Genomic DNA, 72089 nt, shown 5'->3' with positions numbered 1-72089 from the left:
TTGCTCTGGTGAAAATTCCATGTGCATGCATTTTTAGATCTTTCTGCCACAAGAGAAAACTATGAGGGGTAATGATCCAGTGATGCTTTTTGTGAAGTTACTTCTGCCTGCCCAAGAGGTGAAGGCTTAAGTGATCTGCAATTTAAGTTTCAGAGTTCTTAGCAAGAAAAGGTGAAAACTTGTCAAGCTTACAAAACCAACAAATAGCTCAAGGACAGAGCTGGAAAGGATAATTTTGGCACATTCAATTACTGGAAAGCTTTCACAGGAGGAAAATTGTCTTTTGTGGCTGAACTGCCTTTGTACRTGGAGAATCAAGGTTAAGGCTGGAACAGACTCAAATTATCTCACCCAGGTTAATAGGTAGGAAATGCAAACTGGARTAAGTGAAGAAAAAGAAAATAAAACCAACATAGCTGAGATAGGAATCTGCAAAGCAAGGAGAAAACACCAAGTTGTATTCACAAGATGGGTGGCCAGGTAAGCAAAAGGCAGTGGAACAAYTTCACTGACAAGGCAATTGAGAGAGGCTGGGTTTGAGCTGATTGCTTGGACACTGCACATGAGCCCATGCAGGGAGATGCAGGAACCAAATCTTCTGGTGCAGGACAGAAATCAGGCAATGACAACATGGTGGGAAGCTCCTGGTGGGAGTACAGCACTGAGAGCAAGGCAGAACTCAGGACAGACTGGCAGGRAGGTGGGGGTGACAGAAAAGCTCTGCAAAATTCTGATGTGGGCATGTGTAGAGAAGGAAAAGCATGATACAATAAAATGAATCAAAGTCCATTGCTTTCTTGAAAAGCACCATAAATCTTCATTTTACTACAGCAGCAGCATTGATCCACTAATGACCTCCAGATAAAATGTGACTGTGGTTGTGGGACAGTGGAATGGTGTTAGACTGTCAACAGAACCTGTGGGAGACCCTTTTCTCCTGGAGACAGATCAGAGCACAATTATRTCAATAATAAAACTGGGGCTACAGGTGATGACAGAGCTCCCTTCTTCCTCATTCTGGACCACTGACAGACATTCTTAAGAACATATTCATTGAGCATTCAGGAGGCAGTGCTAATTCAAACACAGCGAAGATATTAGAGAAGAGGTGGCTGTAGAAAACAGTCCTGATCGAGCAGACCACAGAGCTTTCTGATTAAATTGAATGTAAAGATAAAAAAAAACTGTGCTTTTCTGGTTCTTGTGCTTGGCTTTTTTTTTTAATCTCAGAGGGATGAAGAAACTTTGAGAATTGGCTGCAAAGGATCTTGAAGTCAAAGATGTGTAACTGCATCTGCATTTATAAAAACCCATGAAGAACTCCAGACCCARCTGGTGACAATCCAGCCAGAAAGGGATATGAGGAATAGGCAAAGAGCCTACAAGAAATGGAAAAAAGGTGCTGACTAACAAGGAAAATTATATCTTATAGGTCAGAAAGTGTGAGGAGAAAGCGAGATCTGTCAAAAGTTGGGCTGTGTTACACCTTGCAAAGGAAATTAAAAACACGTTGTAAAATGTTCTTTAGTCATATAAACAAATAGAGAGCAAAAAACGGAATTTGAGGCTCTTATGCAGTAAAGATTGGGGCTTGGGGTAAAAGATAACCTAAGCATGGGCCAAAAATAAAATTAAAACTTTGCCTTGGTTTTTAGTCAGCAGTGACATGCCAAGATCGTGTGATTCAGGTGAATGAGAGAGCATCTGGAGCAGAAAAACATCTAAGGGTTTAATATTTTCAGACAAAGACAACAGTCCCATCTCTATCCAAAACCCTGAAAGAACCAACACAGGAACCTGCCAAAATTTGTAAATTGATACATTATCTCAGGAACAGATGTTGGGAGAAAAACAAGAGTATCTTCTGTATTTTAGAAAGCACGAAAATTTAGATATAGCTAAACACCARCTGCTAGTTTCATTTCAACAGTTGGCAGAGACAGACAAGGGTATGGTTTAGCACAGCTTAATCCAACTTGCTCTCTCTCTCTCTGATAAGCTTAATTGATTCTTAGTAGAGAAAATCCCCAATGTTTTTCTCATMTTAAGTAAAGTATTTAATACAACATCACCTTAGAAACAACTAAGTGAGGAACATATCAAAGGCAGGTGAAGAATTGGATAATATGGAAATAGGAGCTCAATAAACTATTGGAATAGAAGACAACTATTTAGGGTGGTACTAAAAAAAGATTTTGGAATCAATTATTTTGTTTTAATTAGTGAGCTCAACAAAAAACATGACAATGCTAATGACACTTGCTACTGACGATGACAGAAGAATCAAAATACAGCTCAAAAAACCCTGAAGGACTTTCAGGATTACAAGAATAAGTAAATTAYGGGCTTTTAAGGACAGAGACATGCACTAAAAATTTTTTGTGGTTTTGCTGTTAGCTTGGAATTAATCTGCTGGTGGGCAAAAATGCTCTCAGTTTACTTTGTACCCTCTTTTCCTAGAGAAAACCAAGGTAAAGAGGTACAAAATGGAGGTGCTGCCAGCCTTCCTTATCCCCACGCAACAGGGCCCACTGGGTGTTGGGAAGTCAGTTTGTGTTGCAGGAAAAACTGAGGTACATCACCCTCCTCTGCCATCAGCAAAGATTCTGGAACTACCAGATGAAAGGTCTGGACACTACTGCAAAACAAAAAAAATGGATTTCCAGGAGTAGGTTTATAGATGAGGATTAAACTTGCAGGATCCTACAGTGGAAAGCAATCATTTTGGACTGCCAGATTGCCCCAGCTAGACTGARACTGAGGCTGAGATGATGGAAAAACTTTTTGGCATATACCACAGAGACCTGGGAAAAAAGTCACCCTGGACCAAATTGTCCTGTCACAGTGAAAATCCCTCCCAAAGATTGCTTTGAGGAGAGTTTGGATTTCCATGGCAGTGATACGGCTGCTCTTGGAGCACCTGCCCTCGTGATTAGTGCTAAATTCTGCCTTGMGATCTCTCATCAGACCAACCAAGACCAACAGGGCCAATTAAATGCTGGAGGAAAAGATAAGGATCACTAATCAACTTGCAAATCGTCTAATCAAACCACGCTGTTCACATCCCACTGTTCCAGTGGATTTATAACTATAATTATCCTATTTTAATTTTTTCCCAATCAATTTTACATGAGTATTTATTTTCGTGCACTAAACATATTGTCCTCCATAGACGCAAGGAGTTTTTTATAGCCATGCTTCTTAAACAGCCACCTTGCCTGGTAATTCTTAACCTTGATGCATWTATAGACAGAGACAAGAAACATTTCTAGGGTATGGCTCTTTGCTAAACTGAAGCATTTTTTAGTGTGTCTATATATATATGTCTTGCTTATATATATATATTTACTTTTCATAAGGGATTTTGTGAAAAATCTGAATATTAGTAGATAATTTAGCTGCACTATAAAAGATGATCCTGATTAAAAGATATATTATAAAAGATTGCATTMATTTTCTTTTAATATCCAGATTAAAAGATATATTATAAAAGATWGCATTAATTTTTTTAGAATGGTTTGATTTTCAGAACAACTAAAATCCTTACATCTTCAGTGATTTAGTAAGACCCTGTGCAGGCCTTCCCTTTCCACATCAGCTAGACCTATTATRTTACATATTGCAAAAGCAGTGTTAATGAGGAGATCATTAGCATATACTTAGGTTACCTAATATTTTACATGTTAAAGGTTTTTAGAGGAGTTTTTGRAAGAGCTTTCTTTTCCATGTGGAACATCTCCAACAGCATTGCATCAGTTGATGTGAGGTCTCTCTTAAAACTCTAAAAAATCTCTTTTGACCTGATGAAAAAACTCAAAAATCCTTTCCTTTTCTCGTGCTCTCCAGGGCAGAGCCCCTTCATGTCTCAGATGATATTTCAGGTGGATCCTGAGAGGTGGGATAGGAAAAAATGAATCCCCTTGCTTGTCATTTCAACTCCCCAGCTGTGAAAGCATATTGGAAATGCAGCAAAAGTGAGGCAGATGTAGATTTGGGCATAAATGTCTGATAACTGGCTCGTCTAGCAGCGTGGTTTAATGACTTTTGATAGGATCTTGCAGAATACAGAAGCTGTTGAATCCYAGCATGAATTTTCTTAGGTAAGCAYTGAAATTCTTGGCAAGAAATTTAAAAGATTCACAGTCAAAAATGGGATGGAAGCCATTGAGTTTGTGAATTAACCTTGTAGGAAAATGTAGTCCTGTCCATTGTACTAAGGACAAAAATAGAATGGAAATGATTTCTATACTTACAACTTGTCCAAAATAATATGAATGACAGAACACTTATCAGGTTTGCCTTGTGAGTAAAGCCATGGAAAATTTTAGTTGTTCTAAGCATAAATCTTTAGAGCAAAGAAAGGCAACTATTTTCCACAGCAATAAATGATTCTTCACCTTTATGGTGCACTGTTCAACCTGCTCTGACAAATCCTCCCATGAAAACCCTTGTATTGACCTAACAGCTTCAACCCTCAGMTAAGGCTTTCTCCACTGCAATAAGAAGCAAAGCAGGGATCATCACAGCAAATATTTGACCCTCAGGAAATTACAGAGCTGTAATAAAAAGAAATKAAATCCCACCTTTTAAATTAAGAAGCTTTTGTGACCATTCATGTTTTCCACATCTGGTGATACTGTGTGCTGAGCCAAGAACATCTTTCCATCCCCAGTCTTAAAGCTGAAGAGGAAGCTGTAACATATCAGGCACAGCTCCATGTTGCTACTGGAATAAATGCTTCACCGAGCTGCCAAAAATAAAAATAAAACAAACCCCCACTCTAAAATGTATTTCTGTATTCCAAATGGTAGTGAGAGATGACAAATAGCTGGCAAAGGCAGCAATTCATTCGATCAATAGATAAACTATGCAAATTCCAGAAGAAGCCTGAAAAAGGAGCCTTATTTATTGAAAAATAAAGCACAGTCACTGAGGCAGCTCCTGCAGACAATCATACCTCATGTTTAAGGCAATTCTGCTCCTCCTGGGTTCAGGAAAAGTTGAATAGAAATAAAAAAATATGTGSAAGACATACAAAACAGCAGTCTCTGCAACCCAGATTTTAGGGTTGATTGGGGGTTAATCCATATCAGTGCTTATGGAACAGAGTTTTTTTGGGTGAGCTCATCTTTTGCAGCTTTACAAGCAGTAAATGTAAAAATACAAAATAAATGAGYAGCCCATAGCTCCCTATCTGACTCATGGCCAGCAGAGTTCCATGTCCCATGAGCTTTACCATGTCTGGGTTCAGCTGTCAGAGGAGGCTGAAGATACAGGGGAAATGGGATCAGGAAAAGCTCCCCCAGGAACCCTGGGAACCCCCAGGGCTCRCTGCCAGGGTGCTGGGCACACTTGTACTGGCAGCTCCAGGTGGATAATGGGATTATTAAATCTGGTCAAACAGTAACAGTCTGTGGACAGATTTAAAACAAATATTTGATTCTCTCTCTGAGCTCTAGCTCTGCTTAGAAAGGAGTCTTCCAAACCTACCTAGTTTGGCTAAGGGTTTTTTTTTTTTTGGTTTTTTTTGTTTTTTTTCCCTAAGAGAATGATCATGGTCCTTCCTTGATGTTTGCCTGAAGAAAACTTGGTGTGAATTGGAAACCATCAAAAATCCTAACACTTCCAAAGTCACAAAGCAAATCAATACAAAAAAAGAAGTGAAAATCTCAGACCAATAAAAACACTGGGAAACCAAATGTATTAAACCAGCATTGAAACAGCAGGTACACACCCACAGTATTTAAAACGTGTGACAAATTATCTACTGTTTGTCTCTGTAATCCAGATAAACCCAGATAAACCAATGATGTGTTTAATGGCACAGTGGCATGMAAGCAGTGTTAGAATTCAACTAAGAAAAAACTCAAAATGACAGTAGGGGATTACATTTTCATTGATACTTCATTCATAAATGGTTGGGATAGCCACCTGCACCCCAGTAGGCCCCTGACCTRTTTATATACCAGAAAGCTGAAACAAGTGAACCCTTAGAAACACTTTGAATCCTTAGAAACACTAACACMCTTAGAAATAATTTGAAACCTTTATTCCTACAGAAAGGAATGTTGTTAAGGACAAGTTACAAGATTTTCCAGAAAGGGGATGTAAAGCTGTGTACACACGTCAAGAGAATTTAAAAATATTTGGTCAAGTGCAAGTAACAAATTATCTAAAGACAATGAGATAAACAGAGTGTTTTGAAGACAGTGGCATTGCATCAGTTAGGAATTCAGCCCAATTTTATTATTTGGAAACAAGGCAAATAATTTATTATTGTAACCATTTGCTCAGGGGCTCAATGAATAAATATTTATGCAACTGTTTCTGCTATATGTGGTTTATCAGTAGAACATCACTGGGTATGAATGATGTAATTTAAAACCAATATATATTTAATGGTCTGTTCAAGGATAAATTAACCTGTATAATGCAATATATGTTATTAATGTGATCCCGTGATTTTTTCCTGGGAGGCATCCAGATACATCCATTTATTGGAAATGCAATAATTTGTTCATTTGGTGGTTTAACTGCCTCAGATTAAAAAGCAGAATTMTTATGAAAAAGCTTTGAAGAACATGTCAATACTTAGTGATCAATAAGGGGCACAATTTGAGGTTTAAAAACCATATGCCATAAGCATCTTTATTTGCATTGCTTGGCAGTAACACAGTGTCATTTTGTATTGAAGAATGTGCTGGGAGACCTCAACCTGCATCTCTCTTGCCAGGTGCAGCTTCCATCTCCAGAAGAGGTTCACTTTGTGAATAACTCCCATGTTATAGCCCCCACAGTATCCTGGGATTTCTCTGAGGAGGTGACTCTCTAGCAGAAAGAAGGACGTTGCATTTGCCATTCCCGTTGGCTGAGATGGTGGAAAGGATTTTGGCAAGACCTGGAAAGGAAATGGACCCTCTTTCAAGCAGTCTGGTTTGCCTGCCATCCTTACTACCTGAACCAACCAAAGGAAGCTGTGAAGGGAAGAACTGAAGCTCTCCTGATGCAAATTTTGACATCTTCTCCAAATGCTGCTTCTGCCCACCACCCAATATTCCCTGCTGAATGCTGGAATCTTACCTAAATGAGATGGCATGGTTTTCTACCTAATTCATTGTCTCACCATAACACAGAGGTGCTTGTCTGCAGGCTGGATCCACGTGAGATGATGCAGCTCCAACCAGCAGCAGATGTAGGAGCTGTTGCATGCACACAGCTCAGTCACTCTCATCAGTATTTCAGCAGGATGTGTTTCTCCACAGTGCTAAAATTCTGAAGTCAAAGGTTCCACCATTGCTGCTGGTCCTGGGGCTGCATTCCCAGCATGGAGAGAATGATTTATACTTCTTGTATTTCTTGTACGAGGGTAGGTGCCCACATACAGACACTTCCTCACTGCTCCTCATTCTCTGAATTAATTCTTTTTTATTTTTCCTATTTTTACAAGGCAAGTCCTCTGATACCTATTAAGCTTTTGCTTCCAGAGTGTCATCACCAGACCTCCCACAGCTGTTATTTATTAAGGACACAGAAAACTCTGGTTGTGTTTACAGCTCTGATGGCCACCAACCAGCCCTGCAGCTCCACTCCAGGGCTGGGCACAGCTGCACAACTGCAAAACAGGGCTACATTTGAAAGCTTGAAAACTCCTTTGCACTATTTGTATTTGTTTCACCATATTTATTGTTTCTAACTTGGCAACCAAGCATGTAAATGTGTAGAAGTATAAACTGTATTGGCAGGCAATCAGTGTTAAACAAGGCAACACAATGATACCAGCCTCRCTGCAATGCAGCAGCCAAACCAAAYTTCTGTCACAGCATAGGGAGCTATTCTAGCTGTTTCTTTCTTGAGAAATATTGAAAAGTGGTTTTAAAGTGTACAGTGTGTACMCCATACTGATGCTTTAAAAACTGTAAGATGAGAAGAAAAACTACCAGTGTAGGGGATGCGAAAGGAGAGCACGTTTTCTTTGGGACACGTTTGACAGCAGCCACTGCAGCAAGGGAAGCTGCAGCAGCAACCCCCATGTGCTGTAGCAAACCTCCTCAGAACCTTCCTCTCATCTAGACAGCGCTAAGGGTGCTTAGAAAAGAAAATGTGAACTGATAGGAAATTATTTTCCACCTTTTCAGACAAGGAACTGCCAACCCTAGTATTTTTTGAACGATCATGGGCTCCACAGTATCCACGTGAATGGATGCAATTGTGGAAATATGGGTATAGTGTTTCAGTGGCTTCTGTCACTTTAGGAGCAAGTCATGTTTGTTTATTACACTGCTCACTTCAGGCATGTCACCCAAGTAGGATCCAAATGGATAGAAATTAGGAGCCTGACTTTATTACAGATGTTCCTAATAAGCCRAAATTAGAGAACTGGAATGTTCCTGAGTATAGGTGCTGCTGGCAACACCAAGAGCCAACACTGCAGAAGCTCAAGTACAAGTGAATTTGGATAGACCTCTATCACAGAATAATAGAATGGATAATAGAATGGATAACAGAATGGATAATAGAATGGATAATAGAATGGATAACAGAATGGATAATAGAATGGATAATAGAATGGATAATAGAATGTCCTAAGTTGGAAGGGACCCCCAAGGGTCATTGAAGTTCAACTCCTAGTCCTGCAAAAGACAAATCAATGGGTCACACCAAATGCCCAAGAGCATTGCCCAAACACTTGTTGAGCTCTGCCAGGCTTGGTGTTGTGACCACTTCCTTGGGGACYCTGTTTCCCCAAGGATGTGGGGGTGCCCACCCACCCTCTGGATGAAGAACTTCTTCCTAATATCTAACCTAAGCTTCCCCTCACACAGCTTCATGCTGTCAATCATGTGAGATCCTAAATACACCTGRCACCTCAACACAGCTGGACAGATGATCTCCTGCCTCAGCAGCCTCCACGCCAGAGCATCACCAGGTCTTCTCCAGCACTGGGACACTGGTGGCTGTCACCATTGCTTCTCACCATTCTGCAATACCTGAAATTAGATAAGAGATAGGAATAAGAAGGAAACTTTGTAAAGGKTTGTCAGCTGTTCCTAAAGGGCCCTATAGTGAAAATCATCAGAGTTAAGATATTGCCTCCTTCAGGCACTTTACTTTGTGTATTAGGGGTTAAAAGGCTACTGATAAGACTGAYTAGGAGACAAAAGGAGTGAACACTCCTGAGGAGGGCAAGGAAGGTAAATGGAAAATAGGACCCAGTTTGTCATATACATTCCACAAACAACAGYTTCCTGCCTGATCACTGTTAACTGACCACAGTGACCACATCTCTAATGAACTTCATGCTCTCCTGATGATAAGCATGCCAGACAGAAAGAATGTGACATACCCTGCGGTTCAGTGACAATCAATTTGTGATTCAKAAATAGACAGTTTCAAAAAGAAGTAGCAAACATGAATTTTTCTACATTTTTTTGCTTTGGAAAAAGACTTAGAAACATGTTCTGTCTTTTCTGATTCCAGTGGAAATGCTCTTCATGATATGATTCTGAGCTAGGCCCAGAGAATGTTTAAGGTGTGTGTAAACCCATTCTCAAATCCTGCTTCTTAATAGAAGACATTCCCTAAATGTGATGTTTGAGTAGAGAGCTGTGACAATTGCAGCCACATTTTAAATATTGAGCCATATAAATAGTTAATTTTGCTTCTCCTCAGTCCCCTCACATATTACTTTGCCTTCCTTAACGATGAAGTCTTTGGAGCCACGAATGCATAGCAGCATTTGTGTGGAAAGCGCCTGGCAAGCCCAGGGAGAAGCAATGTTGTGGCTCGGCCAGCCCGGCACACCCCAGCAGCATCTCCCCAGACAGTGGAGAGTGCTCTGCAGCATGGTCAGCACCTGCATGGGACACCCTCAACACTGACATTAGGGGGTGCTGTAAACAACTGGATCATATTTTCCACCTTGGGTTTTTTTTTTCATAACTAGAATATGTATAAATTTTAGCTGTTCTTTCTTTTGGTGGTTATCCCCTATCCAAGGAGGATGATGAGTGCAGGTCTCTGATCTGTTTGCCAGGTTGGAAGCTCTCAGCTACACAGCAGAGAGCCCTTTTTCCCTCACAAGGACAATTCTGGGCTAGACTGTTTTGTTTCCTTGTGTGCTACAGAGCTACTCCACCATGTATGTTCTCCTGTGTGGGTGGAGATAATCTCTGTGCCTTTGCCAGCACATTCTTAACTCTTTTGAAGCTAAGGGTCACRTATAAGTACTTTCTGTCATTGTCAGCCCATGCTTCAAAGTTATTTCAGATTTGCTTTGTGAATGGATTATTTTAACATACTTTACTATACAATTTTGTTGAAAGGACCTTCCTGCAAGTTTAGAAATAACAAAGCAAACTAGTAAACCATATGTTGGTTTTTTTCTCATGGGTTTGAGAATGAATAAGGGTGGAAAGCAGGCAGATTTTCACTTCAGATATTATTTCTGCACCAATTTAATGYATTCACCTTGCATATGCAGGTCTTTTGTTTGCCAGGAAAAAGGTTTTACTGGGGTGCAGTAGAGAATAAAATAAAGGCAATTTCTTACTACCTTGGTAAAGTTTGAGYTGTCTCAAGAACTGTTACCCTGAAAATTCAAAGCTCATGTGCCAGACCCTAAGTATCAGGCAACTCGAATTTCTCTGGAGAAGATGATATGATCTTTGATCTTTCTCTTGATGTTTCCAAGACTTCTTGTCCTTGGGTGTAGATGGAGGACTGTGATAGTGCCACTCTGGGATGTAGTTGTTGATACAGAAGTTCTCATCCTACATCTGTGTCCCTTTTACATTCGATGCCCCTACACCAGCAGGCTCTGCACACCCATCCAACCCCAGGTGTGCTGCTCTGTTAGATCAGGGAGACCACAAACTTCAGAGAGGGGGGAAGAGAACACAGGCTCCCTTATTCCACCCTCCCAAGTCTGTGTTTGCACAGAAACACAAGAAGGAAGACAGATGAAGGCAACCCGAAACAGATGGGCTCTTCCTGCTGAGTTCCTGCACCTGGAAGGTTAAGCAAGCTATGGCTCAGTACGACTGACAGCAAGTGCAGCTTCCAGTATCCAGGCAGCAGCATCACACAGGATGAGCCATTGCCTAATTCTGCATGTTTTCACAGGAATGTGAAAAAGATTGAAATGTGTATGAGCTACRGTAAAACATTTTGACAACTTGACATGTTTACAATTTTTTGCCAAACAACTATTTCATTGTGGATTTAAAAAAAATATTTCACACAAAACCTTTTCTTACCTTTTTGCTCACCATTTCCATTGTCCAGTAGAAGAAAATTTATGAAAAGGGGAAACACACTTCCCTGTCACCATTCCCAAATTTATTTTTTCAAACCTTTATRTATCTACTCTGCCTTATCTTGCCTTTCCCCATTCTCCTTCCTCTCGAGACAGAARTGTTGATCAGATGGGGTTTCCCTTCCAGACTGAGCCTGGTAGGACTTCTCCCATTTCAGAGATCAGCTCTAGTCCCAGCTAAATGCTATGAGCTACAGGGAAAAAAACCCAACCAGCTAACAAATGTTGGCRAGACCACAAAATACAGATTGTGTCTGTAGGAGGAATATATTCTCATGCTGGGGAAATACTGAATTTTCACAACATTGAAGCAGATAATCTGGAGGAGGATGGAATTTTTCTCCCTCACACTCCCTTATACAAATAAACACCGCTGAGAAAACAAACTTGTTTAGGTGAGAGAGGGTTGAATTAAACAGCGGTATCCATTTGTGGTCACCTAAAGCTGCTTCTATGCAGATTGCTTATCTGTGTTTACTGCTCTAAATTGCCTAAATGGTGTGAGCAATTCTGGGGATGGGTGGATGTTGTTTATGCAGTTGTTTAGGTTTGTTTGCCCTCGTCTTATGGACAGGGATAGATGAAAATAAGATTCCTGGTCTGACTTTGAGATCTCCTTTTTCTTTCTGATGATGATGATTGTGAAGATACTTGGAGTACATTAGAATTTTAAAATCAGTAAATTATCCCTTCCCTATCTTTTGTATACTTTTGAATTAGCATGTACTACCTTATGTGCATAGCTAAAAAATAGAAATGGACTAAAGATGGTGAAGGCAACAATAATATGGGCATGTGGCCTTTTTATCACAAATTAAATTAATGTGAGAAAGAAAGCATCTATTTAGCTACCATTGCAAAAAAATCCCTGAGTAAAATCAAGTCCCAAATCCCTACTCCATGAGGCCACATGATTCCACACACTACCTTCAGACTGTGAGCAGACCACTAAGCAAAGGTGACTTTATTACACAGGAATGTGCTGGATTTTGCTCTGGGAGAGGGTGGGATTCCCAGAGCACTCTGTATGTTGGAGATTTGCATCCCACCTTCCTGTTCTCAAAATATCTTCTGAGTAGAGCTCATTTAAAGAGATGATCTAGGTAGGCAGCAGGGATAGGGAAAGAGAATTACTATTTTTTAAAGCTCTGTAGCCAAAGTAAAATGTTTTCTGTGTGCGAACTGAACCAAGAAGGGGAAGCTGTAAGGAAATTAATTACTTATAAGTTCTTCATCTGCCAGGAAAAGAAAAGCAGGTATGAATAAATAAATAAATAAATAAATAAATAAACAAACACATAACAAAAGTCATGGCAGGGAGCTAAATCCCTGATGCAATAGTAAGCTATCGCTCCAGAAAAACATGCTCCAGGACTGTTTGTTGATCTGACTAAGACAACTCGTGGTGTGCAGATCTACAGATCCATCTGCAAGTGGTGATAGAGATACTTCTGTTTCCCAAGGGTGAGCTAAGGCTAAATGCAATCTTCTGCGATAATTACTGCAACATTCATTCAYGCATCTAGCCCGGGTCAGTGTCCAAGAGAACATGATCAAAAATCCACTGAAATGGATGAGAAAATTTCCACTGTCTTTTAACAAGTCTTGGGTGGGGGCTTGAAGCTCATACTTTAATGAAGAGCCAAACAGCTTTATGATTAAAACAGAAAAAACAACCAGTTCAGAAACACAATCAGTACTTTTAATGGCATTAAAAGGCCACCAGATGGACAACTTTCAATCATAATTAAATTACTGTAMTCAAGTAGAAACTACACTGTTTAAAAACTATTAAGTTTTAAGATGAAACATAAAAAGTTGAAAATAGCATGACTCATCCCCAGCTTTCTTCTCACCCTCATTGCACAAAAGCTCTTAAAATTTGGCTTCAGCACTTTTCTCYTAATTATAATGCATGATGCCTTTGCCACTGTGAAATGCACCCTCTTAAGTYAAAAATTTGCTAGAACTGTACTGAYAAAACAGRGCTGAAGCACAATTTGCTGTACTCTWATAGGTCCTCACAGAGTCTCAGGTGCATCCTGACTTTCTGCACTTTTGATGTTCCCATCATATAATCAATAACTAAAGCAAAGATGCGTAKAAATAGGTTTAGATTAGAAATTAGGAAGAAATTATTTCCTGTGAGGGTGTTGAGACATTGGAACAGGTTGCCCAGAGAAGYTGTGGATGCTCCATCCCTCATGGACAAGCTGGGTGGGACACTGAGCAACCTGGTCTAGTGAAAGACGGCCCTGTYCATGGCAGGGGGTGTGGGAACTGGATGACCTTTAAGATCTCTTCCAACMCAAACMGTTCTGTGACTCTAYAATGATTTTATGATCCATCATTTCAGGAATAAATGTTTCCTCTGTGATCTTTCTGTGTATCTACAAAAATAAGTTATTTTAAGTATATTATGTAGTGGTGAGACAAAAAAAACCCATCACAGCTCTGTCCCTTTGTCTTTAAGGTCTATTTAGTAACACCACCATCACAAATACCCCAATGCTCAGGTGAGCTCAAAACAGCACTGAGCCTTGCTGAGGCATAGTATGTTCTTGGCCCATAGCCTTACAGGCTTAATCAAGTTTTGAATAGGGATGGTGACCTTTTCTTTCTTCAGAAAGAAAGGGACAGAAAAACACATGGTGAGAAATAGAGGGCAAAAGCCATTGGGGAAATAAGACTGTAAATCAAAGCAGAGATATGCCTTAATTTTACTATATTTTAATTTTTATTAATAGCACTCACGACTATGTTTTATAGCCTACCCTTTAAAAAATAGTTGATGCATTGCAGGGGGTCCTATAAATTTAATTGCCATTTTAAAAAATGTTGTAGTTAGAAAATTTATCCTTCTAAAYGCTGATCTTAAACTCCACCATCCTGCATATGTATTTACAATAAAAACTGTCATAAAAGCTATGTACTGTGGGTGGAGAATAGAAACTGAGAAACAATATTCCATTCTTTAAGTGTATATTAAATACTGTTCYTGGTTTAATTTTCTTCACAGAAAATTCACTTTTCAGGACCATSTCTAGGTTCGAACAGCATTTATCARACATCCTTTATAACCTTGAAAATGCATGTCAGTTTTGAAGAGTACAGCACCCTGGTTGGGGTGATCCTACTGGTTCTTCTGGATTCTCCTGAATGATGCTAGGTTTCTTTCCTGACAGAGACAACTTGAAAAGGRCAGACTTGAGACCAAAGCTTGGGAACATTCTGAAAATAGGGRATTGGATTCCACTAATTTCTGCTTCTTCTAGATTTGGCTGTACTTCACCTCTACTTATTATAATGTGGAATAATCTATCATGATTTTTTTTTGAACAAACATTCAAAACCTGCTCCCAGTGCTCTAGGYATCCATGGCCTCTTGGAACCATGATGCAAAAAAAGTATGACAGAAAAAGGTGCAGAGTTTTTTTGAGATTTCTATATTTTTGAAACCAGAAGCTGTTGACTCCTTGCCACAGCCTTGTGGTGTGTCTTTATGAATTTTCTCTGACTACCACACGTCATCTTACATGTGGTTACATTTAAATTACTGGGGAAAAAATTAATCCAGTCTGAAGCAACCATTAACGACACCCATAGACAACTCCTGTTTACCAAAACAACATTTGAACAAAGGGGAAAACTGAACTCTATTAYGCATAAAAGATATACTGTGTTTGTCTGTTAAGACTTGGTCTAAAAAGAATTACTTCTCAGGTTGCTTTCACATTCTACTTGTTTTGTACCATGCTTTGGGATATTAGTGACTGGCTAACACAGATTCTGAAAGTGGTATTTTTTCTGAAATTTAACTTTAATTTGAGCTCTGCTAGTGTGTAACTAATTTTAAAATCTTCTGGAACTTAACACTCACTCAGCAGAAGATAGGTAAAAGCACATGAGACTGCACTGGATTCAGTTGTACCTTGATTCAATAACCAGACCAGTTATCAGTGGATTGTCAACCATTTACCTCAGCACTGGTTCTCTAGCACCTGGAGCATGACTTGAGCATCACAGTCCTCTTTTTTCTTTTTTTCTTTTGTTTTGAGTTTCTTCACATATTTAAGGTCTACTACTTAGTGAGACTTTTAAAAATTTGTCCTGATATAAAATACATTTTTAAGATATCATCTAATGTGCTGAGGATAAAGTTGCTGCTGMATAAAGGTCTTGGAAAAGACGAAGAAGGTTTGAAAACAAGCAAATACCTTTTCCTTCGGCAAGATCATGTGCTGGTATCCWTATATTGGTACTGACAAGCATCTCAGAGTCCATCATGAGAAATGATGGGAGAGAAATGGTGAAACATTTCATAGTCCCTGCTGCAAACTCAGAGAYTGAGAAGTAAAGACTGCTTTTTATTTCTGTGAAGAAACAGTGTTTGGTCTCTCATAAGTAATCCCATTTTTGCTGTTTCTTTGGTTATAGAGTATTTGAGCTCTGTCAATCCTAATTCTCTATGTTAATAAATAACTGCGGAATAAGCCTGTGAAAGAAATCTACATATAATGATTCCAAAACTTATCAGCATTTTTTAGAACTTAATTAATTATATGGCAAAAAAATGCCTTGTGAGCAACACCTCTCACACACCAAGGCTGTGTAAGTCATAATGAATAYGTTACTTTGCTTCCCTGATTCTGCTGCTTTCTGCATTCTTCTGACAGTTTTACATTCCTTCTTGCCGCTGCCCACAAATGTATTTTTTAGTCAGCAGAGGAGCTGTGTGATGCACTGTGCACTGAATGTGCACAAGACATGTGCATGGTGAATGTTTCCCAGACTGACAATCCCTAGGAACGCACTGGATCTGAATTTCTAGMAGTGAGTAGCTGTTTCCAGCAGTATTATTTGGAGCCCCTTTGTGAATCCCAGCTCCACAAGGTGGCTCTCGATTCCTTTAAAAATACCACTGCATTTGTGCATTAAACTTATCCAGGAATGATCTTGAGAACAATCATCAGGGCTCTGTGGACACACAATGCTACAGTGGAACCCAAGAWCCCCTTTAATATGTGGCATATATTTCTTTTAGTAAAGCTGAAAACTAGASAAAATCTGACACTACTGAAAAATTACAATTTGAAGGAAGGTTTCAYATTAACTGCTCAATAAAATCTGAAAAACAAGAAAATAAAGGCATCATGCATGCCTTTGGGAAATGGGATATTCAAATGCTCACTGCCCGCTCTGTTCCTTTGTGGCTTCTCTCCCAGAAGCGTCCTTCCCCTAYCCCATACCTCTGTAGGATCAGGTTAACAAAATCACCAGGTACTGAGGGATGAAATCTCTGATTTTATGGACACCAGGATGGCAGTGTGGTGCTCCTCAGGAAAGAGATCTTGCCTTTGAAGGCCAGGACATATAATGAGGTRTTTGACTCCAATCAGGACTTCAGCAACCCCAGGCAGAACTCTCAAATCACTTTGTGGCTGGCCATGTGCTAGCATGACCTCCCAAAGAGTTTTACCTCCTAGAGCACCTCATCTGAATGTGAGGTCCTGCCCTGAAGTCTGTGTGTCCAAAGCCCCCTGACTGGGTGACCACAAAGGTGATTATCAGCTCTCTATGGCACCCAGAGCCACAGGTGAAACTGGGGCAGGACTGTGGCACCACAGTGTGACTGTGAGATGGGCTGGGCTGCAGCACATGTGCAAAGCAAAGGCTGATGGTTTGAACATCAAACTCAGTGTATAAGACTGGATCCGTCTGCCCTCCCTCCTGGATACAATATTGCTTCTTTTGGTAGCCAAAAATTCAAATTCCTGTTGCTTACATCCTAGGAAAATGTTAAGAAAACCTGAGTAAACTTTGGGAAAAAAGATTGTTTGCTTTCTGTTGATTTGTATGTTTGAGGTCATATTTTCAGGTTTTCCACAACAGGGATAGAAATTTATTTAACTAATAAAATTTGAGAGCTGAAGCTGCATAACAAACACTATCGCAARGTAATGCTGGGTGTGTCTGAGCTGTAACGTTAAATTCATTCTTCTTGTCGCTTCCTTCAAAGCTCTGCTGAGCTCAGCCCCTCCCTGGTTATCCTTCCCTGCCGAGCTTGCTGTAACCCCTACGCCTTGCTGCTGTTCCCACCTTTGTCCTTGCACAACTTGCTGCACCTTTGTCTCTGCTGCACCTCTGCTGGCCCAGCTTCTCCCCCTGACCCTTGCTTCAGTGTGGTCCCTAAAGATCACTTAGAGTGAAGCCACCTGCTTCTTGTTGCCCTATTTCTTTTTGTTTTCTGTCTGCCTTTAAACACGCATTCTTCCATGGTGAGATGGTGCAAASGTAAAATTTGGGCTGCTAAGAACTATGTGTGTTTTCCCTAAGCTTGAATCTGATAGGTCTGCCCTGTATTCCTGGGCATAATGYTCAGAGCAGCCGAGGTTGCTGTTCTGCTCTAGCTCTTTGTATTAGGTGTCTAACACGGRGTAAAGATGCTGGGGAGAGTCTCTGCTACAAAGTTTGTATCCTGGAGCCAGCACAATTTCATGAGCAGTAACCCAAAGGATAGGCCAAGGGACATGTCTTTCAGTCCAATATGTACTTTTTACATTTTCACATGCAGAAGGTCTGCAGACAAGAGCCAGAAATGTGATATCAGCAATGGAACTCAGTTCATTAAAAATTCAAATCAATGGAAACAACAGGACATATTATTTATCTAAGCCTTGAATCAATCTGACTACTATGTATAATGATCTTAATTAGAAAAGTGAGCCAAAGCAGGAAGACAGTCTGTCTCCTGGCTTTGAAATTATCATACCCCTATCAGTATGCTTGGGTAACTTGTAATTAGGGACAAAGGTTACACATAATTTTATATGCTGAAAAACCGGTTTTATGCATGTCATTTCAAAAAATATTTAAAAAATAGATATATGACTTGCAAACCCTATTATACTTCGATTTTTTTTCTAACAGATTAGTAGTCTGCATTAATTAGTTGACGGACTTCAGAAATACTGAGAGAAGCTTTGCATTTATAGAGCCTGGACACTAATAAGTAATTAGCAATATCAGCACCAGTTTTTGTACAAGTTCCTTTCCAAAGTTGGGTACCTTTTCACATCTGTTTCACCTGCATGGTAAATGCAGCTCAGAAAACCARTGTGTGCTGTCCAGCAGCAGAGAGAGCTTTCCTGCTCAAAAACTTTACTGGCATGTTGCACCATCATGGCCACAATTACAGCAATGCAGTTCCCTGTGCAGTCCCCCACATCTTTCTTCTTTTCTTGTTCATCTTCAACTACAGCTATTGAATATGAAGTGTTCAGGTTTTGACAAAATGGCAGCCTTGTGATTACACTTCCTTTAATATTTTACTGACCAGCGGTAATTAGAAAACAGAAGACCTAACTCCAAGGTCCTGTCTCATCAAAGCAGTCAGTTCCACACTTAATTTAAACAAATTCTTCAATTTAGTTAAATCCACTGGGCAGGCCCACTCCACACTCACAGCATTGAGTCACACATGAGATCTGCTCTCAGCAGAAGCAGTGCCTTATCTTCTACATTGGAACACACCTCTTCCTCTCTTACCACAGGTACAGATGTCCTGATTTTTTTTCAAGGTAGTATTTAATCTTGGAAATACATTAGAAAAAGATCAAACCCTCTCTGTCACACAAAATGGCCTTGCTTTCCCAGAAGAGTATTTCCACAAACAAAAAATATGGAAATTAAAATCACAAGTAGGATTTGTTTCATCAAAGTATTAGCTACATTTCTGTGAGGTTGACAATCACCTTTTTAACATGGCAGGAATTACATGCATAATTCTCTTTAATGGGTSTTACAAATGTTCAGCCCACACTGAAAAAAGATCACAGTTGGTATGAGTAATAACTTCTTTCTTGAACACAAACAGTTCCCCTCTAGCTCTATACATATCCTCCAACATCAATGTAACCACAGCTGTCAAGTCAGCCTCACCTTTTTCTATGTATATTTTAGCTTTAATTTTTTCCCATGCTTTCACATAGTGGACTTTTTTTTTTTTTTTTAAGGGCCTAAACCTGTTCTCCAATTTTGTGGGCAAATTCACTGCAATAACAGATCTTGGTGTTCAGACATCTTTAAACATTATTATTAGCGTGCAAGAAATTAGAGACCTACATCAAGATCTGGGGGTTTGGGTGTTGTTTTTTAATTGAAAGTGAATTTCAGATGGTAGTTTCTCTCATTCAAGAAACTCCAAACACTTTTACATAGTTAAATGAGTTCTTGTGGCCTCCTTCTGTACAGGCAGCAGCCCCTTCCCACAGCCTTGGCACAGCCTTGGTGGTCACCAAGGATGAGGGCACAGGAGCTCCGTGCACAGGATGGCGATGGGTGAGGCTCAGAGCCACACGTAGTCTTAGTCTTAAGCTGCACATGCAGTCATAGTTCTAAAATGTGTTGGGGGGGGTTAGGTTGGACATCAGGCAGAATTGATTCACAGAAAGGATGATTAGGCTTGGAACAGGCTGCCCAGGGAGGTGGCAGAGTCACCATCCCTAGAGATGTTTAAGGAAAGACTGGAYGYGGCACTGAGTGCCATGGTCTGGTTGACATGAGGGTGAACTCGATGATCTCAAGAGGTCTTTTCCAACCCAGCTGATTGTGTGATTCTGTGATGAAAGGCACCCTACAGTCCTTGGGACACCATACATCATCCCCTTTAAGCTGCCATGTCCCCTCCGTGGGTGAGGCACAGAAGTCACAGAATCATAGAATATTAGGGGGTTGGAAGGACCTTAAAGATCACCGAGTCTCAGTCCCCCTGCCATGGGCAGAGACATGTCCCAGCAGAGCAGGGCCCCATTCAGCCCTGGCCATGAACACTCCCAAAGCTGTGGGATGTACAACCTCCCTGAACAATCTGCTGCAGTGTCTCACCACCCTCACAGTAAAGAATTTCTTCCTTCTATSTAATGTCTAATACATGTACCCACGTGCCCTCAGTGAAGCGCCCAGTACCCCCTTGAGGCGCCCGCGTCCCCTCGGCCCCACACCGTGCCCCGGGTCCCCGGGGCGGCCCGGAACGCAATCGCCGGGGCCGCGGTTTCCCGGCGGGCCGCGGTGCCTGCCCGCGGTTGCCATGGTGCAGTSCCGGGCGCGGCCGCCATGGACGAGGAGGACACGGTGGGGCCGGGGGTGGTTGGCGGGGCCGGGGGAGCCGCCGGAGCGCGGGTGGCGCTTCCCGCCGGGCGGGCTGCGGCTGCGAGCGGCGGGGGGAGAGAGGGAGGTGCCGGCGGGCGCTGCCTGGCCCGGCCCTGTCCTGCCCTGTCCCCACCGGGGCCCGGAGGCGGCGGGCGAGGCCGTGCCGGCCCCTCGGCGTTGGCCGGTGCTCGGTCTCGGCCGGGGATGTGCCGCCGGCCGCCCCTCACCCGGGACCGGCGGAGCTGCCCGTCCCCRGCACGCACGTGGGCGTTTCTGGAAACCGCTTTGTTTTAATCTGTTGGTTTCCCTCTTTCCCCCTCCGGTTTCTCCGGGAAGTCTCCCTTTCTCCCGGCACCGGCTCGTGCGGGTTTTCTTCCACCCCTTGTGTTTCTCTGCAGTTWTAGAAATTTATTTTTCTTTTCGCCTCCCGCTCCGGTTTTGGTCTCATTTTTCATTTCTGTTGGGTGGCTTTTTTAAAGCCACGCCACGTGTGTGCGAGGCGTGGATCACCATTCCCCTTGTTCTGACGCTCACACACACGAGAGCTGGCGCTTGCCAGGTACAATTACGTGTTCAGAGTTACCTGTGGCTGATGGCAAATGCGATGATCACTTGTTACCAGCCAGAGCTAACACAAAGGGTGTAAATATTCTCCCCTATAAATAATCTCAGAAGCTTTGCAGTAGCCTASTAATATTGCCATTTGTTTTACCTGAACAATTGTGAAAGTCTGCTGTTTTTTCTTGCTTTCAGAGAGATTTTAATGAGCGCTGTGCCCAGTGTTCAGAAGTGAACTGGGGTCTCACTGATGGCGGCAGATTTTATTGTAGATCTTGCCACAACGTTACCGAGGTAAAAAGATGAGTTACTGCCCTGGAAAAGGTTTATTCTGTTTTGCTTCTTGACTTAATATTAGCAAAATGATAGATTTTTCTCCTTGGCATTGAGGGCAGTATTTTCATTCTTCCTTTTTCATGCTTTACTTGACACTGTTTAAAACTAATGTTCCTTGAAATCACAAAATWTAGAATGAGCCATCTTGGCTTGCTATGTTGCTGTAGCTACAGTGTCAGTGTGCTCTMTACGTACCTTAAAAGCATTGCCAGTGTATTGCTGTGTTTTGTGCAGTCCAAATGTAGGCAAACCCTKATGCATGTCACCTGTATGTCCATGGTAGTAATTACCTGTATCTGAAATTTCTGAATGAAAAGTTCAGAATGTCCCATCTCCCTTTAGTTTAGGAAATTTGAGTAAATTCCACCATTATGTTTTATGATGGGGCAACCTATGCAAGTTAAACTTGGCTCTTTTTCTTGCTAAGATATATTMCTGTTTTGCAGAGAACTAGAGAAGTTGTAAACACTGATTTTATTACTAATTCAAGAGTCCAAACAATCTCCAAAGGTTTAAGAAAGCAGGAAAACAATGGTATGTATGAGTCTCTATCTGTATTTTGCAAAATAGTGGCTGTTCAGCCCGTGTTCATCTAGGCCATTATGTCTTTGGTGGAGATCAAAAGTAGATAGGTAGGAAAGACTGTAGGAGTGGGAACAAAATGCACCTCCCTGATGCTGTCACAACCTTCAATAATCACCTTTGGTGACATTCTGAGCCACAGTGACCTCTCTGAGCCCAGTGGCAGGGTTTTTTTGATTTGATAAAGCTATGTGTTACTTTGATTGTGGAAGCAAACACTCACTGAAGCTACTGGTGGCATGCATTTAGATGTGGTGATCCTTTGTTCTTTCCATCTGATGGCWATCACAAAACCAGAGAAGTTGTTTGTCTTGGCAAGTGAGTTTGTGCCAGTGGTCCAGCTCTTAGTGTCAGTGTGGCTTGTGTTATGGGCACTTGGCCCTGCAACCTACACACAAACTCCATGGAAAAGGTTTYATGCAGTTCCAGTAGCTGAACCTGAAAAATACTGCATTTTTCATCCAGAATCATTTTTTTAGTTTTAGTTTAATTAATATTCAGAAGAAGATGTGATTGTGACATAAGAGGACTGTGCCATAAGGATGTCGTGGTAGAGCTCTTGCTAGAGCTGTGTGTGGTGGCTGGATACATCTCTTACTGTTGTGGCTACTTTCAGAAAGCAAAACTGCATTAAAATGCCAAATAAAGCAATGTGTACATTGTCTCTGATGTGCTCACCTACCTTTGTTCTGCTGCAGAGGCAGTGGATTGCTACATTCCTTTGAAAACAGCAATTGTGTGGAAGTGAAGGGAGGAGTGAAAAGGACCACTCCACTTATCCTGTATTGATTCTAAAGTCTGGGCCATGTTTTTATTTCATGCTTTTTGTTTCTCCTGTTGGRACAGTCATTAGCCAACCCCTAGGCTTCTTAAGAAAGAAATCCTTATCTTCACACAGTCCCTTCTGTAAGTGCAATYATGTTACAATTCCATGAATTTATGGGAGTAAGCTGCGTTTGTTAKTTTGCTGGTGAACAGCTGAGGACAGCATCATTAAAGCAGGGCAGAAGCTTTGGGCAGATAACTTCTAAGATGGTGAGATGCAAGGTATGTTTTGGAACAAAAATAGTGAAGAACAGGTGTGGAAGGAATAAAAAGAGAGTTGAGAAATGCAGAGAAATTTTCTAAAACCATAAGCCTGTAGAAAAGGCTAGTAGTAAATATAGACAGGTACAGCCTGAAGAAATAGTAAATAGATCGGAGCAGGCCCACTCCCTGAAAAATTCATGTTGTCCTAGGATTTCCTAGAAGCTTGGGATATTCTTTTATTGAAAATGTGTRTGATTGTGTGTGAGAGCATGGTGAAGCACACAGTGGTATTGGTTGTTTTTTGCGTGACTCACTACTATTATGTTCCAGTTTTCTGCGTCAAGGGTGGGAAAAAAGTGTTTGTRTTTCATTTTTAAAGGCAGGTTCTCTGTTATTTTTAAACTGGTAATTTAACAGTGGCTCCACTCAATTACAAATGCCACTCTAAACATCATAATGAATTACATTATTCTTGGGAAATGTGTGAAGTTCTTGTTCAGTRACTTTTCTTCTTGTTTAAGGCTGTGAATAAATGGAAGTTAATGGAGTATTCAGTGTAGCTGGTTTATGCACTAGGATCTGAAATTATTAAATAGGGATAGGGAGATAAGTGTGCATAAGGTTAAAAAAACCCAAAACAGTACAAACTAACACAACTCTTTTTTTTTCCCCCCTTAGATGGAGGYTGTGAGTGGTATATTTGTGAAGGCTTTCAGCTTGTACTCAAGAAACAAGCTGAAGCTTTAGAAGCATTAGGAGTATGTCCACAAATGAAGGTATGTAGATGTCAGTGTGAGTTATACACTCAGTGTGTGTGTGTGTGTTATAGAAGGTGATATTTTAAAAGATTTTAATTTTTAAAGTGAATCACACAACTCCTTGTTTAAAAACATTGAGCATATGAAATCAAAATTTGTTTCTCTGGTAATTTTGAAATGTATTTTATAAATCACAGTTAATAAAATYAGAGATGGAATATTATTCACATTCCTGAGTTAGAAATTACGCTCTGTTCTCTCAGTAATTAACAATCTTGTAAACGTTGTGCTAATTACCATCCATTTGTGTTTATCAGGATGAAATTCTGTGCAATTTTTGGAGATGTTACCTTCGGAAGAGCAAACAGGCATATTGCAAGAGACCARCTGGGGAAACTGTCAAAACATTGTCAGTAAGTGAAAGCTCAAATCCCATGAGATATTTGATATGTTTTTGAAGGCAACAACAGAAATCTTTGTTCAGGCTATGTATCTCACTGGTTATAATGTCGCTTCAATATAAAGGATGTATTCACATCAATAGGCTTGCACCTGTCCTTTTTATTGGGTTTTGGGTTTTTTTCTATTTCAAGAGATGAATGCTTCTGTGAGTATTTGAAACTGCTTATTTAAAAATATTGCTTTGTCTTGACATAGGTAATCAGTAAATAGAAAGCACAATATAATATGTGTCATCAGCTACCATCCTTTCCTGTCTGCTCTCTTCAAGTTACTCATTTGRTCAAGCTTTGATTCTGTGTATTGCCAGCTTCCTGGTCATTGCAGCAGATTAAAACATAGTCACTWGAAGTTTTTTAATCTTGAGAAATCCTTTAAAAATACGTGKTTTWTTTTTTTTTCATTTGCTGGTGAGTCATAATGCAAAAATCTGAGCAGTGTGGGTTTTAACTTTTACTGTTGAGTTTGCATCTGTCCTGCTTTATGTGGTTWGTTAAGATTGACACAGTAACTAAGAGTAGCTAATATAAATATTTAYTTACAAAACCCAGGTGTGTGAGAGCAGTACTGATGTGGACAGTGATCCAGAGAGACCCAGCCTTTTGCACTTGCTATCTCTCTCTGAAAGTGAGGGGGATCTGCAGACCGACTGCAGCTTTGCCTCGTCAATGAGCAAGGTCTCAGGTAGGAGCAGTGACCTGAACTATCTGAAAACCAGTTTTTCTGTAGCTTTTAAATATAAATAGATTGTAAGTGTATTTGTGTACAGTGAATTGGAGGAACTGGTTGGARGGTGAGAGGTTTTCTGTCTTGTTTGACACTGAACTACTTTATATTCCACCACAAATAGAAGACTTCCTCCCCCACACCCACCCAAGGAGACAAAAGTTGGACAGGACCTGGAAATACAATGGGAAATGAAGGAGGCAGTTTCTGTATAGAAGTTTGCTTCATGCCTCCTGTTTGAAGTGGGAAAAAAATGCTGTTACATCTGCAAAGCTAGATGTTCATAAACACAGCAGCTTTGAAGAATAAGCACTTATTTAACCAACAACGGTGCTGTCTGTCATGATTTTCATGTTAAAAAACATGAGTTTGTTGTTTTGGGGGGTGTATTTTATTTTCTATCCCATAGATACATTTAGCTTTTAGAAGTTTTTCTTTACATTATTTTGATTCTTGTTTATCTTTTGTCCTTGTGGTCTTTTTACTGCTTTCCTAATGACCCCTTCTATGAAAAATCGTATCTTACCATTCCATCAGTTTCTCTTTTGTGCTCACAATTGCAGCTGGAAAATATTTACAGAATGCTGAAGCTTTAAATTAAAATGTAGAAAAYTGGAGTGTTAGGTTCTGCTGGGTAAGTGTAATGCCAGACAATGTTGTAATGCAAGATACTGGAAATGCATTTCAAGGCACATTTGAAAACTTTTGTTTTAAACTTATGAGGGGTTTTCTTTCTTGCTTTATTTTCTGCTTGCTTTTTCCTTTATCTGTCTCAGATATTCTTCCTTCACTGTTATGTACTATCCTCCTTATGTCATGTTTCTGTTCTTCTGTGATATTACCTGTCTACYGTCAGAAGAATGCAATCTTCTTTTTTCAAGCTTTTCTCTTAATTTTGTAAAGTCCAGAAGTGGTAATAGAATGAGAAATTTGATCAGCAGCAGTTAGAAAAATAAATGCATGTTTAAAACTCCAGACAGAATTAGGGAGAGGGGGGAAAGGTGAAAAAATTATGCAAATTTTTGTGAATATTATGCTACAACCTTTCATCCTTATATATTAAAATGACAACATTTTCAGGTAAAGAGTCACTGTTTGATCGTGCATGTAGAATCTTGGGTGTTATACAAATATTATTTGAAAGGGAAAGAATTGAGTGAAGAATTTCTAGTGAAAATACTCCCTTGAATTTTCTTCCCCTTTTTGATGTCTAGAGGAACTCCTTTCGTCCTTGGTACTTGTGCCTTTCATAGTTCTGTTTCTTAGTTTTAGAACARCTAGGTAGTCCTCAGTAGGCCTTAATTTTTTCTCTTGGTTGGTTGTTTCAGAGAGTGAATTCAGCTTCCAGTAATCATCAATTTCACTAAAATCACTTGAAATTAGTTAAGAGTTCAGTGATAAAGTAAATTTCAGTGAAATCAAGCAAACATAGATATAGTTTTGTCTGTTGAAATTTAATGTTAGTCATAGTGTTTTCCAATCTATTGTAAACTCTTGTGAAGGATCACAAGCTTTTTCTGCTGTGTCATTTTTGTGAGCTGTTATCGCTGCAGACTAGAAACCTCAACACMCTTCTTTTCCTAAGAGGCTTGTCCAGACCGCAAGTTTTATTTTTGWTTTTTTTGTAGGGTTAGTAGCAAATTCCACTGAGTATAGCACTGAGATATTGCTAGAGAAGCCTTTAAAACTCTTAAATTATTAGCTGYGCGTAACTGTGTGTTGTCACGCCTTGCATAAGCTGGAAGAAATAAAAGGAAATTGTGTGCCATCATTAAGGCCACAAATATAATGAGGATTATTTTAAATTGAGTTGAATGTGAAATTAACAATAAAGCTTCAGTCACAAAGCTGCCTTTGAGCACAAGTATCCGTGTGAAAGGTGAGGCAGTTGACTCCGGGGATTAAAGTGATGCTCCTGCCTTTGTTCCCTGACGCACCTGTGCTTGATGGGATGCTCTGCTCTGCTCTGCTCTGCTCCAGGAGTTGGAGCCCGAGCCCGGCCCGTGCCGTGCCCGCAGCGCCGGCTCCGGGGCCGGTAGGTGGCATCGCAGACCGGCCCTGGAGCTCGCAGCGTGCCGCGTCCCCATCCTGCTGGCTCTGGCCGCTGGACCTGCCCTGCTGACCGCTGCCACCTCGCAGCTGTGCCTGTCGCCTGCCCGCGGAGCTGCCAAGCTCTCGGGAGTTCAGACTGTTTTCAGCCGGCTGTTTGCCCTGGCTCTGCAGCTCCCAGCTGGGGAGCTGTGGGTCCAGCTCTCACCGTTCCTGTCTGAACAGGTGAACAGTCTGTGGGCAAATGCAGTGAGAAAAATCTCTGCAGGGTCAATGCTGACTTTTTGTGCTGGTGTGCTTTAAATGCATTTTACTTTCTGACTGGATCATGATGTAGGGAAGGGAGGCTTACAGGCTGTTTCTTTTGTATTTTTGGTCTTCTTTCCCTGAACTCCCTGGTTTCACTGCTGGAGAGGTTCCAAACTCATAAATCACTCTATTAAATTAAATATTCTCTTTGCAGTTTCTCGTAGTTTTTAATGATTCATCTCAGTAAGGAAGTAGGGAGGTTTGGATGTTTATTTATGTGGGGTTTTTTTCCCACCTTCTTCACCATTTCTTACATTCTTGTTCTAAAATGTTATCTTTAGCGTTAAATTTATATACATTTTTTGAAGAATATCTGTGTTTCCATATTTAGAGATTATAGGACGGATGGATTTAGGGCAGACTTTTCACATCAGTAAAATTTCTGCAATATAAGTCACGTTTTTATTAAAGTTTTGCACGTTTTGAAGTTTAAAACTGCATTTTAATCCCCATCTCTGAGCGATTGATTTAAGTACATCAAATTTTCCCTTGTTTCTTCAGTTCCCTTTTCTCTCAAATGGAAAACAGTATTTCTCTCATAYTGTGGTAGATGAGTAAATTAGGGTTAAACTGTTTCACAGAAAAGTACACATCAAGCAAAAAACTCAGAGGTAGTTAAAATATTACTAGCTGCTGAACAAGTCTTCCTGTATGTTCTTCGTATGTTCCTTTGTCTTGTTTTTTGTACAGTATGGTTCATGTGTCTGTCACATCAATTGCTTTTTTTCTTTTCTGTTTTTAACATAAACCCWAGAAAGCACCTCTGTGTACTCTGGATCAGTAGATGGCAGCTCATATTTAATGAAGAACCAGAAGGAGAAACTGAGGATGACGATGCCAATGACCCTTTCATTTTGTTACATGGCATTACTTTGGTTGAGAGAACCAATTACATTGTCTGAGCTCTTAAGGTATGAATAGTCTTTAGTGAAGAATTGTTGCTTTTCTAGATAATATTTTTTTAATTAGATCTGTACTATTGCCCTGTTACTGATTTGCTCAGTTATAGTGAGAAGTTCTCTATATTTAGTTGTGTTATCTTTYCTTTGTCATAATCATTTGTACAGTGCTGTTGGAGGATGTTCTCTGTTGATTGAAATGAATTTCAAAGACCTATGAGCAAGAAGGTTTTGAAGTTAGAGAACCTTTTTATCCTTCTCCTTCAAATTTTCTTAAGATTTTCTGGAGGTGTGTATGGCCACACTTCCATGATATTTGCTGTTGTCAGCATGTCAGAATTAAATGAGTAAACATTCTGCAGGACTTAAATCATTGTCATCATACAAACAGTACCAGCAGTATACAGTGATCTGAAAGGTAGCAAAGTAGCTTCGTGCAATGGAGTTGGGCAAAGAAAYTAATATAGGAAGTTCATTTTGTCTTCATATCTTTGTAATTATCAGAGTTCAGAATAACACACCTTTTAATATGGTTGAAATAAAGTGTTCTAATAATAGGGTTTGATGCTGAATGGAGACTGTCAAGCTATTGCTGGCAATGCAGTTTCCTTCTCTCCCCTACAACAAGGCCATGAACACGTTTCTTATTTACTTCAGGAATGAAAAGTAATTCATCAACTCTTCTTGTTGGCAATAACTATTTTACATCAGGCCCAAATAAGTTCAGGAATTCCTAGATTTTCCTTGGAAGACCTTTTGTATTCTGATACTCTTTTCTATCAACTGCTGAAATATTGTGTATTTCTAAACAGATGGTGAAAAAACATTACTTGGCCAAAATTTAAGGAATAGAAATGCTCAAGTAAATACATTGGCAAAGTGAATTGAAAACTCAGACAAAGTAAAGGAAAAACATGAAAAATGCAGTGCTTTCATGTTTATTTTTCAAATATATAATCTTTGAAACTTCTGAAAGTGTGATGAATGCAAGGGGTTTTTACCCCATAGTCTGATGTTCCRTCATGGCCTCTCTCCCCGGAGTGCCAGCTTCCACCTGTTCTCTTCTAGCTTTGTACAAGCTTTTCAAGAAGGCTCAGTATTCAAGGATGCTTTTCTGCAAGTACTTGAAGTACAGTAGTTATTACTGGATAATCAATTTATATGCAAAACAATTTAACCCTTTGATTTTACTTTAGGGGTGGCTGTTGYCTTCATTGATCAGAATTGCACAAACCATTGCATATTTGCATAACTGAATATCCTATTGCATGAAAGATGCCRTAGTATTCAGAATTCAAACTAGTACCCTACAATACAGAAGTATTTATTGAGTAGATTAAGACATYGTAGAACTCAAAAGTAATGTTCAATGACGAGATTTTTACTGGCTACTGTCTTCCTTAGGAAATTCTGTATGAGTCAGAAATGCCATAACATTCTCTGTATTTTTGTGAATGATTAGCAAATAAATAATGTAAAACCTGTCTGATAATGTTAGTWTGTAGCAAAAATCCAAGTAGCAAATTACAATTTCTGGGACAGAGCAACTGGTTCACACTAAAGAATTATTAGTTACCTGATCTTGTTTGGAGAAAAAAAATAATAATTAAGTATATATTCTTTAGTTATTGTATCTTGGAAACTGTCTCTGGAATCACTGTTGGCTCATACCAGGCAAAGACATCCTCATATGTTCCTGTCTTAGCACAATGGTGTGGTTGGAAACAAACCCAACCAAACAACAACTGTTGAAGTCAGCTGTCAAAAGGAAAGATAGATTGTTTTGTTTGCATATGAATGGTAAATTACTGTATTTGGACTTTAAAAGTTGGAGACGGCAGAAAAGATCCTGGAAAATGATTTAGAACCTGGAGACTGTCCTTTGGACTAATGTCCTTAAGAGATGAGCACACTTACTTGAAAAGATTTAGAGAAAACATGAAAGCAGTAAAAAGGTTGGAAAAAGAKAGATGAAAAAAATCCAGTACCAAATATGGCACAGAAGGGCATAATCTGAAATTAATAATTGGAAATTGAAATAAGATTATTTGAATGAGAAAAYATCTAATTTAATTAGATACAATTTATGTGTGTAAGACTGTGTAAATAACAATGATTCAGTAACTTTAAATGCACTGAACATAGGAACTGGATTAAGTACAGAAAGTGAAGTTTAAAAGAATGTTATTTGTATTGCAAAGTTTTACCATGATACGATAGTTATATAAGACTGTAATTACGTTATCATGCTTCCCTCCCTACCCTTAAGGTCTTTGTCTTTCAACAAGTTTGATGAAGAAGGGGAAGGAATTTTAAATTGCATGGGCTACTGTAAAATACTTGTTTTCTGACTTCTGAATATTTAACTTTAAAAATCAGGCAGTGTTCACATTTTTGCATGCATTAAGATACACAGATCAAAATAACAACAGACTGAAGATGAAAACTATGCTGAGAAAACATTAAGTATTCAGCATTACCTTTTAAGTCTTTGTAGGCAAATTGTTTTATTTAAACCAGCTGAATTAGAGTTCTGTTTAAAGTTCTGCCTTGTTTTTTCCTCAGTTTGGTTTTCTCTGTACCCTGAAGTCAGCTGACTACCACTCCTCCCTTGTGATACATGCTTAGGCACTATGGTCGGGCAATCTGCCAGCTTTTAAAGGATTTACAACACCAAAAATATACTCCTCCTTGCTACTTGACACACTTAGCAGAAAAACACTACAATTACCTCCTCTGATAGAAACATTTTGGTTTAAAAATAACATTTTTAACAATGTTCTGCTCAAGTCTTTGTTACACGTGAAATCCTTTTCCATTGTGAACAGTCTCACAATATTCGATATGATGTATATTGTTCATCTGAAAAATAAAATAGTTGCGTTTGGAAAAAGTTTCAAGATGCTAGACTTTGGAGATTCTGAGAAATAATACCTTTCAAATGAGGTTGTACCTAGTTGTGCTGGCAAGGCTAAACTTATAATCAGTTTGTGGCATTACTGTGGCATTAACAGATGCATCACTTCCTTGTAGCATAAYGAGGACCTAGGATTTTTTTCATACTTGGGCCTTATTAATGTGTGCTTCTGCTGTAATTAAAAGAACATGGGCTGTGTACTGTATCTGCCAGTCAAGTTCTCAAGCACCTTCTTGGTAGAACATAGTCTTACAGGTGTTTTGACTATAAGTCTGTTAAATGAAAGGAGACAGAAGAAACTGTTCTGAAGTGCTGAAGTGGATTTTATTCCAAATCTGGACTTTTGGATCAAGTGATAAAACTTCAATCATCAGCACATTGCATTTGTGCTGTATTTTTAGAGTGGAAAAATAGCTTTTAAGCTGAGAGAAAAGAGCRTTCTTTTTTTTTCTGGAGACAATAATTTCAAGGTAGAAAAGAAAACTTTTTAAACAGTTGCAGTGCTTTGACTTGGTACAGCCAGGTTAGTGAAAACYTTTTCAAAAAGAAAAAGATGTTTCAGTGGCCGTTGCTTGTCTCTTGCAGTGTAATGATGTGGTTCCCCGTGTCAGCTTAAGCTGCTCGAAGTTTCTGTTGCTGTCGTCTTGCATAAACATTCCMATTCATTCTCTTGCCATGGGTACTAGCATTCTTCCAGTTTATGATTTATTAGTTCAAAGAAGTAGCTCTGTAGAAGATTTGTTTTGTAAAAGAAAGTTGCACTGGACGTTTTAGTGCAGGTTAATGTGCTTGGCTGCAGTCCCTTTCTGACTAGTGTAGGCAGTAACATTCCTGCAGTCATCTGAGTCTGGAAATCTGTCTGGTTGGAGCGAAACCTTGGAAGAGACTCGTTCCCAATCTGATCCTCTGAGAAATCGCACAAGTGCTTTTGTCAGCAAGGAGGAGTGTGCAGCAGGGGACTGAAGGGAGGGTGGGATTTCCCATTTCAGAGGCAGCAAGCTGTTCRAGTGGTTTGGCTGCATCACCACTACACCACACCCGAAGCAAGGTCCTGATTGTCCTCTTCCAGCTGCTCTATGCTGGCTCAGGAGGTTTCTGCTCTCAGTGTCTTGGTTCCAGCTCTTCAGATCTGACAGCTAATGGTGTTGTGCCTTAATGTGTGTCAGCCAAAGCTTATCATCAGCTGAGCCAGTAATGCATCACTCTTGCTGAAAGGGGAAGGTCCTGCTTCCCTTTTTTCTCTCCTCCTGCCTGTGTKATGCACCCCCTTCCCTCTGGCAACTCTTTCACTTGTAGAGCCATCTGTGAGCGTCTTCACAGTTTGTTAGATGATGAAATAAACCCTTGCTGGCACTAGGGTAACAGGTGGTTTTCTGCTGCTGTTATGAGTAACATTTGGGGAAAAGGATGAGCAACAGCAGCTCATGGCTGGATCACAAGGAGGGAGGTTGTGCTGGTTATGTTCAGCTTTTAGTTTGGCTCAATTAACTTTGTGAAGCTATACTTCAAGCCTATGTTCCTCAGGTTAGTGTATGACTAAAATGAGCTAAGGAACTGATGTGCCAGCTGCTTAGCAGGTCAGGTGGTGAGGACCAGCACTGGGGGCTGGGTTTGGAGAATATCCTCACGGGAGCCCAGTGCACATCTCCACTCAGCGTGGGGAAGTGCTCTTTCTGCTGGTTGAGGAAAGCTACTGAAATTTCATTACCAAAAAGATCGTTACAAAATTTGATTAGAAAGGACTCTGCACCACCTGTAACTTCTTCACTTAGCAGACTAATAAGCAGAGCTTTGGAACAAAAGCTGTTGGGTAATATGGTTTTTCATATTGCTGTTATTTTTCAGAAATAATTTTAAATCATTCTGAGACAGTTTTGATCCTGAAATGCAGTTTTTATTTTAATCCCAGGTTTAACTGATTTTTTTCAATTAAACTGAAAATTCAGATAAGACWGCTTAAAAAAGGGCAGACTGTAACTGTAAACTTTACAGTAAATAGCTTTTAAATAGAATTTCAGTCAATTTCAATAGATACACACTACATAACATGGAACAAAAAGTGATGAGGGCAKGGAACTGGGAGRTAGCAGGTGAGTRTCTTCTGGGTCTACAAACATTTCATGTCCCTTCTGAGCCCACAGCAATTCACAAGCTCACCTGCTATCTCCCAGTTCCCTGCCCTCATCACTTTTTGTTCTCTTGTAGACCCAGAAGWTACTCACCTATATAGCAAGATCAGAGAGGTCCTGTTCAGATAACAGGTATCAGCAGTGGAGGAAATTGTTTTCAATCCTAATATTATTTAACAGAGTCTTCTCTGACTGTAATGTTAACTTWTTGAGGTTTAATGTGGTATTCTAACAAAATTGATTTGAAGGAGACAGGAAGGCATTTCTAGCTTAGTCCTATGGGAGACTACCAGTGTGTCTTAGTGTGGAATGAGTGTGTTGCCTTGTGAGGGTGTGTGCTTGTTCAGTGCTTGCTTGGCATGTTGTGGGTGTGTGCTAAGATTGTAGATGAGAGCAGGGGTGATGGTGGCTTTTTATTGGTATCTCTTGTTAAGTCCAATCTTTTATATATGTGTGTGTGTGTGTGTATGTATGTATATATATATATGTATATATTCAAGAAAAATGTCAAATAATACTGTCAGCCACTTACCCAAACCAGTTTTTAACAAAAAAAGATGCATTATTTGTGTGCAAATARAAATTAAACTCATTTTATTTATTAGTATACAAAACAATTTCTATTTGTACCTCAGTAATACTTTTTTGAAAAGTATCATCATAGAAATGTAATTTATGTGGTTTCAGTTCTATGTATTTGCTCACCAGTCTGTGATTTTCTTCCCTTTCACATTACCTGGTTCAAACTCCTCCAGCAGAAAGTGTGTGTTTTAAAAGTAAAATTTACTTAAAGCTTTAGAATTTGGGAAAAAAATACATACCATTCAAAAGAGGCTTAAAGCAGTTCCAAAAATGCAGTAGTGGAAGAATGTGCAGRACAAACTCCATGTAAGCTTGTTGATTGTATGCTTACTGCCATAACGTTATCATTTGTCAGTCATATCTGAGCTTGAACTTAAAAGCCTGCTAAATGATTGAACTGGTTTTTGTTCTGTGGAGCGTTTCGGGGTGTGTAACTCCAGGTTGAATTGCTTAGGCAGCATAATACTGATGTATTTCAAATCAGAAGTTGATTTGTATAATAATTTTATGATAAACATATGAATTTGTTGTCCGATATATTATTTTGATTTGGTCTTCATKTCTTTAATGCAGGTTTGTTGTTGAAGGTCATGTTCCATATCTGAATGTTTTTCAGCATTTTCCGGAGAAGATGAAGTTGTGTGGACTTGATCTTAAGATCTTTTGTGTAGAGGTAATGTTTCTCTTAAAGGAAAAGTTTCAAAAAACCAACCAAAACTGGTTATTGAGTGGTATTTTAATTATTTTAGTCATTGTACTAATAAATTGATTAAATCTGTTATKATGTAGTAGGGTTCATGTTTCACAGTGTTGGAGCCTGACAGAAACCAGTGCATTGTGTGTCTTGGAGTGCTTTAATCTTTAACCAGTTTTATTAAGCTGATTACCTAAGTTAGAATGAAATCAATAAGTACTTATGGAAAAAAGGGTATTCAGAGCTGCTCTCATAACAGTCAGAAATAGGATTTGGCTTCAAGTCTAGRGGCAGTATGTTATCCCTTTTTGTGCTTATTTAAAATAACTCTTGTAATTCCATATTTTTTTCATAAAATATGGTTTAGATGCTATCTCTTGTTCTGTTTCTTGCCATCTTGGCTGAAATATATGAAACATAAAATCTGCTAAGGGTTGCAGCCTTTCTAGGAGCTGAATAGTGATGGACAGTCTTGAGTGAAATTTAAATTTCCTTTATTTAAGATTCTTACATATTGTGGTAAAAATTGCCCAATGGTGTTTGTGTTGCAGATAAAAATTTACTATGGATTTTTGAAGTGTGCAAATAAATTCTTAGCTTTTAAGAACAGAAAGCTGCAATTSTGCCTAGACCTTAGTTATGATGTTGCAAATAACCATTTGCAACAAATTTGCAAAAATTACCATTCTCCAAAATGTAGCTCATATTCAGCAGGTCATGAGTTGTTCRGGAGCCATAGCCTCAGAAGTTGTAGCATTTATATTATTTTGAGGTTTATACCATTGCTTTCCTCTGTGGATAAATGAGAATTATCACCTCAGGTTCTAAAAATCAGGAGATAAATTTAATATKAAATTGATTTCTTTTTCTGTCTTAGCTATTTCCTTAACAGAAAAGATAGTTTGGAATATGGATAAAAACTTTTTTTTAAGTTTTTGTCCTTTGTCTCCTGGTTGGATTTTTGTTTTATGAATTGCAACTGTAAAGCTTGTGCCATACCTCAGAGTGGAAGAACTGGTTTACAGAGAGGAGGTGACAGTTGCCCTTGGAGGATCCTACTGCTTTCTTTTGTAATAAAGCTGCACTCCTCACTTCCAAAACATAAGCAGATATGCACACTAATCAAGTAATCTCTTAACTGTGTTTTCATTGAAATACWTAGGTACAGTTCTGTAAGCTTACTGTCCCATTTGTTTTCCAGCCACTCAAGTATTATTATGGMTTTCTCTTTTTAGGAACATCTGCTCCTTACTTTACCTTCAGTGTTACTTTAATAAGGCATCCTCAAATTTATTCAGTTTTAAGGGTTTTTTACTGTATTGTGAGGCAGATTGTTGCAAAGTCCTTACTAGTTCTTTTCTACATCTGACATTTCTCACTGTAGCACTGGAGATTTACCAATGTCTTACTGTATCTAGTTTTGACATCCGAGTTTTGAGAAATTCAGGAGATGAGGTTATTGTCCTGGAGCAGGAAGTGAGATTGTATGATACTCCATTCTGAAAACATAGCCTACATTCTTTTCGGCTTTGTGTTGTGTATATTTTATAGACAAATATCTTAAAAACCTTTATGATAGGATGGCTGTTATAACCCAATGTGTAAGTTGCTCTAATGCCATTATTTGTTGTGCTTCAAGTTTGGTGAATATAAGTTGCAAACGTGTTCCGAAATGTCGGTAACTGGGAGGACTATTCTGTATGTGTCCATTTTCATTTTGAACAGATTTTTAGTGCATTTAGCTCTGTTCTATGCAGCCCAAATTTAAATAAAAAAATAATTATAGTAAATTGAAGGATTTGAAGTCATACGAAAWGTTTTATCAGTTAAGTGCAGATGAATCTAACTTAMTAAGGCTYGTCTTGTGTACAAATATTCTCCATRGCTTAAAGCCTTYTTTTAGTAACAATTTCCCACATATCCAAAATATGCTGAATTTATCCAAGGTTGAAGTTATTACAGATGCTAGAAAAATAAATACAACACTATTACAAGGTGAATCATGTCTAGTTTCTGTGTAGAGGCACATGCGCAAGGGTGTTTTTATGACTTGTCATTTAGTAGTAGTATTCCATATGCAAGGAATGTGACTAGTTTCAGGCTTCCCAGCTGTGGTGAATGTCTGTACTGTGTAATTTAGGAATGGAGTTTGTATCACTGACAATTTTTTCCCTGTGTTGCATACTATTTAGCAATTAGAGGTGATTGCTGTATATCTGCTGTACAAGGAGAAGCTCAGAGAGCTGAGGAGTTTTATCACTGAGAAGACTCGAGGTGGATTTCAATAGTGTGTAAAAATACCTGTCAAGGAGGAGTGAGGATGGAGTTGGACTAGAAGGACAGGAGACAAYGAAATACAGGGCACAAATTGAAATWCAGGAATTTCCATGTAAATAGAGAACTTTTTCATTGTGTAAGGGTGATTGAGTGCTGGAACGAGTGACCCTGGACCACGGGGGATTTCACGTCTTCAAAGGTGCACAAAACCTGATGGGACACAGTCCTGAGAAGCTTGCTGTAGTTGATCCTGCTTTTAGCAGTGGTGTTGGACTCAGTGTATAATCTCCAGAGGTCCCTTTCCAACCTCAAGTATGCCTAGTATTCTATTTCACATTTGCAGCATAGGTGGCAGATAGGCCCTTCATGTTTTGGTAATGGAACAGCTAACAAGAAGGGCATAATTCTTCATTCTGCTCAAACTGAACTTTATTTAAAATACCCTCCACAAAGGAAGCTGTATCTGAACACATCTGTCCAGACGTGTGGGAGCTCTGGGCATGACTGTCTCATAAAGAAAGAGAAAAGGAGCCTCCAGCTCTCTGTATCATCATTATGATGTATAACTGTTTGACATGTGACAGGGCCTAGCTGGAGGTAAGTACTACAGACAGTGTTTTATGAAGGATCAAAGTACTTTATAGAAGATCTTTGTGAAAAATGAGTTGTTTATGTTCCATATGTATTTATCTTCCCATTGCTCCAAATCAATTTTCTAAGYTTTTACTTGATTAGTCATCTTATTTATCCCTTCCTCTATTAAAATCATGTCTATGTTAGAAATTAACCTTTAGAAAATAGGTTTTACCTAAATGCACAATGAGAGGGTTAACAGGGCAAACAGCGGCAGTACCAAGATGCTCCTGCTTTGTTCAGAAGTTCTAACTTCCCAGTACAAGGGAGGAAAAGCAACATTCCCTTTTTCTAAAACAAATATTCTTATTCCATTTGATTAAAAGATTTTTGTATGTATGAAGAAAGAATGAGATACTTAAGGTTTTGGTTTTGTTCTGTGCAGGAGGTCAAGGGTTTTTTCTTGTTATTTGCAAATTGTGTAACTACAGTAAATCTCTGTTCATCCTAATGCTTGTGCCAGTAGCCAGTATGTCTTTGATAAGTGCAATCATCTTTTCTCTTTTAGGTGGAAGTCATCTTTGTTCCCTTTCTAATGCACATGGGATCTCTATTTATTTTAAAGCTCATTAGTGTAGAATTTAAAATGTATTTCTAAATTGGTRGTAGTATATATAAAATATATATAAAGTTCAGTGGATAATTGGCTTTCAGCTTGTATTATTTTATTGATGTTATCTGTCCTCCAATGGAGATGCACACAAATTCCTTCTTTCATTTTTGCCTGAAGTGGGGATACATCTTTAAAATACACATCCTCTATACATCTTTAAAATACACATCCTCTATTTTGCTTTTATGGATTTTTCTTTATCCTTTTACAAAATTGATTAAAGCATCCCTTTTGTCTTCAACTATCAACAACTTGTCCTTGCCATAGGTTTGTCTTTCCCTACATTCTTGACTTGGGACTGTACCCGGTTATCTTTTAAGTATTATTTTGTTTGTGCTAAAAAGTTGGTTGTGCTTTGCTACCTAAAATTTACCTTTAGCTTTCAGTACTTTTTATAAAACACACTATTMTTTTGTATATTTTACCTCTAATGCATTGTAAGTGGATTTTTTTTTTATGTCCAGAAGTAATTTTTAGTTTTGATTTCTTCATACACATACAAATTTAAATGTATGTATATATATAGGTAAGCAGGTCACTCCCATGGATGTTGGGCAATGTGATTTACTGAAGTACTGGAGATAACAACCACGTCGCTTTGGAGAATGTGCTGTGTGCAACAGGATAGGTGTAGTCTCATAAGCATCTTTCAGATCCTGTTGTTCTAAAGAGCTCTGGAAATGGTTGTCTCCTGATGCACAAGTAATAGGACTTGTCAAAGAGCACAATGTGCAAACTCAAAGAATTTCCCTTCTCTCAGTCTCTTCTCCAAATTTAAAATAAAACTTTAGGAAGAAATGAGTTAAGAATCTTCTTTTTCACTAGRGATGGGGGGCCTGAAGAAAGTTGAGTTTGGTGGGTTAGTTGGATTCTGTTCAGACCTGTCCATCAACCTGCCCCTGAAGACAAAAGTRATGGGTATTTACTGAATTATCCTTGCTGCTTCTGCCCTGGGGTGTGGTCATGGAATGGCTTCTCTGTATAAGCCTTTCTYCATTCCCTGTCCCCCTTCCCTTTCCCTTACTCTTAGGTGGGAGTGGCTGCACCATTCTAAATCCMCTTGTTTTACAAGGGCACTCAGTGTTTCAGTGTTGATGTTATTGTTGATACATCTTGCAGCCTAGGCATCTGTATCTTAAAAATATTTCCTTTTTTTTTAATTTAATTCCATCCTCTCTTTTTTGTTTGTTTTTATAATCCAGAGTATTGCTGCCTGTAACAAGGAATGTACTTACTTCAACAGCTTTGACTTGCCTACRTGATAAAATTACCATCTATATTAATTTTTGATTGTCTTAGTATAACTTTTTTTTTGTTTGTTTCTTTTTGCATATCCAACCTCCAACTTAGATTAACAGAAGCCCTGTTTGAATAAAATTCTGCTCTATATAATTCACCTATTTCCATCCCTAGATGTCTTGATTCTTGAATGACTCCTAGTGTTACTCCTCAGAATTTTCCATGATACAGAAATGCTTTCTAAACTTCTGGCTGAGAATATTGTTGGCATCCTTCTTCACCTTTGCCTGTGGAAAATGCTTGAATGCATCCTGGTAAAGTGGCAGAAATATAGTCTGCTTGTCATAAATCACTGTTGTGGACAAGARAGAGAAAACATGAAACTCAAAATCACGTCATGATTTTCTCCCCTTTATCCCACCTAACTKAAAAACTTCTTGTTCTTATCTTTTTGCTTATACCTTGTTTCTTTCAGGTTTAATAGCTTACCATTCTACATTAAAATTATGTCTCTCTCTGTGTTGGATTAGGCCAGTAGCTCTGGACAGCTCAGTTGTGTTCAGTTAAATAAGGACTTTTARTTAATGCTCCATTATGAACTGATGTTGGCTTTGATGGAAAATTGTAGAGTTTGAAAACAMATGTTTTCTGCTCTGTAATTCATCCAAGACTTTCCTTTCCCTAAAGGTGGCCTGTGATAGGTATTGAAGTAGATRCTATAGTGTATTTATAAAGTAGACTGGAAATCTTCAGCTCTTTTAAGAATGTGCCACTTGAACGTGGAGCATTTTATTCTGTATGATGCTTTGGCTTAATTTTATTTGTCTTGGAGGAGTAGCTATCTTGCACTTAGGCATTCCACACACACCCTCCCTAGCTTGGATTGTTAAATTTCTTTCTTCTTTTATTTAGGAGTAAAAGGTTTCCKTGAAAAATTGAGAGATTATCATTCTTCTCCATTCTGCCTGGAAACTTTCCAACTCTTGGTTTCTTCTTTTACAGTATTCTGTAGTTTGTATTTTCTTCTTGTTCTTCTCTTCCATCTTTTTTAATTGCTTAGTTTTATTCTTGGCAGCACTTTTGTATCCATATTTCTCTGGCACTAATTCTTCTGTCACCCCTCTTTCTGTGTCAGCTTCAATCAAATGTCACTTCTCASGATTTGAGAGATCTGATTTCTGAGATGAATTTGCCAGGGTGCTCCTGTGCTRTCAAGCATGCTTCTGTTTTGCTCCTTTGTTCTGCATGCTTTGCTTTCCTGCAGAACAGCTCTCAGGTTTTGAGTAAATGATGAGTTACCTTCTTCTAGTGAGACGTGGTAATTTTGGCTTGGGTCCCCGTCAACTTTCCCATGAAGAAGGAAAAAAGGTTTTTCAGATCAGCTGAAKCTGGAGCTTCAGTCCACTCTCTCCTCTCCTCTCCTGGCCCTACAAAGGTTGCTTGACTGGCAGGATATTTTTAGCTTTTATTTTTCCCATTGCCATAGTATTARCTTGTTCAGGATCCATGCCAAGGTAATCATTCTACAGTTCCTGAATCTCCCCATTTACATTTTTTTAAATACTGCATATTAAAGTGGAGAGGCCTTTGATATTTAGAATTTCTTTAGATTATTTAAAAAAYGAAATTTGTGTTTCAGAGAATTCCTTAGTTATTTCCTTGAGGCTTCTTGTGTGTAAATTATCTGGGCCTCTCCTTTGTAAAATACTCTATTTTATCAGATAGTGGTTTACTTTTTTKCAGACATAATTTTTCTCTTCCTTACATATTATTTTAATGCAATGGATTAGTATTCTTTTTTCCAGTTATAGCACARTCTTGCTTTTCTTCCTATTTCATTACTTATCTATTTACCTGTGGCATCRAAATTCAAAATTTTGGGGTTTTTTTGGTTTTTTTTTAGTTTCCCTGCCGCTTGTGGTTTAGCCATCTTGAGATTGTGTTTCACTGCAGAATATCTATAGTTTCTTGTCTTTTTTTCTTCATCCAGGAGATTGTCCCTGAGCACTGTGCAATCAAATGTTCCCCTTCTTCAAAAGGGGGATCTTTTTTTGGTGGTCTTCCCTTTATCCAGTTATCCCACCATAAAAAGAGGAAWATGATAGACCTGTCTGGGAGTGTAGGGGTCTACCAGGACTGTATTTGGAGAGGTCTACTTGAGAACAAGTTTTAAACTCAGGACTTTGTATCCTTGTGCAGTGCTACCCAGTGTTAGACTCATCTTCCACATTCGAAATGGTGTGTAGTGTTAACCATTTATGTTACAATATGGTTAAATGTTTCAGACTTYTACTATTGCAAATGGGTTCAAGATAGGGAACCTCAGATTTATATCCTTTTTCTCATTCTCTTCATTACAGCAATATTACAATCTGAATACTGTTTTTAATACTTGCACCATATAAACACTTTGTGCCTTGTGACCGTCCAACAACTCGGTAGCTCAGTGAAACTGCTTTGCATTATGTGGGGATGTGCCACAAAAATGTATGTGAATCARTTCAGCTTTGTTCAAGCATAGTAAAAGCCATTTTGTTTTGTAAATTCAGCTGAAAAATTTAAGTAATTTAAGACGCCTCCTGATTTTGATTTCCCTGTGAATGTTGGGGGCAGAAGAACTGTCAGGTAGCCTGGAGGAAAACATAAAAATGGAGCGTTTCTCATGGATTAAGGAAAGACAATTGCTCGGTGCTTTGATGGTTACCTGCTGTATACAGCCAAGATTAGGAATTGGTTGTAGTCCTTAGCTTTTGAGCATAATGGCTCAATTTTAGAAGTAATATGGCATTCAGTCCCCAGTAATTTCTAATATTCTSTACCAGCTTGTTACAAAGTGTGAGGGGGTTCATATAAAATATTCTGCTAAGATTGGTTGAATAATATATCTATGTTCTGACCAGAAGTAGCATCAGCATTATGGGTTTATTGAAAACTAATTCTTTGAATTTACACTACTGAATAACACAAGGAAACTTATCGCTCCTKTATCTAAGTCTGTTGCTCAGCTTACTCACAATGGAAACACTTGTTTGCATTTTGCTTTAGATRCTTTGAGCTGCTTTTGTTTTGTTTCCTGCAGTCAGGAGCATATCACAGATGTTTTACTATATTTGAAGTGTATAAACTTAGATAGGATCTTCTCTGGGAAGCTTTGAAAAGTAGCTGCTTTCCCACTTGCTGAGAGTATTTTCATTGGATCACTTAGCAGAGGGACTGTTAATAAAATATTGATGAATCTTTCTTCTTCCTTAGGCTCAACTCTTCTCCTGGAGGTCTATGCAGGGTGCAGAGGTTGTGAGCTGTTTTCACTCATGCTAGTTATTCTTCTCACCTTGCTCTGATAACAAAGCCTAAGTATTTTTTCATCATTCTTTTCAATACTGAAAGAATTAATACCCTCTTATATAATAAATCAGATCACTGGTGACCTTCATTACACCACAGCAAAGAGCAAGTTCTGTCCTTGAGCCATGAAGTGCTCAGGGAAAAGCAGRGTATGTGGGGATGATGTTACTTTGGAATGTCTGTAGAGTGTTCTGCTCATAGCTCTTGMCACAATTTCCTATGAAACAAATAATGACCACTGAAGATCCTTGGAAATCTCATGATGACTGTCTTTAGCTTTGCTAAAAATATAGGTATTTGTCTTGCTCTTCAGGCCAATATCTGCCTTGAATTTTCTGGTGTAATTCCTTGATTTGTACCCTAAAGTGGATGCCATGTGGCTGAGTGCTTTCATACAGCAAGTGATAGTTCATTCTTTGTGATTATTTTATATCAAAGATGCTATTTATGGTACTATAATTTCATCAGCTTAAAAGCAGAAGGATTAGAATTTGCTTCATTACAGAGTTTGAGTGTGTGAATAGAAGTTTATAAACTTGACAGTATTTCTTAAGTGCTGGTGTTTCTTTAATTGTGGGTGTGGATTCAGTCTCCTAATTATAGTACTCTTCTAGGAGGGACAGGTGAAGTGAATCACTGTTCTAAGGCTTTATGTTTCTTGTCCCACTGTCTAAGGAGGAGTAAAATTCTCTGTATACTTTTGTATTCTGAATATTGTGTGAGGCCATTGTACTGAAATTGTTATTGTRGAAATGATTTATGCTGTTTGGTGACTGTTTTAGTGTTCTAATTTGGTAGATGACAACAATGCTATGCTAATAGTATTTTAAGTACTTCTTTGGGATGAGGATTTTTTTTTAAAATAAAATGGTCTGCTGACCATTTTTTATGAGTAAACCTTGTAGGAAAAACTAAAATGTGTATCATTGATATAGACAAAAATTACTTACACTTGCTGAAGGATTTTTTAAAGAATGATAATTTAGAAAAAAACATCCCAGTGTAAAGAAAGTATACCTGCAAGCTGCTTAGTCTTCATCATTCTGTTTATTCTTGTTTTTTTTCACTTTTCTTCCCTTTTTTTTCTTAATGAAATTCTGAATCCTGTGTGAGCAATTTGGAGTAAGTCAAGCATTCCCCTTTTTGCATCTGCTGAGATATATAATCTTGGAACTTCATAGTTAAGAGAATACAGATGGAGAAATACCGCTTGCAATTTCTCAAACTTTCTTCAAAACTGAAGTGTTCTCTGAAAGCTGGTGTTATCAATGCTGCTATGTTCATGTACCAGCCTCMATTTGAATATCTGTGTGATCTTAATTATACAGGTTTCTGTAATCCCTTTATGATGCAGTTTTTGAACATGTGGTTRTTTCAGCCCAGCTAAATTAGAATTATTTTTAATAACTCCTGACATCTAATAAAAGAATGGAGGTGAAAATAATATTTTCATGTATAAATCTATCATGTACCTGTATCTTAARTACTATATAGAATTTTGATTGGGTATTTTGCTTTTCTTAGCCTCCCTTTTCTTAAAGTTGCAGAAGAACTAAGAGGTACTGAGAGTCACAAGGATTATCAAAGGAACCAATTTTCCTACAAGAAATAATATTAYCTACTTATCTTTCAACCTAAAGAAGAGGTGACTAAGAGAAAGATGTGGTGATAGTTTATAGAACATATTCAGGAGGCAATTGTTCAATGTCTCTTCCAATGCAAGGGCTGGGAGGTGTTAGCAAAGGTTGCTGGTTTGCAGGTTCAAAATCAAGCAGCAGGAGATGTGGCCTCATACAATTTGTGGGTAACTGGTGAAAATCCTTGCTTTAGAGAATTTTAAAAGGATCAGATGCTGACTGTACAAATGCCATGGAGGAATAGCGATCTGGAACAAAAGAATACAGAGATCTCACTGCTGAGTCAGCCACAAATGTGATGTGAAGCTGGACAGATGTTTGGTAGTGTTGTGGCTTGCTTGGTTCATGAATTTTTCCCTGCACATTTTGCTTGCTCGCTTCTGGGTGCAAGGCTAAATAGATTTTTTGGATTGATGTGGTACAACCACTTTTGTKTTTGTTCTGGGGTTTCAGTTATGCTTTCAGTTTGTGGGTTTTGTGTTCTGGGGAGACTTTTTTAAAGATCATAAAACTTCATTTTTCATTAACTAGTTATCTTAGAACAGCTCTTTTAAAGTCAACAGGTCAAACTGTTGTTAAGTTAGGTAGACTAAATACGGTCCAATAAAGTTTCAGATTTAGAGATCTCAGGATGTTTCTTATTCAACTTGAAAAATGTTGAGGAATAATTAAATGGTAAAAGTATACAAAATCATTGTATGAAGGGGCTATGTCTAGCCTACAAAAAAAGAATTTCAAGCAATAAATACTACACATTTTTCTTAAGCAAAGACTTTGCTATTTGAAAARAGATTTTTCATGCTTGTATTTTTCTAGTGACCTCTTGGTCTGTTTTGATGGAGGAACTATAAAGGAATTGCTTGTAAAATTCCTTACTGTTCAGTAGAAGTGATGATCCCAATGCCAGGAGGAAGCAGCAGCACTTGAAAGAAGCCTGTCCTAGAAATGTGGCAAAAAGAGAAACATGAAAAGCCATGTAAGAGTAAGTGAATTCTAGGTCATGGGGGAGCCGTCCTGGGCTGACAGGGATGGCAGCTTAAGGGTTTTTGCACTTTACCATTAATATTTTTAAACAGTCTTCAGTTCAGTCTTCTTTTGGCCCTAAAAGTAGATACCAGTCTTGGATTTGTGAACAGATTAAGCTAGTACGCTCTTCATTTCTTTGAATAGTGGTTAAGGTTTTACAGCTGAGCATATGATATTTAGGAATTACTGAAGAGAACATGCTTTTAGCTGAGACTCTGTRAGTGCACTAGGGTGTAGTCATTACAGTTGCATCTCATATTGTTTCTAAACCAAGGTAGTGTCTTAGTTCAGCGTGCAGGAAGTAGTGAACTGCTCTGTATCTTTTCCTTTTCCTCATTTAATATGGAGTTTAAGCCGGCATTATAGTACAGGCCCCATGAAACCAACTCAGTTGCAGGATATTTTGTTCTTTCTCCTCCTTTGATGCTGGTCATTCCCCCTGCTCATGCAATGGCTGGTCCTGCAGGGCTGGGCTTTCAGGGGTGGTGTTGAGGTGCTCTATCCCAAGGTGGGRAACTGGGACAAAGACACCTGCCTGAGCGAGTGTGGTGGGTTTGTGCCACAGTCATGAGGAAACCTGAAGATTTTCTAAATGCTGTAAAATGGTGCCTGTATTTAATTTTTTTTCACAGTGGCTTTTTGAAAGGATTTTGTATTCCTTAATAATCTGCTGCTGGCTAAAGCCCATGTCTTTAAGTCATCACACAGCTCTTAGGAAACTGCTGACATATGGATTGTCTAGCACTCTAGGTTTTGGTGGATTGCACATGTAAGTTTTAGTTTGGGTCTGATTCAAACAGACTAATTCCTGACTAAATCTGCCTGATTCAAACAGAGTAATTCCTGACTAAATCTGTAAGTAAACTCATAAATGCAGGTCAAAATGTTTGCTGTTTTCTCCTGGAAAGTTTGGACTGGAATGACAATAGTTTTCTGATTCCTTGGAARGTGTATCCATCAGACTGGCTTTTAGACATGTTCTTCTGTTTGCTGAAGCCTTCTTTTCAAAACATTCCAGGTCTTAAGTGTAAGAGCCTCTTTTCCTGGCTAAAATTTGAATGACCTTAATTCCCATATGATTTTTTAATTTAATTTTTTCAATGGTAACTATTTAAAGAATTCAAATTAAGACAGAAGCCGGTTGTTCTTGTTTATTTTTACAAAATCTTTCAAGAGGGATAAAGTTCTACATATACAAATTCTGCTTTTACTTTCCCAAATAAGCATGGATTCCTGCTTTGGTTTGCTGGTGTTTTTAGATACCTTGTAATATTGACATTTTTGGGGGTAGTTGTCTTTCTATCTGGGCTTTTTTTTCTCTCCCTAACTCCATATTTTTTGTGCATTTTAACAGGTGCATRCAGTACTTGTTCAGGATAGAAAGTAGTGCAGAATGAAAAGAAGCAAGGGTGAGGCTTTTATTTGAAAGAAAAAAAGCTGAGGAGGAAGTTCACTGCTGAAAGGGTTATTGTAATCAAGTTTATCATGAGAGCTTGCTGTTGTGTAACAGAAACTCTAGCTTGTCCGTACCTGTCTTTAAGCATTACTTAATGAAGAAAGAAAACAAACCTACCAAAATATTTATGAAATTCAATAAAATTTGTTCCCAAACKCTTGAATTTCAATACATTATGACAGTACAGCTCCTTCTTGGAATCCTCTGTGTATTTTTAGAAAGACTACATCTTTTTAGAAAAGTGATATTTGACAGAGTTACCTTGTGAGCATGAACAGGATAATTCTCAAGCATGTGTCTCTCGTGGTTTTATAATATTGAAACTCATTTATTCAAAAAACACTTTAACTAGGAATCATGTAATGAAAAATATGTCTTCCTCCAAAAGTAGCTATTAAGAAGTCTGTTAGGCAGCCAGAAATGTTTTTTTCCCTRGTAAAGGAGCACATCTGTATTGGGTGTTCAGTTGCCTTTTTTCTCTTTGTGTGTGGGCTGCTGGCTCATCCTCATGCCATCTTGAATTCTTCAGCAAAGACTGCCTGTATCAGTTTAATGCAGTCTAATATCCTAGCATCTATTTTTTTTTTCTCTCAAAAATGCATCAACTTKGTTTATTGAGTAATTTTCTAAAATTAATTTTTTTGCTACATTAAGACCCTTCTCACTTCCTCTACAACAATGATTTGGAGTTACTTGGGATTTTAAGATGTAGTAGCTGTTGCAGCTGAAACAGTTATTAAAATAGAGAAAGAGAGAGCCTGCCAGTGTGACTTCTATGATTTTCAAATAGTATTCTGACTTCTTTTTTCTTCCCTTCTGCCCATTTGTTACCAGGCAAATAACTTGGGCAACCTGTCTGCCTGTCTTCCAGGTGGACAAATTGATTTCCTTTTACTTCTTTCTTCTGCTTGATGGCAGGCTTGTAAAACAGCAGCTTTACTTGTGTGCTTGGTCTCTCTGTCTTTTCTAATGGAAGAAGTCTAATGAGATGCATATTTCTGTTCAGTTACCTAAATGGAGTTATAGCAGTTTCACCTGTCTTCTGCTTGTCACTTGGTTCCCTTTTAATAATTCCAGGCACACCCTCTCGCTGTTACATCAGCATCTGTATGTGAATCATGGATATCAGGGTTTGGAGAAATCCATCCACTCATTTAGTCCACGTCAAAATGAGTGCACTGAGTCAGATTTGAGGCTTATGGARTCTGTTCTTCTGTTTCTGATGGTGACCTAGGAAAGGAGGCAGGAGCAGGGTGCAGGGGTTCTCCTCTGTACACTTTCACACTYGCCAGCAAGTCACAAGCTTGGGGTGTTTCTGTGCAGCAGTGGTGACAGTGCTGACAATGTCACAGAAYCACAACGTGTTTTGGGKTGGAAGGGACCTTTAAAGGCTTTTTAATCATTGCCTATGTCTTTTCTGTATACCTTACACTCTGGCAAAAGTAGCTTTCCTGAAAAGACTACACAGAATCTCACCATGCAACAAAGTTGACTGCATTAGTTTTTTTCTAGTTAGGTTAGATGGCAAAAAAAAAAGTTTCAGTGTTTCTCATCTTTTAAAAGTTTATATTCATTATAATATACACAATGTTAAAGTACAYCTAATTTCAGTTTGATTGCTGTTAAATTAATTTGTGGGTGTTCCAGGTGGGATGGTGGGGGTGCCTAAGAGGTAAATAGAGGTCAGGCAAGGGGGAAAACCAATGTTTGAAAATAAATGAGCCATATTTGTTGGTGTGGGTTTATATGGGAGGTRGCTAGATTAGTAGAATTGTAAGAATACACAAGAAATATGAAAAGAACCTCATTAGTGACCACATTAATGATCTAGTATGTAAAGACTTGTCCCCAAGGTCATTTCATTCAGTTTTAAATACTAATTTGGGTGTAAATTTCACAGTTAATATAGTTATTGTCTCTACTGTCAATTCTTTTATGCAACCTGCATGCACTGTGGCTGGTGTCATCCCACATCAGGCTCATGCTGCAGATGTCCAGATATATCTGAACCAGTTGAGCAGCAGAAACAAAGTAAGGTGAGCCAGGTGCCAGAGAGAACTTGACTGCTCTGCTCCTTGTTGGTACCTAATTTTACCTTATGTAAATGCAAAGCCAGCTAGGGTTCCTGGAAATGTGTGTTTCAATCTAGGCAACATTCAAAGATGTTTACACACATTAGGGCAGCCATTTGGTTTATTATTTTTACAATAAATACCTTTTTTTTTATGGGTGTGTCCTGCTTTACACAAGGTTTGAGCCAACATTTGGATTGTATTGCAAAAACCCTTCAACCCTCATAACTTGCTGTTTTCCAAACCTACAAGTTAAAGGGCTTTTTTAGTCCATTTCCTGATAAGTTTAGTACACTCTTTTTCAAACTTGGTGTAGGTTGTACTTGTCATCTTAAAAATGATGAAGCTTTGCTGAGTTTTGGAATGTTGCCAGCATGTCTAAATGTTAAAAGATTCCCTAAGACCCACAGAAAGTTGTTAATGAAAAAATGGGTCAGACCTTATTAGATTCCAGTATGAAAGGGTCATTAAACAAATCCCTTGGGAAAAATGTCCATTGTGGAACTTGAGTAGCACATGGAAGGTAGAGTTTTAGAGAATATTCAGGCATGGGGAAAAAAGGGTTCCCAGGATGAAAATTCACAGCTAGAAGGATGATGAGGAAAGGAGTTGTGCTGTGAAAAAGGTACTGAACAGGAAAGAAGGGTGGAAAGGAAAAATATAAAAGGAAGAATTTGGAATAACTAATTAATTCTTTTTGGAAAGGATAGAACAGTATCATAAGGTAAGTATCAGAAGAACATAAGCTGAATTGTGAATATTGTGAATWTGTAAGTAATGCCTGCTGGGACACTGTCCTGATACAGGTGTAGGAAATGGCCTCTACATTCATCCAAGAAGAGAGTCAGTCAGRCCACATTTTAAACAAGAAACTTGGGAGCCTGCAAATTGTTCTAGAAAGCCGGCCTGTGTGTACTGTTTTCTACTGTTGATGAGCAACATTCTGATATTGTCCAAACAAGTAGGAGAGGCTGCAATCTTGGCTTACTCAAAACAATTACCTGTTACTGTGATCTGATTATCATGCTAATAGTTTGGTTCCTCTGCTCCTGAAAACCAGATTGTTGTTTTCTAATACAGGTGAAAAATGCCATGTTAACTTTGAAAGATAAAAACAACTGATTTAAATAGTTTAATGAATATTTATTATTATGAGAATCTTGTTATAGATACTTCTTCACCAACTCGAGTGTGTATTTTGTTCTCCTGAGCTCAGAGGGCAAGAGAAGGTGCTCTCAAGTAGTACTAATCTTCTGTACTGCTTTCTGTATCTGTAGTGACCTTATTTGTCACATGTGGGAATAAGACACAAAGATTTTAAAGACAAAGCTTATGAAAAGGTCTTGGCAATCTCTGTACCCCATCTAGACAAGTTACAGACTCTGTCAGCRTTGTTGATCAGTCTTGAAAGAATCCAAGCTTGCAAAACACCTAAAAAGGCTAGCAGGTGGCATAGCTTTAGAAGGGTTTTCTGTCAGTCTTCCTGGAATTATTAGGTGCCCTCGAGGGTTTGTAACTTGAGTTTTATATGTGGTTTTWATTGTGTTTCCCAGGTTCCCAAAACAGAATGAGAGCTCAGTAATTCCATGTGGTGATGGACAGGGGAGTTGTCCTAATATTTAGCAGAGAAATATATCTTGAATTCTTTAATTTATGATTGGATAAGTGAAAGTTATACTTGGAGAGTGTGTGGCATATGATCTAACACTGTCCTCTRTTGTCCAAGTACTCCTCCCTTGGGGTTTAATCATGGGTTGCTGGAGGCAGAGTTTTTTTAACTGAAGGAGGGAGGCCCTGGCTCTGGGTCTTGCTTTCTTAGTGGATTTGCTGGTTGACTTCCAGTGCAACTTGTTTTATCAGTTTCTTTTTTTTTTTTGGCATAGATATATAGCTTGGTAGAAGGGGATAACTTAATAGTTTTGAGGCTGCTTGTTTGCTGCATCTTTTTTTTTCTTAATATTGTCTCAACATTTGCTGTGTTGTTTGTGTGGAATTTGGGTGTTCTTTCTCTTTTAACCTTCCTAGTATGTTTGAAACTTCGCAGAATAAAGATTTGCTGTATGAACTCATAACTCTTTAAACAGAGTATGATGCAGAGTATGCATCCAATTGTGCTGGATGCAAGCCTTGCTTGTAGCTTCCAGTTCCAGAGGTGACTGTGCTGTTGGAAGGGTTCAATTCAGCCTCRTCATCATGGCACAACACTGCATTATAGCAATGGCACTACTGCAGGGAATGTTTTTGAGTTTAGGGTTTAAACCCAGGGAAGTAACAGTTGATTTGATTGATCTTTGTCTTCTGTTAGGATGCACATTCCAAGTGTTTTGGTCTCTTATGATCACACATCAACAAAAAACAATTTTTGTCTGTTAACACTGTTTTTAAAGTAAGCCAAGTGGTATTTCTCAGTCTTAATTTTTATTTGTAGTTTTTATACCACTTGTTTGCCTTCAGAAAAAGGAAAGCATTGATTGTCATTGCAAAACAGAGCATTCTCTAGGCATTTTGAGAAGGAACCAAATTACCTTCTGTGAATTACGAACAGAAGCTTTAGAACAAAAGTAGGTGTTGGGCATAGGGAGAAGGGTATGATTCACTAATACCTTGTATAGGAAAGCTGTGTCCTTGCCCTGGTACAGGGAGAGAAGCTCAGGTAAAAGGTGATGGTGATAGAGGTRTCTGTTGGAGTCCTCCAAATAAGATCTATGTTCTTTAAAGTAGCTTGGTGTCAAATTAGACTTCAGATAGTCTTGGTTCTAGTTTAATGTTTGAGAATGGAAATGCTTCAGATGACTGAATTCTCAGGGTCTTATTTTCGTTTATTGTTTAAAAGCTACTAATTCAACTGCTTTTCATTAGGGGAAGKCATATTTCCTTGCTATCCAATTAGGAATAGTATTTATGTAATGTTCTTATTTGAATTATCGGGTACTTCAATTTTTCTGCGAATACACTCAAGAGAAGTTACATATGATTCAGATTTTGTTCTAAGATTAGTTTGGTGTTCAATTTGGCACTGTTTTTAAAAGGAATGGAAAGTACTGTGAGCCTGGTCTTCTGCGGAACTCTGGTAATTCGTGTTTTTCTTGTTTCTAAAGATAGTCCTGGATAGTCTAAGCCAATTTTAACACTACTTAGAAACTATAATGGACATGATACAATTTCCTAACTGKTACAAAAAGTTACATGTGTAATAGTAGGTGACAGCAGAATTATTCATTTGCCTAAGCATGTGTTGGTGCAAGTCTGAACGCCAGTCTGAGAGATCATTAAAAAGAAGAAAATGTRATGTTGGTAATCACTCAAAACAAAATTTGCACATTGGCTACAGAGTTTATATTAAAATAGGTGAAAGCAAATGATTGAATAAAACCACATTAGGTCACATTATGTCTTGTTTTAAACAGTTACTGTGTTTGTAATCTAAACCCCCCCAAAAAAAGAGCAGAAGCCTGAATTCACTCTTGTTCAACAAAGTTTTGAAGCTTTGCACAAAGTGTAAAGCCTTACTAACTTTCTTTTAAAGGAAGGTTCCATATGCACAAATTGACTTTTTAAAATATGAATACATGATGAAGTGCTCTGCTRAATTAGAACCACTGAATAAAGCAGAAAAATCACTGCTTTTTATACATTTAAAATGGTAAASTAGCCTGGAGACCTGAAAATATTGCTTTTAGAGGTAAATTCAAGTAATAATTTAAAATCCAGACAATTAAGAATGTTTAATGAAACAGCTCAGGTATTGGGAAATGGGGGTCAAACCTTACARCCACACTTACGCAAACTTCGGGTCCTGCTGAGCTCATTATGAATAAACAACAAAATCTTTCTGTAACTTATATTCTCCTATGGTAGCAAACATCAATACAAATTGGGAGAGCTTTCTTCATGTGGTCAGTGGTTTCAAAAAGATAAATTCAGATTTGTTTTTGCTAATAGGTATGCAAATACAGATTTTTTTTTCAATTAAATTACATTAAAGATTCTGTGGACGGGTTCTAGAGAATGTGGGCCTGGTGCTGAATGGGAATATGGTCACAAAGACCAAGGAGAAGGCTAAAGTGACAATTGGGTTTTTTGCTTCAGTTTTTGAGAAGCCAGTTAAGGAATATGTGATCTAATTGGACACGTGAAGGTTCATGGTCTGTGATGAGGCAGCTGGCTGGTGTCACTGCAAAGTCACTGTCAATAATTTTTGAGTGATTCTGGTGACTGCACAAGTTCTCAAGGGAGGCAGGAGATCCTCCCTCTCTACTCAGCACTGGCAAGACAATCAGGAGTGCTGAAGGCTGATCTGGGCTACAAAGGAGATGTGAATGCAGTGGAGTGAGGCCAGTAAAGGGCTGTGAGGATGATGAAGTGGAGCCTGACAGCTGAAGGGGAGGCTGAGAGAGCTGTGACTGTTCATCCTGGAGCTGGGGGATACTCAGGRTGGGAATGATGTGGTACCTGCAAGAGGGTGTGGAGGAGGAAAACGAGATCCTCCTTAGTGGTATCCAGTGACTGGATGAGAAGAAATGGACACAAATCAAAATACAAGAAATTCCATATAAGCATAAGGGAAAACAAGATCTTTTTTCATTTGTMCAGTGGGGTTGGTGAAACACTGGAGCAGATTTCCCATAGACCTTGGAAGCTGCCATCTATGGAGATACTCAGTACCTGAGTGGCCTGCTCGAGCTGGCCCAAGCAGGGGCTTGGACCTGATGGCCTCAAGTGGTCCCTTCCAACCTCCACTTTCTGTGGTTCTGTGACCTCATAGCTCTTTAGACAGTTCACCCTCAGTTGCATCTGTTTTTTTTTTCCAAAGCTCTCAGTTTTGGAGCATTTGGACACAAAGGGAGCATTTCACAAGAAAGATGGTGGGTTGGTTGGAGATGTGGAGCAACTTTCTGTTTGCTCCTTACATATTTCAGGGCATTAAAAACTASCACACTTTCCTCTTTGCAGAGAGTACTGCAGTTTGGCTCCATTCTTGCACGTGTTTAGTCACAGTGCTAAAAAAATCTGTATAAATAATCCTGTATTAATACAGAATTTAACATCAATAACTAATTCAAAATAATTAAACAAATATGTTAATAGAGCAAATGTATAATCCCCTCTAACTCTGTCTTTCAGTCGTGGCCTGTATATGAAGAAGTGTTCGACAAAATGAATGAGCTGGCAGCATATTTAGACCTGCCACGTTTTCCAGATATAACAGATAGCTGCTTTCTTCATCCAGACATGCTGTGCATGAAGTACTTGATGGAAGCTAATTTACCTGGTAAATATTTTCCCTAGCCTGAACTGATAAAATTTTTCTGTGGTTTATTAAACTCTAGCAAAAAGGCTTAAATTGCTACTTCAAAAGTGCCTGCTCTTTTCCTTCTAATTTATTCCCATCTAAGCTTGAACTGAAAGATATTCTTTCTATAGAAARCACCTTCATCAAACATTTAGAGTAYGTATTATAGGCCCCGATATGCAAGGGCACTCTGATGYTGGCTCTCTAAGGCTATGGAGTGGATACTTCATTTTAAATCTTTCAGTATCCATGTGAACTGAGAGGCACCTGTTGAATTCACGTGATATATTAACTTTAGCTAAATGATTCATGAAGTTGGGACCTGATTGTTTACCTCTTGAATTATCACATGTAATAATGACTATRTATTCTTTAATATAGAATACATTTTGTGTATTATATAATACTCTATAGTATTTATTTTAGTGTTAATTGATGCTGTGAGACAGATCWGCTGCTGTCTCACTTGATTTATGATTTAGTTCTGAAATCATATATATTGTATAAGTTTGGACTCTTTTTGTCTATCCTAAATTTAAGTCTTGAATATTGACTTGTCAAAGAAAGACGAATATGTCCTAGTATGTGAATTATCTGTTGGGTTACCGTACTTTCTGTCAAATACCACTGTCACTGAAGATRAGTTATACAGACAAATGGCTGTAATTTTTTTTTTCTCAAAACATTCCGAAAGTTCATAGCTGGGGAGGGAGTTATTGYTTTATTTTGCAGTTAGCTACAATGAATAAAAGTGTTTGGTTTTTTTGTTTATTCACAATTAAATGAAGAGAAGATAACCAGCAGGTTTAGGGCTAAAATATCAGAGTATTAATTTCGATTTTGTAGTTTTATGCCAGTGTTGTGATCCCATAGGGGGATCACATTATTTTATAAATCGTGAAGCATCAATTGAATCAAAAAAAAGGCTAAAAATTTGTCCTTTTCAGATCTTTTACAGAGAAATGCAAAGCTGCGTACCCTTTAAAAATTCCTGGAGAAGGGCAATATATTGTCCTTTTCCCTGCAACTAAGATTTTTATCATGCAGAAGCATTTTTAAAAAAAACTGAAAAAGGACTTGCTGCTGTTTTCTAATAACTCCAAAAAAGCGCCCAACAATGGATTGGCAGTGTTAAGGGACTCTAAATACCAACAAAGAGACTATTTTATGTATCTGAAATAAAACAAAATATGCTGCTAGTATTTAYAGGAAAATTTCCAGATTTTTTTAACTTTTACTGTTATGTGCGAGAGGATTAAAAACGAGTTCCTACTGAACTCTCCTTAAGAAACAAGAGAGTATAAGTACAGCTGGATTAAGGTTATACTTAGTCATACATTGCTAACCTTTGTGGAATCTGATGGTGATGTAATCAACTCCTGTATTTCTTGTTGAACAGGAAAGGTGAGAAATTTGGGGGCTTTGTATCTGTGAAAAATAAGCAGAGTAATAAGAGACTGTATAGAYAGACTGCTGTGTATCTTGTGGAGCTGCAGCTGGATCTTCCTGGCATAACCAGCACCAGCACCAGCGTGTGTGATGGGGCTGCACAAGGAAAGCCAGGTGTGACCTCRGCAGGTTTTACTGGGAGAGCAGCAAGTGCTGCCCTGCCACCCTCAAACTGCTCTCCATACCCAGCCAGAAGCTTTACAAGCAGCCCTGTTCYTCCTCTGTGCAGTGCTGAATCTGCCATGGGTGTTTAGTCAGCATGCAGGAAAAAGTTTGTGACAAGTCTTTTGCTTTTGGGGTTTATTTTGAAATATATTTATGTGGATTTGCAGCAGGCTTTCCCGCAAGAATGTTCAGGATGATCTCACTGTGTCATTCAAGTAACATCAAAGCACTATTAAATATGTGATTTTTTTTTTTAATTCTCCATATGAATATATAATAAATCACAAGTGTTCCATGTAAGCACAGTGAAAGTTTCCTAGTATTTTTAAAAATACCCAAAAATACTCCCCAGCCTGAAAAATATTGCTGTCAAATGATCCTAAAAGACTTTAAGCAATGTTTTCCTCAAATGGCCAGTGTATTTTCCCTGTAAAAATATTTCTTGCTTGTCTTAACATTTTATTTTTTTTTTATATTAATCAGATGAATTGCATAATTGGACTTGTCGAGTGGTGAAAAAGATTGGTGTTGGAGAAGTGGATTTCCTGACTCTTATGCCTGGAAATAAGTCAACAAGAAAAGTGAAATATGATGTTCTTGCTGCAGCAATTATTGTAGTTGTGCTCAAATTATTGTTTTTATTAGATGATCGCTATGAATGGTAAGTGTCTAGCCAAATCTGTAGCAACCCTCAAATTTCAAATAGTGCAAATGCATGTCTTGGATCATTCTTTSTTTAGAATTAAGTTTATACTGTTGGAAATTCAATTAAGTTCAGTAGCTTAAACCATACATCTGAAGGCATTTTAGACATGAACTATKAGTTTCTTTTAAAAATCATTGCATTTTATCTGAAACTTGAAGTAAAATCAGGGTGTATTTTTTTGTTGGTTGTATTTGAATTTCATGTGAAAAGTGCAGTATTTGGATCTACAAAACAGCCTGATTTTAAAAATTTTTTACAGGTTACTTTCAGAGTTTGCTGAAGAAAGAAATAAACATAACACAGAAGGTACATAAATATTCTAATAGAAGCAGTGTTATGGTTTTGTAAATGAAACAGTTTTATGATCAGGCTTAGAAAGACTTGTCTTACTGATCACTAAAATGTGATTTTGTCATTMTTTAAGCACAATCTTTTTTTTCTAAGAAAAGAGTAGATCCTGTTCATATAAAATAGCCTCAGTGTACCTGTATCATTCTTATTGTTCTGGGTAGGGGAGTTTGGTACACATTTTGCTGGGTGTCTCTCTGCTTCTGCTCTGTGTGTTTGCCTCTTGGTTTAGCGTTTTATTCTTGGTAGGTGGAGATGAATGGATACGCCATGAAGAGGGAACACACTTTGATCGTAAATAGCAGATACTTAGTAGGGGCATCAAACCACATTTATGATAAAATCCAAACTTGTTTAGTCTTGTTGAATAAAATGTCTTAGTGTGTAACATATTTCAGATGTAATCTAGTTTCTTAGTCCAAATAATCCTGAGAGAGTGTGGAAAACCTAGCAGCAATTAAGATAGAGAAGATAATGGTGTGAACATGGTTCTTTGAGGGCAGAAAGACCAAATCAAAGATAGAAATCTTCAGGAAGATGTTCCATGGCCCAATCCAAATCACAGTTGAAGATAAAATCCAAGATGTGTTATAGTGGTTTATCTGTTAGGCCTTCTATCCAGTTTTGGGTGATTTTGAGCCTTCTGTTGCTTTGTTTAATATTTAGATCCATAAAAAAATTATGGAGTTAGCCAGGTGTGACCCAAATTACTGCTGTAGCTAGAGACAGTCATCATTGTTAACTGAAACTGGTAATTTTCACCTTCAAGTGGATACACCAACTTAYGGTGGATTTTTTCCCCCTTCATACTTCCCTTGAAAACTTTAAGTAGTACATGATAGTGACAAGAGTGGGGAGTTGTGCAATTGCTTTACAAGCTGAGGCTCAAAGCCATTAATGTCTTAATGGGGTTTCTCCCTTATTAACAAGTCTCATTGCCTTTGGGAATTAACAGCTCATTCTTTGCCCACTATTTTAAAATCAGCTGGTGCAAATGATCCATGTGCTCTGCTGTGTTGTCCCTGTGCTTAAAATGTTGGGGTGATGGTGAGCAGCTGYGCAGAAGAGCTGATGTGAGAATTTCTGTTAGAGCACTGATTAGTGCCAGAGCTCAAAACTGCCTCTGGCATTTTCCCAAAGTTAGAGTGCTGAAATGAATAATGGTTAATACTGAGTTTTAAAGATTCAATTTATGTTGACTCCATTCTCAACTCAGCTATCCATTCTCTAGTCTTCTTTTTTTTTTTTTTTTAAATTAAAAACAGTATTTCAGGTCCTACATTTTTCAAGTCACACTGGAAGCAGTACAATAGATAGTTGTAGTTGATTACTGTGCGTGTTCTGTAAACTGCACGCATCCACAATACAGGTTTTGTTCAAATAAAATGTGATTGAGATAGATGGATATATATAGATGTATATGCTTGTGTGTATCACAGACCTGTGTATTTTCTAGTCAGCTCAGCTRTATGAATGTCAGACTAGCAGTACTGGCTAGGTAAATGGTTATTACAGTATAACATCATGGCTCTGACAATGGGTTTGCRTGTGACAGATGCTTAATAATTCATATGAAATTTAAAATCAATTTCTACCACCCCCCACACTGCTCTSCCAGCAGTTTAGGAGTATTTACTTAAACCTCAGGGTTTAAGGAGCTGATAAAAGAAGTTGATTTCAGCCCTTTGAATTTCAAGGGCTACTGAGGGGTCTTTGTTCTTTTCACGTGTCTCTTGTTTTTTGAGACCATCTAGATTTTTAGCATCTAGGCATTCTGAGGCAGGATAATACAAATAGCAGAAATGCAGATAATACAAAGGGTATAGAAGTTTGATTGTAAGAACAGTATATTCACCTTCAGGAGAGTTTAAACAGCTGGCTGGCAAAGCAAAGCATGACTCAAGCATCGCATGCAGTGCAGCTGGGGTGATGGGGAAATGCAAAGTCTGGTTAATTCACAATGCAGATACTCCACCCACGGGGAATAAGAGTTGATTATATTTTAAATGTATAAAATGCTATGCCATATTTCTGTTTGGAATTCTTACCTTTACTGTACCCAGTTGGTCTKCTTCAGTCTTGTCCCTCTTTGGAGGATCAATGATAAAGATGCTGCTAAATGTGCTATGCCTTCATGTTTTTGCATGTGCTGGTAAATACTTGTTCACATATAAACAAGTTAAGTTCCWGTGTCAAAACGATGGGAGGCTGATACAAAGTGAAGACCATTGTCTAGTTTATCTTTCCRACCCTGAGAGGTTTCATGGCTAGTAGAATAGACAGTGGGGAGTTGATGAAATTTTACACCTGAGCCTCTTTAGGTTTTATTTGTTTAAACCTAAGCTTGATATATAGTTTCATTAATCCCTTGAACGCAACTTTCAAACAGGTGAAGGCCACTCCACACAGTGGAGARCTGTGGAGGTTCATTTGGTAGAGAGGAGGTAGTTTCTAGGCTTACCTTTCCATAAAGAGGGAAAARGTTTGAATTGTGYTRAATTTATAAAATCTAAGATAAGGGGCATCTTTGCACCTCTAATGACATGCTGTTCTTTCACTCCATTTTTGCATTTCTCCTTCTTACAGAATTTTTAGATCAATTGTGTTTAACACATAGTATTCAGGATAGGTTTGTGTACAGGTGCAAGATGCAAGGTCTAGTTGCCTGGAGGCCACATTCTCTCTCATTTCTTTCATTTGTTCCCAAACTAAAATGTGTATATTTTATTCAGGTAGTCCATATTTTGAATTCAAGAAGTGGTATGAGGTGGTAAAACAATCCTTGGATGTGGAGCTAAAGAAATTGGATGAAGAAAGAGCTAAGTAAGAGGTTTTCTAGTACTTCTTTTTTAAGATATATGGTTTTACATGAACTCCTRATCCCTACAGAAATAAAAAGAAGTTAGAAATTTGCTCYGTGTRTAGTATCCACTGTTTGAGTGAACARAATKATTAAATCACTGTCTTAATTTTCTATTTACACTCACAGTGCTTATCCAGGTTACTAATTAAATGCTCACTTTCTGTGAAAAACAGCTTGTACAGCTGAACAATTAACTGATTACAGTAGGTCTGGGCTAACATGCCTTGGTTTGCCTTACTCAGAAAAAGACTTTCCTAGATACACTGGAGGGGCAGTGGCTTTTAATAGCACAAGCCACTAGATTATTTTTATTTTAATTTAAAACTCTAGCAGTATTTGTARTAAATTATTTTATTTGCTTGCTCCAGCTTTCTTTTTGTTAACAATTTTTATGTCTCTTACCTGTAGGTATCTGTGGAGATGTGAAAAGCCATTGTTTTATTCAGTCAAGAATAAATCTAAAGTCCTAAAGAGAAGACGTGAGTAAACTTTGCTTCTTCCCAGCAGCACAGAAATCTGCTCCAGCTTTTCCCATCATAGAAAATCTTCAGCCCCCACTGATAACATTTACATCTTAAAATACTTTTGTCTYCTCTCTTTCATCTCTTGTTRCAATTAATGTAGTACTATTTTACAACCTGTGGCTGGAATTTTTCAAACACACACAACTGAAACTGCCTTTGCCAGTCTTCCTAACAACGTACTGAACCACATCTCAGAATGAGTGCTCTATCTTCATCTCGAGTTCGTCAGCTGCCTTTATGTCACTGCTCCTTGTGATTTGTTATTTGTCTTCCATAGCTTTCCTGTCTGTTTCTTCCATTAGTTTCTCATGTGCTTTGGTATGAATATCCCAGTATGTCTTCTTTGGTAGATCTTGCATGTCCCTCTTCTCTCTCACTCCTTCTTGCAGCTTTCTACAGAAAGTGAGGAAGGCTTTACTTGAGTAGCCAGCTGTATGTGGTCAGAATGCAGGTACAGCTACTGTATTTTAGTAGCTCTAGAAGTACTCGTGAGAAGTAATTTGGGTTTATGTTGACMCAAAAGCAAAGAAACCAACAAAACCCACTTGTCTGTAGAAATACAGAAAACCAGAATTTTATTCAGCCAGATTAGATCTGGAGTTCTTCATTCTATATTTTATATTATCCAGAAAGCAGCAGGTATTTGGAGAGACATGTCAAGTTCTGCAAGTGGTATTTTTTTCTTTATATGCTCTTCCACTTTCTGGAAGTGACTGGTTCATGGACTTCTAAACAAGTTGTATAATCTTATTTGATTTGAATTACACATGTTGGATTTCTCCTTCAAGAATGCAGTGGCGGGTTTTTTTAAGTACTTACTCTTCAAAATTCATCAGGGGTGATCCTGCAGTCAGGTCATGTTCCATGGAAAATCATGCTTAGATTTATTTATTTCAAGCTGATCATTTTCTCAGATGCCCTTTAGTTCCTGCATTTATAGCAAAAGAGATTCCTCTTCTGTCTCTGCTTCTCTTGGAGCTAGAAGAGGACCACTTACATTACAGAGCTTTATCACTGCTGCTGTGAGCAGGAATATCACATAATGCCACTGTAACATCTTAAAACAAATGTACCATGGTASAGACAAACAGTGCTCTGTAGAATATTTATGTGCCAGGTATAGATTTTCAGAAACCTTCCTAAACCTTTGATTTTGATAATAGATTTTAGTGTCCTCTTGAAAGATAGACTTCATTGTCCTTGAATTATTTTAGGAGTTTTTTTCCCTGTGGATTTTGGGGTTTTTCTTTTCAATAGATGAATGAGTTTATTTAAATACAGGTCATAAAAAAAAAGTTAAAGCTCCAACAACAATGGTTTTTAACCTGCTTTCTATCCTAGGGAAACAAGGCATAGGCAGTCACTCAGTGTGTTCTGGTCTATCATGAYACCTTCTTTCCCTTCTCAGCCTCAGTAACTTAGGGAAGCTTGTCGTTCATTCACTAGCWGTGGGCAAACATGGAGTGGGGGTTTTTTTGTTGGTTTTTTTCTTTTCTAGTTGAAATTTAGACTATGAAAAGCTTAACCTTGAATCCATGTGTGCATGAATATGCTTTCTATCAGCATAAAAATCCCAGCAGTATCAAAAGGATTTTACAGATTTTACTTGCAGGAACGTTTTAGAGTGCCCCACTACTAATATCATTAGGTATGAAAGACATGGCATTTTGAATTATGTTTCAAAATCTTTCACTAAAACATGTAAAGAGAGTGGCAGAGAGAACTTCAGGACTTCCAGGATTTCTCAGTCTTTCACACAGAGGTTTAAAGAAAAAACAAAATAAATTTTAAAAGCACAAACACCCCATTTTCTTCATGCATTAATCATCTCTAAACAGTATTCTGATATTTTTGCATTTGTTTCTTTTGTTTCTATTTGCACAGAAATGGTTGTGAACTTACAAAATCAGTTTGGCAAGCTCTCTGGTTCAGTGCGACGTGCTGAAAAGCCAAATCCTTCAAGTTTTCAGTTAAGTTGGTCGGAAGAAAACGYAGATGGGAGTTGTTTTCACGGGCATAGCCTGAGGGGAATTTTGCGAGAAAAATGTGGTTTACTGACAACCATGAACCCTGACTATTGGCTGTGTACAGTTAAACTATGTAATGAGAAGTAAGTATTCACATTTTTGCTAAATACGTTTTGGAAAGTGCTCCTGAAAGTAAAGTCCCGTACATATATTTTTGTAAATGACAAATACAGGGTGTGTGCGCTGCTATGTATTCACATACAGTTACAATCATTTGTAGAAAGGGGTGTGTGAGGAATGGACTCTAAGTAGACAAATTGTAACATGAAGAGTTTTGAAAGTGAGCTTATGAGACCAGAGGAGATGAGACTAAATAAACAACTGGGGTCACATGGCAAGAGTAGCAGCTAGATACAAATACTCACTTCACTTCTTCATAGTGTTTTAGAAAAAAACTTGCGATGCAACTCTGCAGAGAATGGGAAAACAGTGCCGTTCCTCTCCTGCCTGGCCTTTAAAAAACCAGAAAATTTTCTAAATCACTGTACTGATTTTATGATGGCCTTAATCAAAATCAAAGTTAAAATTAGCAGTAGGAATTCAAATAAGCAGGCAATTAATGCTTTCAGAGCATACTTTAAAAAAAATTATGATTAAAAAGGACTTTATCACTCYTTCATCTAAGCGTATCAGTAATCAACAGTTGTAGTTTTTGCATGCAGGAAAGTAACATACTTCTTTTATTGAAAAAGGAAAAAATATGACTTGTGAAAAGAAAACAACATTTTGTTCTGTTAAGCAAGTTTTGTRTCTGTCTTTACTAGAGAACTGTTCCCAAATCCTGTCTTTACAATTGAGAGGGAATTTTTTCGTTCACTTAAGGGGTGTATCAAAGCAGTCATGCTATTTGGTAGAAAATTTGTTTTTGTCAGAGGACYTAAGTAGCAAAGAGAATGATAGCCCAGCTAATCCAGTCTTGTACTACATTATATGGATATTAAGGTATCTTCCTGATTTGTGTCAAACATRCCTTCTCACTTCACATTCTACAAAAATTGGTGAGTTTTCTACTTGGAGGGTGCTGGCAGAGACAGAGGAAAAGCCCTGCTGAGGGAATGTAGGAGTTGGTCAGCATTTACTCCAAGGAGTAGGAAATATCTAAAATAGTGTTTCTCATAAATTCYGTGTCTTCTGGATCATGTGCCAGTCTTTGGTTCTGCCATTGGTTGTATCATGAAACCCTAATCCAGAAGAGGAATGTACTGGTGAATATCAGTGAACAAGATAAACGCTGTAGCTGGCTTGATTCACCTGAATTTCTCGTGTGTGCTATTGGAAGCTGGTATTTTGGAARGGAGGTTTGGAAGGTGTTACATTCATGTGAAATGAGATTTCCATAGTCTGTTAAATAACATGTGAAATCTTTATCTGGTATATAATTTGAGATGGTGTTCAGAGATCAATAGCTCATATGCAGCCTTAGCAATATGGTCCTGATTTCTAAAACATTAAATTCCCCTTGAAAATAACTGGGTTTTACAAGTATGCAGTCTTTTCTGTCTTTCTGTGGATTTATTTGCTTATCTTTATTTTCCTTTTCACACTACTTTTCACATACCCACCGTGACAGAAATGGGTTGGAATAATGTAAGCACAGTGTTACATTACAAGAGCTTTGGTTATTTGGATTCATTCTTTTGTATGAATAAGAAACTTTTTTTTAAGGGAGTAGTAGGGGTAGTAATCCTTTTACCACAGATTTGCGTAAATCTTATGTACACTTTGAATGAGTGGATATTTTGGTGTATGTTTGTGTGAATAATTTTCCATGCAAAGTCTGTTTTTAAGCCTACATTTTCATATGCAATATATTAAAATGTTAATGGCAAACTGTCATAGCCTTCATGAAACAAGATTTGAATTTAAATTCTTACCGGTTAAATTTCCCATTATATCATTTGCAATGCAAGTAGTTAATTATACATCTGACACTTACTTAACATTGGAAAACAACATCTACTCCCTCAGATATGAGGGARTGCAACTCTGTGTATGTATATTAGAACTAAACTAAAATCTTACACATTCCCTAAAAATCATCATGGTCTAATTGATCTGCTGAAATACTTTATTTCTGGGACTTTAAGTGTGATTACAGTATCAGCAAAGCTGATCGTTGGTGAAATGCTTTTGTATTTTATTTTAAAACTTTCTGTTTTAAACTGGATGCTAAACTGATTTGCTGTGGAAGTCTTTAGATGACAGGAGTTGTACTCAAATGATCATGAAGGTCTTTCCCAGCCTGAAGGACTGTATGATTCTGTAAGTGATGAGGTATTACACTTGAAAAACGTTGTAATTCTATTGGGGGATGTGAGGTAGGGCAGAGGATGGGWTGTATGGTGTGAGACACCTAGTTCCAGATTTCCAATGTGCCAGACTTTGGGAAGCTTTGAACAGACTCCACTCCCTGAAGTGCGGCTTGCCTGGCACTCAGGATGGGTCTGTCTGTTCCTCCAATTTGAGGTAAAATGTAAATGTTTGCTGGGCCAGAGGGAGTGAGCAAATGACTTTATARTCTAGTAATTAGCACACTTACCTGTAAATTGGGACAGACAAATCCCAGTCCTTGTTCTGGTGAATATTTAAGACAGCTGCTCTGAATCAGACACAGGGAACATTTTAAACTGCTTCTCTACATCCCAAGGCAATACCTAGTAAATTAGAACATGTATAGGATTTATAGGTAAAAAGCACCTGAACCCCCATATCAAAGTACAGTGTTTTTATTTAAAAATTGAAAGTGTATAGTATTTGAAACCAAATTTGAGGCTTATCTAGAATAGGGAATTTTTCCAACCTAAGTTGCTGAATTTAATGTTTACAGAGCTATCTCTTCAGTTTGTCCTCTGTGTCATCTTTTGTTTGGTCTGACACTTGTTACCAGCCAAGTCTATTCTGCTGTTTCATTATATACTTCATCAATAAAATCACCTCATCATTTTCATTAACATTTTCACCACAAAAGCTACAAAATAATTAAGCAGAAAGCTGCTACAGCAGTAATTACTTTCTGTTGACCTCATCAATGTTTGCTCCAGTGTTTTCCTGTGTTACTCCATTGACTTGACTTAGCTTTTCTCTCTTGTTTCTRGACACGTAATTTGTATTTAGCACACAAAGGCAGTGGAGAATAAATGAATGGGTTATTATCCCATGACATAGCGTCAGGAAGATGAGAGGGGARCCCTTTGGAGAGAAGAACAGAGTAAAGAGCCTGAGGTGTCTGAATTGTCTAGTCTTAGAAATTTTAAAAATAGGGTGAGGTAGTCATTTTAATACTTTGCTACATTTGCTAAAGCTGGAAGAACRAACAGTGGTTCCATTTAGTCCTGAAAGGCAAAGAATGTATTCTTTACCTCATTGAGTAASATCCTGATTCATAGTGCAAGAAGCTATAGTGGCTTTTCCTTTTTACTGTGTCTGCACCAGCTCTGAAGATGTCTTGGTCCAGTCAGGTTTTTGCAGGAGTGGATCACTTCACAGAATCAACACTGTAAACTAAAATGATGATTTATGCTGTTGGTGAAATGTATAGAGTTTGCCTCTAATTGCAGTTAAATATATAAATGCTAGCTAAATGCTAACTAAATGCACTTGTAATCTAGAGCTTTTATTTTCTCCCCATTTCTTTTCAGATTGTGTGGCCATCTGGCTCATTACAGAGAAGTGGAGTTTCCCCAGAGTTACCATTTTGTACTAGGTTTATTCTCCTTTCTTCTGAGGATTCAGCCCTCTTCTATCCATGATGAGGTGTGTATGATAGAACACAAACTTTTCAATAAAAAACTCTGTAAAAAACTAAAATACAACACAGTCCTAAGGAAGTGAAAAAGGCCTAAAAACCCCAGTATTAAACCCATGTCAATTAGTTGGTTGGATCCCAAACCATTGTATTACATCTAAACTTACACTGATTTTTTTGTTTCATGGACGTTTTTTGTTAAGATAGTAGTGCTGAGATGTACTCTACTTCAGTTTTAGTGTCATTTTATAATATAAGTCACTGATACTGGGAAAGGAAACTGTTAATGACCATTTGTTTAATTACTTTGCATCAGATCTAACAGGAAGCTGTGAAATTGCCATTTTTGGGGCATAGTTGTACACTTTGAGTGTACTGGACATGATATTAGCATCTAATTACATTGTGAGATTTTGCAATTCAAATATCTATTTTTTTACCTACCATTGTATGACAGTAAATATATTTCTAGAAAATAATGTTGTTTTTTTTWAAATACTATGTTAACAAATAAAAGAAGCAGTTGGTTGATGTTTTCATTGCAGTGAGTTTTTTCTTCATTATTTCTAAACAGCATTCTGGAACAACTCTGGCATTGTTTTCTACATTTCCTTGTATCCTGTGTATCTCCCAGTCTCTTGTTATGCCTGAGCCTCTCATTCGAGTTAACACCTTTCAGGTCCACATTCCACTTCAGGCTTCACAGATTTTGCAGATTCTTTTGTACCTGGTATAAAATCAGATCCTATTCCAGCAGTAACTGCCAGGTCCTCTGTCGTTCTTCTTTTGCAATGCTGCTGTTAACAGCCTTGAATTTCTTCTGACCACTTTATAACCCAGCATCTTCAGCAGATTGTGCTCTGGTCATTCCAACAGTTTCTCATGCTCCATCTTATTTGWGCACTGTGTTTTTATACTGTCCCAGACAACATGTAAATGAAGTTGGGGGCTGCCACTACATGGAAGACACCATAGCATATACATACATGTGTTGAACCAAGATATTGTGTAGATACTCAGATAAATAATGCTGCTTTCAGTTGAATGACATTAAATTCATCATCTCCAGCCATCAGTTGGAGTACCAAAATTGCCAAATCTATTTGATCAAAACCAACAGCTGCTTCTAWGCATTATTATAACTAAGAAAAATGGTGCCTGCAGACTTGACAAAGAGTAATGACTTCCTCCCTGAGCAAGCGCTTCAGTGAGATATAATCTGGRAGAGTAGTCAGTTCAGTGAGTAGATTGCAAAGGGTATTAAATCTGTTGCAGTTTCAATCCATGAAGCTGTTTAAAAATTGGGAACAGGTGAATGACAGGAGAGATGATGTGCTGCCTTGCCTGTCTGGAGCAAGTGATAAAGTGGTGTTTCAAGTACAGGTAGGGCAGATAGGACTAATAAAGGTAAGTTTAATATTTACRTGGAGATACTGGCAAACCAAGAGGCTTCACTGGCTCAGTAGAGGCAGGAGGTAATATGGTGTCCTGATTTGGAGTGACACAGAAGACACAATTTGGGTGAAAGTTTTTGCTTTTTCAGGTATCTTAATTAGTTATTGTAGCACAAGGATTTAAAGCAATGGTCCTATGAAGTGACTAACATGCAGATAAGAAAGCATAGTTTTAGCCATACAGAGCTAAACTGTGCTTGATGTGGGAAGAGGAAAGAGTGGACTGAATTATTACTTGGTGTATGTGTTAAGAGATTTCGTAAGTGGGCACAGTTTAGTATGTCTAAATCTATTGCCACGCTGTGCTAGATACCTCAAGACTTCTGGTGAGGTGTGTCTGAACTGATGTTTACATTCATGTACTTGGAACATACCAGTTTAAATCTCGTCTTGTGTCTGGTGTTTGTGTTTTAAAATTAGCCATTACCTATTATGCTTTACCTCACCTGAGTGAAGTACTAATGTTTGTAAGTATTTGGTAAAACTATGCTTTGTACTTTTTCTAGATGAGCATTTGTATCAGTTAAAAATCTACAGATGTGTAATACACATTGTCACTCTTTTCAACAGTGCTGGCTCAAACGACTGAAAGCGTCTCATTCTTTTTAGTGTAGTATCTGTTAAAGTTTTGAATTAACTRTCTAAGAGACACCTTGATATGTATTAAGGGTTAATTTAATTCAGAAGTCTTTATTGGAAGACTTACACACTTAATTATAGGTATAGCTTTCTTTTAAAACKACTGTAGTAGTAAAATCTGAGCTTCATAAATTAAAAATACTGCGCTCATTGTTACATTGTTACAAATGTAAGAAAGCTCCCTTAGATGTTAGACTAAATTAGGGCTGTACTTTAATAAACTGGCATAAAGCTTGCAGTTAAYCATCAAAAGCCATGTGCCTTCTGGACACACAGGCTAAGAGTCAGATTTAAAATAAAGGGTGTGCCCAAAAAATGCTTTATGTTAGTTCTATGCAGTTTAATCAATCAACACTTGTGTTGGAGTAATGGTGTTTAAGAAGCTGACGAGCCGCAGGAGTGCCTTATCTTCAGTGAAGTGTAGTTGAGCTCTCCCGGGACAGCCGCTCGAGTCCAGTTAGCACAACCCGGAGGCGGAGCCGCGGCGGCGGAACAGACAGCTGCTGGCATCGCTGAGGGGCAGGGTGTCTGCACAGCCCAGCACTTCCAATCACCTCCTCTCTCCACTTGGAAATTATAGCTCCTTTCAGTAACTATTTGCTGAAAGCGTCCAGGTAAAGCTCAGCTACCTTTTTTGTACTTACTCCTGTGGTAATTTTGAGTAAAGAGGCTCCCCYTGTTTAGTTTCTCACTCTAAAAGTTGAATGACAGAGTTCTTAAGAATATAGATAAAGGCAAGTGGTGGCTTTTAAAGTAAACTGTTGGAACAGTATATACTGAGATGACTTAATTAATTATTAACTTAGACAATAGCAAATCAGTTATTCTAAGACCTTTATGTCCTTTTTTAAGTGAGTTTAGTAATTTTTCCTAGTTTATGTGTTAGGTAAAAAATGTGCGTAAGTGGGCAAAAGAAACCTTGCTTTATGAATTCTCCTAAATGCAACCTTTCTGTTGTTACGGTGGAGAAATATGACAGACATCTTTTTTTTTTTTAAAGCACATCCTTCAGCAGAGTTGGTACTTTACCCTTACTAGTTTTTCACTACCTTGGTGTATCTGTGTTCTCAGTACCAACTAAGTCAAATACATTTTTCTTTTCAAAGTTTTTACTGTTGTCCAGACATGAAGCAAAGGTGTTTGACTTACACACCTGAACCTGATTTAACTAGAGAATGAGAATCAGCCAAGTAAAATGCCTGTAAGCAATGCTAGTCTAATTTATTTKCCATAGTATAGTGCATGGGTTTCATTGCAATTATATTTTTTCATATCCACTTCTAGCACAACCCCCAAAACAATGAGGTATAGAAGATTTAAGAAAGCTTCATGCAGTATTGCAGGCAAGGTACTGAGTATCCTGCTTTCTCATAAGAAAGCTTAGAAATCTCAAAAGTCTCTTCCTCAAATGACTTTTCTCCCGTTTTGGACAAATAAGACTTCTGCTTGTTCTGAATAAAAAATTACTTCAGGGTATTGTAGTAAGTTGTCAAGAGGATGCTCTTGCAGAACTGGGAGCAAAAGAGCCAGGACCACAGAGCTTTTATGACAGGTAAAGTCTGGAAATGTTAAATCCCCAGATAAGGTGTTTGTCTCCTAGTTCATCTCTCCTTCCCCATGTCAGGTTAAGTAAGTTTTATTCTTCATAGGCAGAGAAAAGTCAGAATAACTGTAATGAATCTTCTATTTTGATCCAAAATTGAATGGGCTTCCCAGCACATATGGTTATACGTATTTCCTGCCTGAGCATGTTAGTGTGTGGGTTGGTCACAGCAGTGTCTCTCACTGCATTTGTCCTTGTGCTAAATGCAGGATGTTTGCTTTCCAGCATCTCTTCTACAATTGCYGGTCCTGTTGCATCTCATGTGTGAAGCTCTTTGTTCCTGGCCAGGTTAGATGAGGGAGAGCATAAAGGGGATGCCAAGATGTGGAAACAGGCATATGTGAAAAGATCTCTCACTGCTCTTTGTGCTCGGATGCTGCTGAAATGGTGAACAAGAGTGAGTAAGGATCACCAGAGCAGGAGATGGATGCTGGTGTGTTCACATGAAGTTATTGCTGCCCTTGTACAACTGCTAATGGCAGCATTCCCAGAGGCAGAACATGCCACCCCTATCCTGGGCATCTACTCTCTGCCTCCAGCAGTACATCAGGTGGCTTTAGAAGAAAATACAAGCAGTATACCAATCCTCTGGTAGTTTCATATGGCTACTCTATTGTAGAGGTACTCTGTACCTGCTCATAGACTGCCCTATTGTCCCAGCAGTGGCTTTGCTCACCTGCTGCARACCCTGCCATTGCCTCATGACAAGGCCACCAAGTGTGTTCAGTGCCTCTGTTGCGATCTCAGAGCTTGGTCTGGATCCTAGGGTGCTTCTTGACATACTATGCCAGTACAAAATTGTGCAACCCGTTGTTTCCTGAACTGAGACCCGGGGCATCTGTGACTCCTAACCAGGCAGCTGGGCGGCTTCTGTGCTGCAGACTGGAGTGGATTGGGCAGRGAACAGTGGCAGCAGAGGACCTGTACATGCTGTTCTCTAACTACACCAGCTTGGGCCCATGTGGCAGGACCTATGGGCACAGCAGTCAGTCTCAGAGGAAGCACAGTATTGACCAGAGATGATAAATGCTCACTGAAACTAGGTGTCATGCTAAAGATTTTATTGCCAATAAAATGTTAGGTTTCAGGCTGACTTTTTAATATGTAGGCTGCTGTAAAATTGGTGAATTGATATTGTAGTAAATTCAGAGTGTCTTCAGGCTGATGGAACTGCATCTCTTGATCCTGAATAGTCTGTATGCTTTTAACAGTATCTACATCATCTCTAGAGACAAATACAGAATCCAAAGGGGAATCTTTAAGGAATGTTTGCAAGATTGCATATGACTGACATGGAAACCAAACTCTTTCTTTGTTCCATTTTTCACACATTGTGCTTTCGTTTATTATTTTACCTTTTCCCGCCCAGCTTTTTCCATCTCTTTCTTACAAGGCATTTCCAGCTTCCTTTTCCATTTGTCTATTTCCACTGTGTTCAATTTCCACTGAGTTTGTGAAAACTCTGTCTGGGCTTTTCTTTTGTTTCCCTTTTTAAGCTCTTTGATGCCTTCAGGCTTATTCTGCAAGGGTCAGGGATCAGCTTTGGGCTCACTTTTCCAAGTCTATCTTAGCGACCACAGGCCTGTTGGCAGAGCAGGAAGGCTTGCCTGGTATGCTATGCAATGGAGAGCATAGGAGCTTCACTGCTCTTTACATGCAGCTCTGCAGCCCGGCTCTTGTATCTTTGGGGTTCAGATTAAGCAAAAAGTATCTTGTTTTGACTCCCAGCTGYGTTTTGTGAAATCAAAAATACTGCCACAAACCTGATGCAACTTGTTTGTTTATTGCACAGGTGTGAATGACCAGAGCATTTAGATGATAATTATCAGGTATGAGATTTTAAACCCATATTTGTTAGGTAAGTCATGACTGTAGCTAATTCTTGTCCAAAATAAATCCCAGTTTCTCTAAACAGCAATGTCAAAAGACAGACTGGGAAGWGGGGCAAACATGATGAGACAGTGCTCAGCCAGATGAGTGACAATATTGTATGAGTGTGGTGGGGTTCCTTGTGTGTTTTGAGAGGGATTCATTTAAAAGGAAATGAAGAGGGGAAGGRGAATGCTGAAGGAAGGTCTGAGGCAGAGGGAAAGGTTAAGGGAAGGGCATGAGAGGTGGAGGAGAGCAGCGAGTTCAAGGTGAAAGGGCTGAGTGAAGGAAGAGTTGGAGGGAAGGCCAGTCAGCACAGAGCAAGGGAAGCCCTGCCAGAGTGCTGCCACACCAGGMTGGCATGGCTTTATGCCCCAGCCAAAGCTCTGCTAAATCTCTCTGTGCTTCTTGCCTGATTTTACTTGTGGTGATGCAACCCAGTTAGTGACATCACATAAATACACCTACAAGTGGTGTTGCAGAGTCTAGATTGTGACCGGCAGATTAGTCAGCGGTGTCACAATCCGGTGTTTATATCATTGTCTCCTGAATGTGGAAGTGATTGCTATGGTGATAACCAAGTTTTCATCAGTGGATCAGGCTGTTAAGAAAAGC

At 38.5% G+C, this 72089-nt stretch overlaps 1 protein-coding gene across 1 annotated transcript; it reads left to right on the top strand.

The window, feature by feature from the left end:
• The first annotated feature begins 20395 nt into the window (after positions 1–20395).
• TAF1B (TATA-box binding protein associated factor, RNA polymerase I subunit B) lies at positions 20396–66448 on the top strand. The gene is made up of 15 exons (XM_057371460.1): positions 20396–20446; positions 21218–21316; positions 21805–21892; positions 23648–23745; positions 24045–24140; positions 24738–24870; positions 28025–28181; positions 34371–34470; positions 53914–54061; positions 56180–56357; positions 56662–56708; positions 59483–59573; positions 60022–60092; positions 62022–62247; positions 65803–66448. Exons 1-15 carry the CDS (start codon positions 20429–20431, stop codon positions 65993–65995), a joined length of 1743 nt encoding a protein of 580 aa, XP_057227443.1. The 5' UTR covers positions 20396–20428; the 3' UTR covers positions 65996–66448.
• Positions 66449–72089: the final 5641 nt, after the last annotated feature.

The sequence above is a fragment of the Malurus melanocephalus genome, unplaced genomic scaffold (genome assembly GCF_030028575.1).
Source record: "Malurus melanocephalus ecotype Western Australia unplaced genomic scaffold, MMel_1.1 scaffold_6, whole genome shotgun sequence".
Classification (NCBI taxonomy): domain Eukaryota; kingdom Metazoa; phylum Chordata; class Aves; order Passeriformes; family Maluridae; genus Malurus; species Malurus melanocephalus.
This window is presented reverse-complemented; position numbering and strand designations above follow the sequence as displayed.